The 72,089-nt window shown below is 35.3% G+C and overlaps 4 protein-coding genes across 9 annotated transcripts in view; 2 read left to right on the top strand and 2 right to left on the bottom strand.

Annotated features, from left to right (window-relative positions):
• Positions 1-2,842, bottom strand: part of LOC125681944 (uncharacterized) — a 23,813-nt gene extending 20,971 nt beyond the window's left edge. Inside the window, exon 1 of the mRNA XM_048922235.2 lies at positions 2,686-2,842. The gene's annotated coding sequence lies outside the window, so the exon portion shown is untranslated. The remainder of the gene's footprint in view (positions 1-2,685) is intronic.
• A 4,438-nt stretch (positions 2,843-7,280) lies between these two features.
• Positions 7,281-12,322, top strand: LOC125681943 (uncharacterized). Its single transcript, XM_048922234.2, has 7 exons — positions 7,281-9,478; positions 9,694-10,002; positions 10,094-10,258; positions 11,072-11,263; positions 11,365-11,548; positions 11,691-11,905; positions 12,027-12,322. The coding sequence occupies exons 1-7, from the start codon at positions 9,433-9,435 to the stop codon at positions 12,134-12,136; spliced, it is 1,221 nt and encodes a 406-aa protein (XP_048778191.1). The 5' UTR covers positions 7,281-9,432; the 3' UTR covers positions 12,137-12,322.
• A 9,742-nt stretch (positions 12,323-22,064) lies between these two features.
• LOC125681947 (uncharacterized) lies at positions 22,065-23,195 on the top strand. The gene is made up of 2 exons (XM_048922240.2): positions 22,065-22,576; positions 22,819-23,195. Exons 1-2 carry the CDS (start codon positions 22,288-22,290, stop codon positions 22,887-22,889), a joined length of 360 nt encoding a protein of 119 aa, XP_048778197.2. The 5' UTR covers positions 22,065-22,287; the 3' UTR covers positions 22,890-23,195.
• A 7,740-nt stretch (positions 23,196-30,935) lies between these two features.
• On the bottom strand, positions 30,936-70,480 carry LOC125681942 (N-acetyllactosaminide beta-1,6-N-acetylglucosaminyl-transferase-like). 6 transcript variants are annotated; one of them, XM_056156106.1, is made up of 4 exons: positions 70,231-70,409; positions 61,741-61,940; positions 33,278-34,395; positions 30,936-31,766 (listed from the first exon to the last, which is right to left on the bottom strand). In XM_056156106.1, the coding sequence occupies exons 3-4, from the start codon at positions 34,365-34,367 to the stop codon at positions 31,489-31,491; spliced, it is 1,368 nt and encodes a 455-aa protein (XP_056012081.1). In that variant the 5' UTR covers positions 34,368-34,395; positions 61,741-61,940; positions 70,231-70,409; the 3' UTR covers positions 30,936-31,488. The 6 variants fall into 6 exon arrangements, with proteins under 6 accessions (XP_056012081.1, XP_056012079.1, XP_048778183.2 ...); XM_056156104.1 differs by lacking the exon at positions 61,741-61,940 and adding an exon at positions 53,012-53,160 and having other exon boundaries at positions 70,231-70,408; XM_048922226.2 differs by lacking the exon at positions 61,741-61,940 and having other exon boundaries at positions 70,231-70,480.
• Between the last annotated feature and the right edge of the window lie 1,609 nt (positions 70,481-72,089).

Genomic DNA, 72,089 nt, shown 5'->3' with positions numbered 1-72,089 from the left:
CTTGTAACACAGTTGAAATATTTCTACAAAGTGTTTAGAGTTTTTTTTTTGTATTTTACTTCGAAAAAAGAGACTTATATATATATGTATATAAGCAGGAAAATATGCAGTTCCAAATTATATTCAAATCACTAGCGCTTTCTGGATTTTAACATCCATCCTCAGGTGACTACAAATATTGAATACTATTATAGTATTCAATATTTGTATTCACTTGAGGATGGATGTTAAAATCCAGAAAGCACTAGTGATTTGAATATATTTTGGAACTGCATATTTTCCTGCTTTTTTATTTAATTATTTTTAATGTGTGATATCAACTCTTTCTATTTGGATTATATAAATATATACATACTGGTATTGCCACAATTTAAACCAAAATTTAAAAAAAAATCTGAGCATTTGAATATCTTTCATTAATTATCTTCCTGTTTTTAACAATAAACAATTGAAGGTTTGTGGTTTTCCCCGACACTTAAACTTAATACTAACTGCACAGTTTCAGTGGGTTTGTCTATGTAAAACCCTACATTTCAAGATCATTGTAGTTCAATATACTTGTGATATTACATGTAGACGAATCAAACATTGACAACAGTGTTTCTGTATTCAAACACATTTCATGGACTATTTTAAAAGAAACAGTTACTCTTTGTACAATCAATGCAGCACGGCCCTTACAAATGTATAATATTTTTTTATAAAACCTATGCATGCAACAAATCAAACACATTATCTTCTCTAGTTCTGATAGACAGTCAGATATCAAATGCAGAGTGTCGAGTGAATACAGAATTTCTGTATATGTGCCATAAAATACCAAAATATAACTAGACACAGTTTTACTAAAGGTCGTAAATCCATACATACACGTAAATGTCGGCTTTACGATTGATTTTGCATACGAGAAAGATGTGTTTCATGAAAGGACGCTAGTTTGAGCCCCTAGAAACTAAAGCATGGAGTTAAAAACCCTAGAAGCTGAAGGGAGTCATGGAGTTAAAGACTCTAGAACCGGGTGGGAGTCATGGGTCTTGGGGTGAAAAACCCTAGAAGCTTGTGGAAGTCATTGGGTCAATTTGAAGCTTCTACAAGCTTGTGGGAGACATCAGAACAAAGCCTCTAGAAGAGGCTGGATCCATTGAATCATCATGGGAGGATCCTGTAGAGGTGATAGTATTTTTCAATACACACAGTCACACACACATAATTATATAAACCAAATACTACTTTGCTCATTTCGTTGGGTTTTGCCTCAGACTGCTTTTGGGAATGGTAATTTATTAACCATTATAATAACCATTTTCTGGAGCTTCAGCATGCACATTTAAGCAAAAGCATACAATGTATATACTTGTATGATCACTCCTCAAACAAATGTACTTTATACTAAAAGTTTATTGACTGCGTTTGCTAAACACATCACATCACATGGATTTAACTCAATTGCATGGTCAAGATCATTCTGACATGGGGTGTTCTTCCACAAACATAATGGAATGGTGCATGGTTTCAATATTTTGCTTGGCAGGATAATATTGGCCAATTTTATGCAAGTGCCTCCGTTTCCAACCTGTTTATTCCCGACATCATATGCCAATGGAATTCCTTACCACTTTCTGCAACTCTTTCGATTCTTTCAACCATGAGTCAAAAACTCCAACAACAAAAAAATCTAATTAAAATCAGACTTCTTAGATCCACGGCATATACTCTGCATAAAAAGATCTGACATAACCCAACTAGGGGCCATGTTCATGTGACCTTTATGTAAGCCAATCAACTATGAAATTGTCGGTGTTCACAATTCAAGGAAAATGGCTGCGATTTCTTGGTTTGAAAGAAAATTTAACACATCGCAGCTAGATTCCTCACATTAATTAAGTTAACCATCTTGAAAACTATTAATTCAAATCGTACCCATCCCTATTCATACATAAATCACAATTCACAATCAATTTAATTTGGGTGTATTTCATATCGTACGTTTTGTTGTTTGTAAGAACGGAATAGATTAAGCATTATTGCAAAAGTTTAAAAATTCATTATGTGAGAATATGAAATTTTATAGTGTGGATTAAACTTCATGGGAGAAAGAATACTGCAACTTGTTTACGAATTGCCGGGGAACTGCCTAATTAGCCATCATTGTCTCTATGGAGCAGTCTGACTGGCTGATAGTTCTCATGAATTTTCTATGCAAATGGTCTGATTTGAATCAGATTGTCAAGAAAAAAAGTACACACAGCATTAATAACAACCTTGACAGCTGTTTGAGCCAAGTTGCAATCGTCTTCATGAAGCATACCAGGCCACCTCGCCAGAGAGCCTCAGGGATTTCATCCAGAGACTGCAGATGTATATAGTGGACAACCCGTTTCTTATCTGCATTTCGCTTGCAGTTGAAGATGGAAACCTGGACTGCAGTATTCAGGTATCAAGTGATGGGTAGTATGTCATATAGCTTATTGTTCGAATTTTTGTCTGTATATTTACTGATAAAATTGTCGGCACTGAAACTGAAATAAGGAAGTCCTGCACAGTGACACGCTTTTCACTTCCATGCCAACACACTGTGCACTTTCACATAAAAAACAAAATTATAAATATTCACAATTTGCTTTTAACCAGCATGTTAGATGTTCAATACAGCATACCAGAGAAAAACAGGAGAATAAAACTCACCTCTTTCGTAGTTTAGATATTTCCAAATACCTTGGCCTTGCTAACTAAGGTTAACCCTATTAGTATTACACCCCAGCAGACGCATTCCAAGGAGTTTCTCCCCTTCTTAAAACAGAAAGAAAAAATGAACAACGAGCCCGATGGGCCGACCCCATCGAAAATGAGCTTTGGTATTTGTATCAATGGTATGTATGTATATATACCAAATAAACATTTATTGATTTATTTTGTTGTTCATAAAACACAATTGTTTTTTGTTTTGTTCTTGTTCTTGTATGGATATCTGAGATTTTGGGTGGCAACATGAAAAGGAAAGTGTCTAATATATATATATATATATATATATATATATATATATATATATATATATACACTCAGTGTATCACTCTTGTCATCAATGTAGTTTATCGATACTTGTCGTTTTTGCGTGTTATTTGTTTATGTAATATATGACGCGGGTTGCGTCGAAAATTCGAGTTTTAAATAACCAACAGTGTCGTCGCCTTTTCAGTGCTTTTATAATTTTTTTTTACTGGCCTTGTATCTTCTCAGATCCGACACTTTAAGAAAGTAGGGTGTTGTTGGGTTTTTGTGCTTATATATATATATATATATATATATATATATATATATATATATATATATATATATAAAGTATATTACATTGTCTAATTTATAAATATAACCTAGACTGTATTAAATCGTGCATCGTTTAGAATATATGAATTTAATTTAGAACTCGATACTCTTTATTTCATTTTTTAAAAGATATCTTTAATTGTTTACAATGATGCTGTACATAGAAGGAATTAATGCGCGCATCGATTCTTTTAAAGAGAGCAAATGAATTAAGGAGATCATTAAATTCAATTGTGGACATCTAGTTCACAATTGAAATAATGCTGTCCTTGGTAAAAAGTTACATGGACGTTCTCTTTCTGAAAATATGAAATAAAGTCAACCATTTACCACACATGTTTTTAGAAAATTAAATTTTTCTGACTTTTATAAAGGGTAGATAACTCTTCAAAAAAGTCATAAGTGCAAAAAGCTTCCCATAATCAATCCGTCCCTTAGTCGATTCGTCCCATTACCGATCCGTCCCTAGACTATCCGTCCTCTAGTAAATACGTCCCCTAGTCGATCCGGCCCAGAAAAAATAATAATTTTTCAAGTTCTATTTACAGTACTGAATTGATTTAATTCATCTGCGTATTTCATCTTCATGGTGTGTGTGCCGCTGGTATCTTCTGTCATCAGGTAGTCATCCTTTAATATGCTCTATGGTATTTATGACTTGATTGCAGACTAATTAACCTTGATCACACGTAATGTATATTAATCTTCTTGAGACTGTTTATCATAACAAATATCTCTTAATTAAAAGCAAGAAAAACATACTTTGCCAAGGTATTTGTTCCTCCATATTGAAATAAGCTTTCAGTATTTCCCAAAAAGAAGAGATGTTTTGATATTTGACAGCTTTTTCTAAGATCATTATACACATCACAATATTCGATAAAGTGGGCTTAATTTTCAATACAAAGAATACCTTTTGTTTTTAGACAAAATTTACATACTCTGTCATTTCTTGGAATATTTCTATACCTGCCACATTCTATTTCCAAATCATGAGCAATTCTTTGAACTTCTGGAGTTTTAAAAAAACCCAACAACTTCTAATAGTTACATGTAGGTTATTGTCAGCTCGTAATTAATGATCAAAGGTTGCACAACAATGCAGTTACAAAAACTGTTTTCACCAAGGTGTTTTCACAATGATCAGTGGACATGGGACACACATTTACATTAATTGCTATACATAGTTGAATAACGATGTTTTTACAATAATTAATGAGCACACATTTTCATAACCATCTCACTTCAAACAACAATTATAAATCCTAGTTAACCCTTTAACTACCCAGAAATTTTCGAGTTTTCCTTCAAAGCAGATACAAATATTTCAAATTGAAATTAAAGCATTTTCTAGTCACATTTTCGTAATATAACCTATGCATATTCTGAAAGGAAAAATCTTGAAGATTTTAATTATGCACTAAAATGTGGTGTAACGGTTGCCATGACAACAAAAATACCCCACAAATCCCCAAAAATGTGTTTTTTCACCAGTTTCGTCACCTAAAGCACACAAATTGAATGTTTATCAGACATCATTTAAATACATTTTAGGAATAGTTGTATTCATATACATGTATTACATGCATTCATGAAATTAAGTGTCATTTATTGTAAATATAATTATACATGTACATAAACATTGAAGTACAAGATGCGCATAAGTTACAGTAGACTATATGTAATTATTGTAAAATGTTCCTTAAAACTTGAAGAAAATTTTTAATGAAAATTAAAACTTTCTCTACGCATATTTTTAGAATATAACTCATAAACATTTCAAAATGAAAAAATAAGTTTCTAATTATGCAGTATAACAAATTTTTACAGTTACCATGGCAACTAAATGAGTCCATGAATGACAAAAATATGTTGTTGGTTTTTTTTCCGGTACATTTTTGTTGTTGATTTTTCATGCCTTCCTTCACATGAAAATACAAATTGACCAGTAAACTGCTACACTAAGTTTTGAATTATGTAGTATGATCTGATGTTATGGTTACCATGGCAACACAATAACCCATAAATCGCTGAAATGAGTTTTTCATCCTTTTCGTCCCTTGAAATAGAAAAATTGTTCAATAAACTATCACAATGTTTACGTCATGTACGTAATGATATCATGAAAACTAGCAGTACAAGTTCAAATATACATGCAAGATTTATAAACCTACAATACATACAACCATATGCCTATAAAAATTAAATACCTTTACTCTCCAAATTCTAATATAATATTGTTCAGTAGATCATAAATGCGTTAATAGCTTAGTTCGTTTATAATACAATAAGCTAAATACATGGACATTGCATCCGCGCTAGTCACGCTTACTAAGTCTGGGAGTACCGTACGTATGTACATTAGGCGTGGCTTGCGACGATGAATATAATGATAAAACAGTGAACCATATATTTACAGCGTTATATGATCTAAATTAATTGTTACTGAATTTTTTCTATTTATATTACAAAAATAAAGCGTACACTGTCTCGCCTCGATCACGCATAGAAAACTACACCATCGGCACCGACGCTTTTTTCGCTGATGTGTCTCACATGCAAGCCGTTTTCTCATCGGACTGAAGAAGTTTCCGATCAGACACTGGACAACGTCTAGTGAGAAATCACATTAGAGAGTAATGCCTGTGAGGTTTCACGGTACCTGGGGTGTTCAACCATAGAACATAAAACGTGTTTCCTGCAGGCACGTATAATAGGGGGAGGGGGTGTTGCCATCCCCCAACTTTTTTCAACACCTTTTAATGTTAAAAGATATATTTGGTGACCCCTCCCATATTTTATAATAGTATTGAAATATAAAAATGTAAAGTCGAAGTTATGAATTGAACTTGTGTACATGTATTGAAAGGTGTGCAACCTCCTCCCCCTTTTTAAGAAGTCGAAGTTTGGGATTATTTATGAGTTGGCGCTAATACATGTCACACCCCTGAGTTTAAAATTTATTTTCGGAATTTTTTAAAGGTTGCACGTTACTCCCGCATCCCCACCCCGAGTTTGGAGAATTTAAGTGCTGATTGTCCCAAAGAAGAACTTTTGTATGTTTTTGGTTTATCTATTCATTTATCCATTTATTTATTTTTATTTGCTCGTCAAGAAATTTAGACAATGGTGTAGGGATTTTTTCCGGCTTCCCCTCCCCCTGTTGAAAAATTATGCTACATACATGTACGTGCCTGTCCTGTATAAAATACCTGCATGTCGTAATGCGTTTATCCTGCAGGTCTTTGTGTACTGAGTATGCACCGTACATAATAGAATCCCTTTTTACAAAGTAGTTTCCATATGAGTGAAACATTCTCGAGAGGGACATTAAACAATATTCAATCAATAGAGTACAGTTTCTTGCATGATTTTACATGTAGTGATAATTGATTACTAATATTTTAAGCGTACTTTTAAAAGCATCACTATTTAGTACTATATGTAGATCATAGAGTCTTCGTCGGCACCGTACATAATCGTACTTTTTCTCTGACATAATTCAAAATGTTTGCAATATTTTGTATTTACATATATGCATATTTTATGCTGTAGAATCACGTGTATGTGTGTGTGTGTTTGTGTGTGTGTGTGTGTGTGTGTGTTTTATGGTGTTTTTTCAAATAACGGACCGGAAATTTTATCAAAATTGTTGCCATTGTCATCAAATATTTTTAAAAAAAATACCGATGCATTGTCATCTGACCAGTACATATCATAGAAATGATTATATGTCTCTGTATATTTTGATATCGGGTAATTGGTTAATTCCTATCAAAGATACGCATTTCGTTTGTCGGGGTCCAGTTGGGGTCAGGCTGTCCTGTACTCGATCTGCTTTCTGTTCCTTACATATCTGTATCCTTTGCTATTTCCCCAAAACTGATAAGAGGTAATATCAGCAGAAAGTAACAGTATACATGATATAAGAGGGGGCGGACAGGATGAGAGGAAGGAGGTGAATCGAAGAGGAGAAAGAGGTTTAGTGGGGAGGTTCTTATACTTCTTTTCTTATAACTCCTTCATTTTTCCTTTTTCACATCTAATCTGCATCAACGGCTATACGTATTCGATGCCGTACCCACTGTGTTTGAACAAATAAAAGAAACAATTAACAAATACAGAATATAAAGAATACATTTGCAATATCGCGTTAGCCTGTTATATCTATATGTATCATAATCGTCGCCGTGCATATGGGTAGTAAACTGGCATGCAATACGCTTTAGTACCCAAATGAACAATTTTATTTACACGTCTGATTTAGGCAGTTAACTCTAACTGCAATATAGATGCAAAAACTTCCCTTTTTCTTAAGTAATAATCATTTATTGTATCTTTGATTAAAAAAAAAAAATGGAGGGGTCGGATCGACTAAGTAAAATGGGCCGAATCGACCATGGGGGACGGAACGACCTACTACCGTGCAAAAAGGCCAGCTTCCAATAATTTGCCAGTCATGTGAATTTGATCTACTTCACTTTCATCATTATTTAACAATCAGGGGCGTAACAAGTGATAAATTGAAGCTTCTAAAGGCGTAAAATTAAATAGTGACACCGTTGAAAAACAACCCCAGGGGTTATTTCTCAACGATCAAAATTTTCACGTTAAATTTTGATCAATAACTGTCGTTGAAAAGTGATCAACGTTTAATTTTGATGTAGCATATTGAAACCAAAATAATTTTTCTTTTTAAAATATGAATCTATTTACAAATTAATAACTGGAAACTCACGGTGAGTTGCTTCCATATTTCACACACTACCACCCCGGGGAGGACTTGTTGCAAAACGTAAATCAATAATATTTGTTTATTAGTGAGTAAAAATGAAACTTATTCATAACAGTAATCAAGACTATACCTTAAAATTCTTTATTTAGTATTTTTTATACATGTTGTTGATAAGGAGGTATTCTACCGAAACATTAAAAATTATTTCTCATTTTCCCATGCGTACTTTCTAACACAACCACAAGTAGACCGGCCGCTCGGGGATTTTACGACAGTTTTCACAATATTTTTTTTAAATCCTTCAAAAAAATAAAACCATGAGCATTATATCCATATCTTACATTACAGATGTAAATGATTTTATACTTCAATAGTCCAAACCTAGAAACTGTTATAGGAACTCTGGAAAAAATGTAACAGGAAATTAAGAATGTATTTTTGTAAATTATAGTAATTTGACTATAATTAGTAATTTTTGGTAAAGTCATTTTGACTTACCGACACATTTTTTTTTTATAAAACGCGCAATTTGATTGCTCGATAAAATGTCAGCAAGTCTATTGTTGGTCAAGAGGGAAATCTGGGTCAATCAGAGAACTTAAATTTCCTGATCATTTCATAATAAATCACAGAATTATGCAAGCATTCAAAGTTATGTGGATTAAGGCTGTTTTTGTTTTCTTCAAATTATGGATTCAGAGCAGTTAAAACATCACTCAATCTTTTTCGGGGACTATTCCGGGGAATGATGGATGGGGTTAAAATCAGCGATCAAAGTTTACATGCCATGATATATGGATATCGGGGGAAATCTCTCAAAACCTTCTTCTCCAATATAACAAGGTCTTGTTGATAATACAGATATTGAAGCATCCCTGTGTTGTGTGGGTTCACGTTTGGTTAAGTCAGTACCTCGCGAGGTTAGGGTGAAATCATAACATGGGGTCAAAATTTTTAGTGGGAATAAAGAGAGGAAAATCTTTTTTTTTTTTTTAAATTTCAACAGATCCAAGGAAATTCGTGTGAGCGTTATGACCCATGTGCCTCTTGTTTCATATAATACTATTGCAATGAATATGAATATACAAACATTATATTTACTCTGATCTAAGCTATTTATAGTGTAAGTGTTACCGTATTTGTATTACTTGTTGTAAGCTGATGAGCTGTACTAATTAAGACAATAAGAAACTTGGATCAGAAAAATAAAATAAGTCGATTCCTTGAAATTCCTTTTAGCCAAAATGCACGTGTCATCAAATTTTAAGAGCCAATTGTTACACAGCACGAGGTTGGGTAGGTATAAAAGGACTGAGCGGGTGAGTGCCTGTACTTCGAGACGACGGGTATAACTGACATCACATCACAGAAGCATGGAGTTCTTGAAAGTCCTCGTGGTTTTGATCGTAGTTTCACACGGTAAGAGTTTTTCATGGAAATTTTTTGTGTCTCAATCTTTCCACCTTGAATATTGAAATGTATTAAGCAAGAATTTATAGACCTCTAGTAAAGGAGATACATTTGTAATACCATTCGAACACGCACAAAAATGGAGTGCACGTAATGCTAGTCTATTTGAATAACATATGGAAGATTTCTGTGTTCACATGAACTGTTTTGTTACTTTCACACAGGTTCGCTATCAAAGCCAGTGAGTTCCGAGGATGAACTACGCGACATCGTCGGAGAACTAGAGAGACTCGCAGCAAGCTTCAGACAGTATGTTGTCGACGGTAGTAGGTCCGAGAATTCTATGAGCAGTATCGTGCCACTGAGCGGATCTACGCCAGATTTCCCCATCCCCGGTACCAGACCACTCGGGCTTTTGGGGTTCGATAACGATGAACTTGACCCCTCCTCTCCACCATACAAATGGCTCTACAAAATGTTCGGAAAGCTTCTGAAGCCATACTTCAACAGTTTCCCAAGTGGACCATTTTCATGTAAGTACACTGTTTGAAATATCGAGTCAGCATGAGTGTTTTCAAATGATAGTAATTGTGGATTCATTATTGACGTCCCCTAAATTTTCAGCGGAGATGCAGTTAACACCACGTAATGTTGTTGTACGGCTGAGTGCATGGTATGACAACAATGACGAAATGATGACCAAAGAACAGACTTTCTTTAACGTTGCCAGAGAGCTCTTGGATGCCCATTTCCAGTGTGCAGCGACAAGAATCAACCAAATAGTTTTCTGTGAGTAGAGCTATATACTGAATTGATATTTGACCTAACCTAAACCGAAATGCATTCTCTATATTTGACAGCTGTAATTTTATAAGTACATGATACTCTCAGTCTAATTAAAATTAGCCCGCCATAACAAATGATAAAACGTTGGGACTGCACGATATTCGTATGAAAGACGTTATATCGTACAGCGGTTTCTTTCGTGAGGTGATAAATTTGGCTTATTTGAGCGGTTAGATGGCTTTCCGCCGAAATTTTCACTCGCCAAATATGCACCCAATGGCGACTTAAGTAGTTGCAAGAGATAACTCTTCCCTGTTCGCCAAAATTTATTCCACTAAAATTATTAGCATACCATAAGGTATATACTTTGTAAATGTCTTTCATGCTACAATGGAAAAAATATTGCAACAATTAAATTGATTTTCAAAATTTCATTGAAAAAAAAAACACATTAAAAAGTTGAATTTTGGTTCAATCCTTATAGATACAAGATGCAAACATGTAAGCATTTCGTTGTTTTTGCTTTTGCAAATAAGTCCGCAGTAAACCGACAAACCATTACCTTTCTACACTCTACACACATTGGAGATCGAATGTTTATTTCTCAACTGATCAGACAATTGGAAGTTTTGAATACAAACATTTTATTACATATTGCGTTCATTTTAATTCCTTAATTATAGCGAGCGTTTAATAAAATGCGTAGTGAAAAACATGTCGAGTGATGTAATGCATTTTGTCCTTTCGCTTTACATCTTGTGTATTGTTTTAAAAACGGTTGTATAAGAACTTTCATACAAATTTAACTTTATCCAGATGTTTTCAAGGACCAAGTACGTATAATGGCAGAGGATGATGGGAAAATGAACTATCACGTGAGAAAAGTTTTAGGGAATTGGATAACAGATACGGCCGTTGTGGACAAAGTCACCCAGAAAATTGTTATGACAGCGCATAAACATGCCTACGGGGGCATTATGGAGCGCATTGAGTATTTCCAACTTAATGGTACATTGCATTTGTAAATCTTTGTGAATTAGATACTGTATACTGGTATATTTAGGTAAGCGTGGTGTACTATTTACTAGTATAATGTTACAATGTTTCAGATATCGTGGAATTCCTTGCAAAAATGAAAATGCTCATGTGGAAAGCTGAGCAGGATAAATGGACACCAGTCATGTTCGATGAGAAACTGAATAAACTTTTGACGGACTTTGATTTTGTCTTCCAATGTCCGAGTGTGCATGATCTATGGAAATTCCAAACAATTGTTAGCCGTTTTCAAGATGGGTAAGGCTTAAAGTTATTTTCATCCAAATGTTACATTTTTCTCTATTGCTAAATATCTTCACTACTAAAACCGGCTTCCTATTTGAATGTACCCGTTATACGTTTTTGAAGACGTGACACAAAAACTTTAAATTTGAAACAGATTATCCGGAATCAAACCCTTCGCTGAGACAGAGGCTTGGCTAAAGGAAGTCCTACCCACATACATGACTACAGACGTCACCCCCGCCATTACTGCCATCCTACAAGTGTACAAGGACTACGTCAAGTCGGCCATGCTGCACTTCGAACAAGTGGAGAAGCACGTGACCAGCGGAAATACAGCAGACCTCACAAATTTCATGTCCCAATTCCTCGGTAAGAATTTGGATAACATGCATAATTGTATTGTTTACAATAAGTTATATAAACTATTGCAGTTTGATTTTAACATTTTAAGGAAATGTGGAACTTTATGAATTATACATAACAATTGCAGCACCGCATCAGCTCCAATATTTGCTGTCCATCTTTGAATTCCTCAATACTGGGAATATCCGCGACATCATGGAAATGGGATACATGAGGAACGAAAATACTGGTTACTGACATTCAAAGGATAGATGCACATAATTCAACGGGAGATGTAGATGAAACGGACGCCGGGACTGTATAGGGTATCGACACGCGATATCCAAACCATGTGAAAAGGGCTATTCCTTTAAAAATCATCAACCCTTTCGTAGTGCTTTCAATAACTTCTTTGCTTTGAAAAATAAAATATCATAAACCAAACATTTGTATACTTATTACTCGGCAAAAGTGTCGAGGCGAATACTGATAAACGAGCATCCTCGGGTTGTGCAGATAAGTTATCGTGTGGCTCCCGAAGATTAAATGAAATCGCAATAAGAGATCAAAGGTTACATGGAAATATAGAATGTTTTTGAAAATCTAACTGCTAAGCCATCGTCAATCATAATAAGCAGGCATGATCCTCGAGTAGTGCAGATTCAATTTGGTGTCCTTCATAATTCATGTCCATGATCCCTAATAAGAATTCTCTTTTGGAGTTGAATCTTCTCTCTGACCTATAACTTGATCAAGATAAGAATAAGGGCATTTGACTGTTCGAGTAAAGAAATTTTAAACTCTGTATTTAAATTCATATGTACATGTATGAAATTGTAAAAATCTTGCTAGAAAGAGAAACGGAAATGTGCAAAACAGGTGGAGAGGATGCGATTTAGGTAAATACAATCTCTTCCAAACGTGGTAATAATCGAAATTTTGATAATCATTATGCAAAGGAGCAATAGAAAGTACTATTGCAATGAATTATTTATCTCGTAAATCACTTAATGTATAATGTACAAATACAATGATGAAATACAGGAAATCATTTTTTTAAAATTCTTTTAAAATGCTTTAAAAAATTATTAGCCAAAGCAGTAAACCGAACAACCCCCTGGCAACAGATGAGGCTGAGTAAATTCATGTTTTGACTTGTAAAGTCTTGAATGCATTTTATCCATCAAGAATATATTACGAATAGTAATGATTCATTCGTGAAAATCAGAACGGATATTTACGAATGTTGATTTACGGGTGTTGGGCGATTCAGAGCTGGCAGAAGTATTGAACAGTAGGCACACTCAGTCGCATGGTGGGTATTTGTGAATAAAAAGAACGTAAGTGTAAAATAAAAAAGGGGTGTACATATGATGTTGATTTTTAAAAAGACAGCTCAGAGTTGACACAATCTAAGTTGCACTTCGTTGTATTAACTCTGAAGGGTTTCTAATGGGAAGGCCATTTGATTCTGAGTGGATGGTTGGGGTGGCAGAATTTGGATATTCGTGGTTGTGGTATGAAAATCGAAATGTCAAAATCCCCTTGGGTGTCGTATGATTGCATCATTTTGTACTTCATTTCTCAATTTTAGACGGTGATAAAACACATGTACCCCCACCCCGACTTCCCATCCTAATTTTTGATTGCTCCCAATGTAGTCTTAAGAGTCCACTAATTGCACAACACAATGCGTGAATCCTACTCATAATCCTTATTCTCCTACCATTGTTTGGTTTGATAAAGTTGGTGACTAAGCCGCTGTTTAAATTGAAAAATTAATCTGGCGTTGATGTACCTGGGAATAAATTATGTAGCCTAAACCATGCTGAAAATAAATAATTTATCCCGTAACCCCCCCCCCCCCACACACACACACACTAACACCAGGATGAAATGTTCATCCCCAATTCTTTACCCTCCTTATTTTGGGAACATGGCCCGTGGTACTGGAATTTGGAATTTTGCGACAGTTTGCCTTCACTTTGGGAAAATTTCCATATTATCAATTCTAACATGACCAATGAAATCACTAAAGTCAAAATTTCAGAATGTTTACTGCGTTGTACAAAATTTTAAATATCATCATCATTTCGTTTAAAATTTACGATTTCTTTTAAATAGTAAATTTATTCAGTTATATTCATGTAAATTTGTAAAGGCCATAGAACATGAACTCTAATCGATAGTAGTCAAATCTCAATTGGATTGAAGATATTTGTTTTAATAAGACTTCGTATTTGCCAAATAAGTTATTACAATTGATTGATTGATTGAAGTTTACCGCCACACTCAACAATTTTTCAGTTATATGGTGGCGCCCAGTTTTTATTGGTGGGAGAGAGAACCCAGATACAATGTATCTGGGAAGAGACCACCGACCTTCCGAAGTTACACGTGGGGATCACCGTATATAGGACACATTTTGTATATTTTGTATATTCAAATCAATAGCATCAAAACGTATGCCTTTTAAACACTTCACACGACCATTCCTCACGATAAATTAAAGACTAAGCTTTTTGACATAGACAGTTGCTTCAACAAACAATGAAAAACGCAAATATTGATATCTGTGATCAGTCATCCAAAACATTACTTTGTTAAACACCACTCTGATTCCACGCACAAGTACTCTGAAGTTGAAATAAAAAATATGCTAGAGTTTCTCAATGACAATATCTTTGTGGTCTTTGGTGATCAGGTCTTCCAAAAGTCTGTTGGAATTCCCATGGGGAAGAATTGTTCTCCTTTGTTAGCTGACCTGTTTTTTATATTCATATGAAGCAGAATTTATTCAAAAACTTCTACGTGAGAAGAAAAAAATCTCTTGCTGTGGCCTTCAATTTGACATTTAGATATATCGACGACGGTTTATCTATTAACAATAATAACTTTCATTCAAATGTCGATTCGATATATCCCCGTGAGCGCAAAATAAGACACCACAGAGTCGTCCACTTCTGCTTCATACTTAGATATTTTATTGAAAGTAGATATTAACGGCAAACTAACAACTCAGCTTTATGACAAACGGGTTGATTTCAGCTTCTCCATCGTCAACTTCCCATATTTTTGTAGCAATATTCCATTATCACCTGCATATGGTGTTTATATCTCAACTGATTCGATACACAAAAGCTTGTTCTGTGTATGGTCAGAGTTAAATTGAGGCAAGCTACTGACAAACAAGTTGATGGTACAGGGGTTTCAACATTCTCGTTTAAAGTAAGCATTTCGCAAATTCTATGTTCGTTATAACGATCTAGTTTGTCAATACAACCTATCATTGGGTCAATGCTTCGTACCGATTGTTAGACAGTTCTTGGCATACTGATTTTGACTACGGATAACTCCGTTTACCTGATCAAGATATACGGCTCATGATGGGTGAACGATCGACAGGGGATGCTTACTCCTCCTGGGCATCTGATCCCACCTCTTTTGTGTCCAGGGGTCCGTTTTTGCCCGACTATCTATTTTGCATTGCTTATAGGAGTTTTGAGATTGATCACTGTTTGTTATCTTCACCTTTCATTTGGGTCATTTTTCAATGTTGAAATATGACCCCACCTCTTGACTTGATTATGGTCTGAACGATAAACCATTTGTATATTTGGAGCATTATTTCAACCAGTCTTGCTGTGCCTATTCGGTCAAGGGTTTATATGAACCAGAGAGAGAGAGAGTAAAAAACCCTTGATTCGGAAAGATGATGTCACTGCCGTGTAAATCTTTGAGATCGGGATCAAATATTATAGTAATTCCAAAAACTAAATTGGAATTTATATTCCCGAGAACTCTGACTGGGTTATATTATAGACTCTACCTGTGTAGATTGACGTCGCCATTATGTTAACTTTGCTTTCCGGCTAAAATGTACCTCTTTTTAAGAAAGCTCAACAAAAGGATGCAACCTAGTACTGTTAATTTAATGTCATGGTGAATGGAAATAGCACACCAAAGTGACCCTAACCAGAAAGTGTGGAGATAGAGAAAGACAACTTATTTCTTTAAAACATAGAAAACTTATATTTTTTGGTGAAAATTATGTATAGACCCAGAATTTTGTACTACCGTTGATGTTACCCCCTTGAAAATGCTTGATCTTAAGGGCCCTACCTTGCCAGCCTTTTCGCGGAATCTCAAACGATTAAGCTGTTACCAGCCTTCATTATGGCCCGACATGATGTAAAATCGGAAACATTAAGCTAAGCTTGACTGTACTTAATAGTTTTAAGGGTTCAATATGTTTGACTTCGTTGTTCTCTATCCGTATATCAGCTTTGTTTTCTTTCATTGTTCCCTATTCAATTGTGGGAGAGGTCTGAAAAGTGACCCCACCCTTGGGAGGCCCAAGGTGGTACCACTACAGCCCTAACCGAGAGCGGAAAATGATAGTCCTAGGGGTCCTCCTCCTTGCCTGCATACTCCTTTTGTGGACTCTCCAAATATTTAAAAGTTGTTATTTGCCTTCATTATGACCCTACATGACGTTTAATTAGGAACTTTTTGGTGAGCTCAATTGCCGTCGTGACCCCTTTTTAGTGTTCTATGGGTTCGTATACATTGTTGTCTATCTCTTGATCACTTTTGTTTCATTCGATCACCCCATATTCAATAATTAGAGAGGTCTGAAAAGTTATTCCACCCTCGGGCAACCCCATGTGGCACCCATACAACCCCAAATTAAGGGCAGGAAATGATAGTCCAAGGGGTCCCTTACATAGTGTCTGTACTCCTTTTGTGGACTCTTTAAAGATTGTTATTAACATTCATAATAGCCCTATGTGATGTAAAATTAGGGACTTTCAGGTAAGCTCAATCGCCTTCTAGTATCAAACTCGATAATTAAGAATATGTTTATTAATTGTTTGAAAAATTATCGATCTATTATTTGTTATTTCTTAGTATTCCGTCTGAGTACTCTCAGTACTTTGATGAATTTTTTCATTGGATGCTAGCTTCTACGGCATTAATGGCTGCTGGTTAGTGGCTGCTAGTTTCAGCCTAGTCAATTGTTATATAAATTTTGCATTAATAGAAAATAAATCTTATATTTATTGGGCTGTAACATGAAATAGGTGAAATACATATGGAAAGCCAGCGTAATTGTTGCTGGACATATTTGTTGTGCATACCCTCTTTTCTCTTTTTCTCTATGGATATTATACATGGTCGTAATACTTATCATATCACAATGAAATTAACTATGGGGAATTTAATTATTGTATGGTCTGCAAAATTCTTTTTGGCCCCCGTCGATGGTTTGAAAATCTTTTTCAACTTGAACCTTAAATTCATTTCAACTGCTTTGAATTTAGTAAATGCAGGTTTACTATTACAATGTCTTCATAAACTGCAACTTTATTTTTGAACTTATTAAAAAAAAAATTTCTGGGTACATTTACTATTGACCTCCACCACACGAATCCTTTGGAAATGAACAGGGATGACAACTTTGAATTACGCGCCGGAGAAATTTGTTCTACCGTTTTATCCAATCTTTACCCAGAGTTATCGTTCCTTACACTCTCTTACACCTCTGTCAACGTCTCAAGGGTTTTACAAAGATTTTTGTAAAATGGCACGTATGCTCAAATAAAGTATGGTTTTGACTTCATTTACAAAAATATACGTAAATAAATAAATATTGAGCAGATGTTAAGTCTTTTTGTGACACAAGAAGCATTGATTTGGGTTGAAACACGGATATTGGGTAGTTCTATTGCACCAGGCCTATACATAGGTACACGAAGAATATATAGTAATGGAAAAAAATCTACAAATAGTTGCTTGTCCTACATTTTCCCGATATTCTATAAAATAGTTCTTAGTTTTATTAGCCGTAAAAAAAAAGAAGTGGATTTACATGTGGAATAACATGGCTTATTTTGAGACGTTAACAGAGGTGTAAGTGAGAGCAAGGAACGACAACTCTGGGTAGAGATTGATGACGAGTTTCCATGTCGAACCCGCGACTTAATCTCTTTATACTTAAACCAACCACTGCGCCGCCTAGCAAACCTTATACTAGCAATTATAGAAATTAGGGAAAAATAAGTATTGCATGTATTAAGTGATATTTATAGGTTATAGACTTTGTATGGGAAAATATGACGACCGAATTTTTTGGCGCGTAGACGGACCGAGCTTGCGAGGTCCGTCCGCGACAAAAAACGAGGTCGTCATATTTTCCCACACAAAGCCTATAACCTTTTTATTATATACTTTCAATTTCATTTAGAAACTATCAATAATTTATTTTTAACAATTTCTTTATTGATTTAACTGAGTAAAAGATCAAAAACACGAAAACTTTTAAAATTATCGACGTAGTAATTTGCTTGTGTATTGATTGTGACGTAATGTTTGCGGGCCGGAATGTTTCCAGGCATACATCGCACGATATATGCCCGCAAACTTTTAAAGAAAAAAGAAGAGATGAAATTGAAAGTATATAATAATTAGATTATGAAAGCTTGGTGATACCCACCCTCTTCTACACTAAAGATTGGCAGAACAACGGAACGCTACCATAACTTTACTCTTTACCACCAAATTCATGCAGTGGTAACCACTTTCAATATTTTTCCCCTTCATAATAGATATCAGTCACAGTAACAATTGTGAAAGTTGATTATCATCAAGGTTGTAAGGAAGTACGTTAATGTGATATTATGATAAGTCGAGGAATTTCCTTGAATCTAATCAACTTTTGTCGAGATCTTTCTGTAAATTACAAGGGGGAAATCCTTGATGCTAATCGGCTAACGTATATACATGTGCGAGTTGATAAGATCTTTTTAGTCATTTTAGCCTGTCTATTTCTCATTTGTTTCAAAAATCACTTGATACATCAACAGAAGGATTTTGAAAGTGTTACATGGATCTTGTTTTCCTCGGTATGTTGTCGATAAAACATAATTTCATACAAGGTATCCGACATTCTGGTTCCGAAATTTCTAGAATCTTGATTTGATGACCTCCGCACCAAAATTTGAAAGAGGGAGCTTCATTGATTGCATATTTGTTTGTAAAATTGTGCGTTTTATAAATTTTGATAAATATTTGCAAAAGTTAGAAAGGAAAACATCTCCGTAACCACTAAAACTCCAATATTAAAAACTCGACCGTGATGATTCCGAACTAAATGACCCCTAGCGCAAACATCCGTGCATCAAAGGACCCCATTAGAAATAAGCTTTCGAGCTTTCATGGGTTATCCTTGGTATTTATGTATGTATATACAGAATAGACATTTATTTATTTTATTTTAGGGTTGTTCGTAGATCGTTAAATAGATGAAGACATGAAACGATTTCTCGATCGTGGTATTGACATGCCAACGTAAAGAAAAGTATTACATCAATGATTTCCTCAATTATTAGTTTTAAAATGTTTTTAGTATCGTACATGAAAAAAGTGAAAATAAGCTTAATTCGTACAGTGGAGTAGAGAAGACACAACCGAGAACAGGGCAAACGCGGGTTCCAGGAATCACCAGAGGCGAGATCATGCGCCCAAGAAGAGTAGGCATCCCTTGTTGACCGGTCACACACCCCGTGAACTATTTGTCTTGACCATAAAGTAATTGCAACCACACACAGGTAATAAGGTAAAATATTGAATACAAACTCTCATGTTCCCTCCCGAACAACAATAATAAAAACCCCAACAACATAATTATTTGTTGGAGTAATCGATATGTTTGTAATAACCACTGGTCTTTGAAAGGATAATGAGACAAAATGAATTATGTATCTTCAATTAGATCGAGTCAGAATATTGCCCAGCGTCAGCAGAAAAGCTTTTACTTACTTTATCTATTACGCACAGATTTTTTTTTATCGTCCCGTCAATGGAGGAACCTTAAATAGGTATACATGTACTGGACTCGAGACATAAACAGTTTCTTCTGATTCACAGGCGAAGTTTGGAGGAAAGCGACGAAACTAGAGGCCCATGGACCCCAATGCTCACCTGAGTTACATTGGCCTAACTTCATCAGATTTCAAAAATATATTTGGCCCTCTTTTGAGACCATATTCAGACCCGACTCTAGCCCCACAAAGTCACATTATAACTGAATTTGAATCGATGCAACATGCTGCGTTCTGGTGAAATATCTAAACAGATTCATTGGTCCTTATGTACTATGTAAGATTGGATCCCCGCTTATATAGCCCCACTTTTAAACTCGAGGTCCATTATTTGAAAAGCAAAATCTTGAATCTACACAATTTGGTAATGTTTGCATATTTTAAAATGAGATTTAATGTGGTCCTGCGATTCTTGAAAAGAATGACATTGACCTGATGAAATCGACATAGAAATGGCGTTGACTTGATAAAATCAAGATAGAATGATTTGAACATGTTCATTGTATAAGTGCATATTATACAAACGGTTTGAACACAATTTCTTTCAACTTACGGGGTTCTCACCTTAAATACAACCGTCAATATACTAATTAATATGATAAATAGACATAATCATTTCTTAGTTGCATTAAATAAATGAATAAATATACATGGATTAGAGGTTGATTATTTGAATAAGGCATGGTGTTAGGTAGTAGTAACAATAAATCTTTCAGAATCTCTTATGAACTTTTGAACAGAGGAAAAATATGTTGGTTTATTTCAACTTGTTGAGCTTCGTCTCCCCATAGAAGTAAGTGACAATCAATAATAGATAATTGAGAAAAATGTACATAGAAATGACGTTGACCTGATATACTCAACATAGAAATGACGTTGACCTGATATACTCAACATAGAAATGACGTTGACCTGATATACTCAACATAGAAATGACGTTGCCCTGATTTAAGTAAGAAATGAATTTGACCCAATATACTCAACATAGAAATGACGTTGACTGACAAAATCAACATAGAAATGATGTTGACCTGACAAAATCAACATAGAAATGATGTTGACTCGATATATCTAACATAGAAATGACGTGAACTTGATATACATAAACAGAAATGACGTTGACCTGATATACATAAACAGAAATGACGTTGACCTGATATACTCAACATAGAAATGAATTTGACTTGATAAATAATACATCATAACACTCTACGTCACACATATATGAATGTAAGTTTTCTATTGGAGTCTTCGGAGATGTTTTTGGTAGGAACTCATGTAAGAACCATACAAACACTATTTCTATGGATGAAAATGAAGCCCGAATTTTACCAGTGTAAAAGAATTCTTCTGGGTTGTAATTTAATGAGTATGACACTTTCTACAGGAAAAACACCATCCATAACCCTGCAATTAATTCTGATAAATCATATCTATGTCAGACATTGTGGGTAGCAATACTGGAGGTATAGAAAGGTGGGTATAGTGCTTTCTTTCATCGTCGAAATATTGTACAACCCCCCCCCCCCCACCCCCACCCCCAATAGCACGAGAAAAACATTTATGATAATAACTATATCATTTTTGCATTTTTTTAAACGTAGAAACAGGAACTATCTGGTATATCTACAACTAAAACACGTGACCTTTTGAATGAACGTTTAAGCAGAGTGACTTTCGGTTACATGCATGCTTATGCATTTAAAGTGATATCAATATTCATGAAATTGTAAGATAGCGTTCAACACACAATTAATCGACCGAGATTACTCCGAGATCCATGGACATTCATATTGCCTATCAAATTCAGCGACACACTAAAGAGAACAATAGATGGCTCTACCGCGAGTCGTCTTTGGAATTGCTAGAGTGGGAGCTACATTGGTAAAGACCTACCCCGGGGCCAACCCATCTTCCAGGGTCAATCTGCGCGAGAGAGAGAGAGAGCGAGAGAGAGAGAGCGAGAGAGAGAAAGAGCGAGAGCAAGGGAGAGAGAGAGAAAGAGAGCGAGAGAGAGTCTTCTCAAGGTGCTATTGCTTTCAATGGAGATTCACCATGATACTTTTTTTTTTAATTGAGCCGGTTTGGAGGATTCTCTTCATATCCCTTGCAAAATCGAGCTTCCTTTTATTACTCTGGACCTCAGGGAAAGTCTCTCTCATTTGAAGTCGGGGGGGGGGGGGCAATCTGATTAAAATCAACTGTTTTGAATCCGTTACCGCTGCTAAGTGCTGCTAAGCGATTTAAAACAGCTAATCGTAATTAGATTAATGGAGGAAGGTATCGCCAGTCAATAACACCTTTTTTGTAGTAACTTTAAATCTGTACAATCAGCATCATTTCTCCTCTTTTGTGGAAGAAGTTAAAAATTATGAAGGGAGTAGTTTTGGTGAGGATAATAGTATTTCACTAAAAAGATATGATTCTATGCACTGATGAAAGTGATGATTCTCTTCTCACCTAACTCTGACGTCTTCATACAATGTATTTACAAAAAGATGTATTCCTAGAGGCAGTGGGCCTAAAATGACCAATTACATGCATGTAGCTGGCAAGACGACTTTCATACAAAATATGGACGACTTTAAAGTGCGGTACAGAGTGACCAGACAGACAGCAGGGGAAGATGCTGCTGATGTTGCACACTGCAATGTTAGTGGAGCAACGCCAGGTTCTCCAGACCGTCAATTTCTTTTAGTCCTCAAATACGTAACGAATCAACATTCTGGGAATTCTTTTTACTGGAATGTCAATTTCAACAGAACATGGTTTGATTTCATTCTTCTCGGATGTCCTCCTAATATTGCAGAGACGTGTAAGTACGATATGTATGGAAGACCAGATTTAAACACTTATATAATTATACATGTACCCAAATAATTGATATTCAAAACTTCATTTATTGTGAATTAGAGATTCCATAGATATTTATAAAGTGTGCGACTATACGGAGAAAATGCACAGTTTTAAGTAATCTTTTATGGAGTAGGGGTAGAGGGGGTATTTATGATTTAAAAATAATTGCACAACTTTTAATACGTTTAATTCCTTTTGTAGATTATGCACACACGACGCCAGAGTCCCAAGAAATTCAGTATTGTATCGGAAAGCAGAAGCTGGCAAATTGATTTTGGAAAACCACCACGACTTCGCAGATAATGCCTGTCCATTGAGAACATGGCTCATATCTCATAACTCTGTCGGCTTTCTAGAATCTTTTTCATAGACAGCTAGACTTGGATGACCTCTATATTGTTATCCCTAAAGGTTGAAGATATAGGAAAAATAATTGATTTTTACATCTCTCAATATGACATCAAATAAAGTATTAATATGGGATGGGTGAATGATTTGTGATCGTATTTATGAATTAATTCACAGCCTTGTATCGTGATTTAATTTCTTCATGAGAAAATAAATTGAAATCGATATCATTCTTCATGAAAACTTTTCTGAGACACTGGCCATACTGGGTAGTTAATTTGACAGATTTACTTGCTCAATGTCATTGTGGAATTACATCACCCCGTAAGTGAAATATACATGTACATATGAACATAAGCATTGCTGACATTATTCATCATGTCATGACAATGAATTCAAAACACATGAAGATGCTTTTAAAAGAATTGTAATGATTCACAAACACAAATCAGACTCGGATGCAGGAAATGGTTTTTCTTAGATTTTTTGTCAATCTAAGCAATTTATTGATCCAATTAAGATTTTCCACTAAACACATTTTAGTATCGGGAAGTTGGCAAGTTTATTTGCACAAGTTCTAATGAAGACTGCAACATTGTACATGTATGATTTTATTGTGAGACACCTTTTGTCAGTATAAATGTTTTCTCTCGATATACTAATAATACCTGTAAGTTTAAGATCGTTTGAGGAACACCTGTGTAATTCAACATAATTTACTTAAGGTATGCTACATTTTACCGGACTTATTTTCTTTATACCTAATACATGTACTTTGCAACATTAACTGATAAGGTCTTTTTGAAGCATTTTATTTAAGTTTCATTTCTACAAACTTTCGATTCAGAGATATGCATATTGCTAGGGACACATCCAGTTTTGACATCCGGTTTAAAATAGTCATCGATCAGTACCCCTTGCTTGTTGTAAGAGGCGAATAATTGGGGCGGTCCTTCAGATAGGACTGTAAAAACTGAGATCCTTGTCACAGCAGGTTTGGCACGATAAAGATCCCTCAGTGCCATAAGCGCTGAGCATAGGCCTAAATTTTGCAGCCCTTCACCGGCAATGGTAACGTCTTCATGTGAGTGAAATATTCTCAAGAGAGACTTCAGTCAATATATAGGCTAATCAAACGATCAATCATATGCTATCAATGTTCTCTAAATAGTGGCATCGAATAGCGCTTCAAAAGTTTCATCGGCTTCCAGTTCGATTCCAGCATAAGGAACAACTTCCAATCCAGTGTTATGAAGTATCGTACATATTAAGATAGACATCATGAATAACTTAACCGTATTACACTGTTAGGAAATTTCTCGAGAGCCCGCGCTTCTGTCATTTGTCAGCATATACATCAAGGTTATTTGTGCGCTTGTTGTAAAAACTTAAAAAAATATTTACGGATATTTTTGAACACGCGGGCGGATATTATTTTTTGATAATATTATAATTTGGATTTGTTACAAATAGAAGCGGCGAATCCGACGAACTAGATTACAAATTGGCATGGCCTAAAAAAAAAAAAAAAAAAAAAAAAAACAACAACAACAAAAAAAACAACCCAACAACAACCACACAAACAAACATGACGACGTGTAGTAAAGCTTTAATTTCAAGTCTTAAGAAATATTTGATATGAAAGCGCTAAAGATTTACGAAAACGTCTTCGAGTTTATTTTATAGATAATTTTACCGATCATTGCAAAAAGTAATACATTCATCCATCCATCTATCCATCTTTCTTTCTTTATCGACATCATCGAATTGTATACCTCTGAATTAACATGCTTTTGTACAGTACATGTAAAGATTTTACCACAAAAAATGGAGTCAATGGTCCCATATTGACGAGATTATATCACGAGTGGTTGTGGGCAATATGATTATGCTCTCCTTACACAACACTTTAAATGAGATTCACTGACTTACAAATACATCCGTCACTCGTGTATGACTGATGAGTAACCAAAGTGGCAAAACGAGAGGCTCATGGGCCCTAACGATCACCTGAGTCTACGCTAATCTGCATAAGCCAAATATAATTTTAATTTCTCGCGTTACGACAGTATAAGATTAGCGAGAAATAGTTATTCTAACTACATGCACATGTAAACTAAATGCGTGAGTCAAAACCTATAGTATTGTTTAGGGTAATGATTGTTGTGTACTGGGTTATAGCCAATGAAAATTCGTTTTGGGGTTAGACGTGCTTGAATGGTTTACTATGTTATAAGTGTTCAGTTTCTAGCGCACGCTCTAACCGAGCAGGTCACAAGTTTGCATATATTTTAATGATTGTTAATTTTACATATTAGTACTAGGATTTGTGAGAATGGGTTCGCTACGGAATTACAGGATTCCATAGTTTTTCAATACGCAGTGAATTTAGGATATTCTTTGTTATCAATATTAAACACTCTAGATAACAATTTTGTGAATTCTTTTTGGTCCCGTGACGGTAAGGATCCGGGTTAAAATAGGTCCTTAGTAAAGAAGCGATTAAATGCAAATCGGCCCTAAGGCACATATATAAGTACAAGTGCTTGCATTTAAAATTTAACTGCGTCTCTTTCTCTTTCACTCTCAATAGACCATGATATTGGGTTAATAAATATAACTTTTATTTTGGATTTATGCTTGTTAAAATACATAATTCATAGTCATGTCGAATTTGATTTAACCGCCGGGAACGACATTCTGGTTCGCTAACATGGACGCCAATTTAATGGCGCCGATAAATGCAGTCTAAAATACAAGATATAAAATTAGCCATAACTCATTTAATTCTCCTTCAATATGAATGACACTTTGGATATATGTATTTACAGGCATGAACTATCATTCTAGAGGTGTTTTTTGATAATACATAGGTGTTTTCGGTACTTTTTTTGTTGGTGTTTTCGGGAATTACCCGGTGTTTACGGTAATTCCATGGACCGGCAAAAAAGCGTAGTGTTTATCTATGATTTTTCAGGGCGACGAGGGAAGCATAGCTAGTTTCACACTATATTGTGCTGCTGTTTTACTTTGACAGACAAATAAAGTCTAGCGTCATCCTACAATGCGCTGAAATGCAAATATTTATTGTTTTGTTATTACCTAATCAGTGAAGTGAAGAATGGACGTAGAATTTAGCATAGATATGCAACCAGGAACATTAGTATCGATTTCATAGCCTTTAGGCTTCGTGATACTTTTAACTGATTCTCAGGAGACCGACAATTTGAAATAATAAATTGATAATTTGAATTATCTAAAGACTAATTTGATATACAAAATTATCAATTTGTTTTATGAAATCAAATTGATATAACAAATTAGCAGTTTGAAATAACAAATTAATAATTTGTCATAACAGATTGATAATTTGTTGCGGACCTAATATGCTTTTGTAAAACTATCACGATATTTCATAGCGGATATATTCGCATTTACAGAAACAAACGGCGTCAAACCCAGGCCGCTTATCTTACCCCACACTGTCATAACATGCAAGATCTTCGATCTGCCGACAATGTCCAAACTTTGCCCACATTCTACATATAGCACATCAGTAAAACTGAAAACGATTTTCATCTATGGAGGATGATTGAGGAAATAACAAAAGTAACCAAGTACGCTTATCAAAAAGCTTTAAAATGGCAAATCTCCGGGTATTGATTCTTTTATACCCATTGAAAGCGGACATTGAGACACCTACAAATGTATTTCTTCAGTAAAAAAAACAAGAACAGGTTTAGAACACGGAGGTATACTTCATGACACGAGACAGGGTTCGTTATCAGTAGAGAGCAGTGGTTGTAACAATTGGCAGGGTATAACTATGCTGTTCATATACAGTAAAACCTGAGAAATAGATGCATGTGTTGATGCATATTTTTGGCAAAGTTTTGCTGTAAAAATTAAAAAACAAAATCAGAAAAATAAGGGGATCAAACATTTTCTATGATGTTTAAAGGTTGAATTACAGTGTATTATATAACTCTATATGAACTATACTGATAACTCGACTGTATGACAAACGGGATGATTTCAGCTTCTCCATCGTCAACTTCCCATATATGTGTAGCAATATTCCATTATCACCTGCATATGGTGTTTACATCTCTCATCTGATTCGATACGCAAGAGCTTGTTCTGCGTATAGTCAGTTTTTAAATCGAGGCAAGCTACTGACAAAGAAGTTGATGGTACAGGGGTTTCAACAGTCTCGATTGAAGTCAGCATTTCATCATCGTTATAACGATCTAGTTCTTTAATACAACCTATCATTGGGTCAAATACTGTCTGACATGCTTCATGCCGATTGTTAGGCCGTTCTTGGCACACTGATTTTGACTACGGATAACTCCGTTTGCCTGATCAGGATATAGGGCTCACGGCGGGTGTGGCCGGTCGACAGGGGATGCTTACTCCTCCTGGGCACCTGATCCCACCTCTGGTGTGTCCAGGGGTGCGTTTTTGCCCAACTATCTATTTTGTATTGCTTATAAGAGTTACGAGATTGATCACTGTTCGTATTCTTCACCTTTCATATTGCAGATTCAACTTTGTTCAAATCATGACCCCCAGGGGTAGGGTGGGGCCACAATAGGGGATCAAAGATTTACATTCGATTCTATGTGGAAAATCTTTTAAAACCTTCCTCTCAAAAAACCACTGGGACAGAAATGTTCAAATTTACATAAAAGCTTCCTGACATAGAGTAGATCAATGTTTGTGCAATTAATCGTCCACGGGGGTAGGGTGTGGCCATAATGGGGAAGCTGAAATCATCCCATTTGTCATACAGTTGAGTTGTCAGTTTGTCGTTAATGTCTCCTTTCAATAAAATATCTAAGTATGAAGGAGAAGTGGACAACTCTTTTATTTTGAGCTCATAGGGATACATGTATATCAAATCGACATATGAATGAAAGTTATTATTGTTAATAAACAAAACGTCGTCGATATATCTACATGTCGAATTGAAGGCCACAGCAAGAGATTTTTTTCTTCTCACGTAGAAGTTTTTGAATAAATTCTGCTTCATAGGAATATAAAAACAGGACAGCTAACAAAGGAGCACAATTCGTACCCATGGGAATTCCAACAGACTGTTGGAAGATCTGATCACCAAAGACCACGAAAATATTGTCAATGAGGAATTGTAGCATATTTCTTATTTCAACCTTAGAGTACTTGTGCGTGGAATCAGAGTGGTGTTTAACAAAGTAAGTTTTTGGATGACTGATCACTAAATATAAATATTGCCGTTTTCCATTTTTGCTGAAGAAGCAACTGTCTATGATGTCAAAAAGTCTAGTCTTTGATTTATCGTGAGGAATGGTCGTGTAAAATGTCGAAAAGTCATTTGAATATTCTTTTTACACTTTTAATCCATTCTGACAATGGGGCTCACGGCGGGTGTGACCGGTCAACAGGGGATGCTTACTCCTCCTAGGCACCTGATCCCACCTCTGGTGTGTCCAAGGGTCCGTGTTTGCCCAACTATCTAATTTGTATTGCTTGTAGGAGTTATGAGATTGATCACTGTTCGTTATTTTCACCTTGCATGTATCAAGTTCTTTTTCATATTTAGCCCATCGTCTGGTATAGGCTTTAACAGAATTCATAATAGAGATGAAGATCTGTCGCCGAGGTTCTCTGTATTTAGGACCTTTAAGAATAAGTGATGTTAGGTCCTCATTTTCAACTATATCAACATCACCATTAATGACATGTCCAGCTGGACTATGGTTGAAAGAAGATGAAGAACAAGAACACGTAGGTGGATTAAGTATAAGATGGTCTATATCTAGGCACTTCAAAGTTTGGTTATAATCAAAAAGTTTGGATGCAATAGTAGAATTATATATGTAGGAAATGCAGGGTTTAGACGTGAAGTTGAAATAATTTGGAATATATGACTGAACCCTTTTATGACAAAGAATGTTGCTTATGTTAACGGTATCTATTCCTTTGTTTGTAAATTTGAGCTTAAGGAACTGGCGGCATGATTCGGAAGGAATATCATCCATGACCCGTGGTGGTTTAAAGAGCCATAATCATAGAGTTCAGTCTATATTCAGGTGTTGAAAAACCCAAGTATAGACTAGCTGTGGCTTCTTCAAATAACGTATATAAAACTCGCAATGGAAGAGAGTAAAGTTTTGTACGAATATGATGTGGACCTAATTGTCTGTTGACGTAAGGTAAAAGTGAATCAAACATGACATCATTTATACTTGGTCTTTTATATGAACAATATTCATAACTGCGTTTCCGTCCTTGAGTATTGGGAAAGAGTCCCATAATATTCACGTTACTAGTTAAATTTCAAACATCATATACATTATCATTGTATCCATATGAAAATACAGTGCCTAGGGCCCTGATCCAGTCATCCTCCTGTTGTCTACGAAAAAGGGGTACTTAATGTTGAATTGTTTGAGTGATGGTAATCCCCCCCCCCAATCTTTACCCTTCATGGACAAGATGGAGTGGTCCGGTGAACTTATATGCTTGTAAATAAGTTGGTTACCACCATTATTCATTTATGTCAGGAAGCTTTCATGTGAATTTCAAAGAAGATTTTAAAAGTTTCCTCTATTTATCCGTATGTAAAACTTTGATTCCCTATTGTGACCCCCATCTTACCCTTGGGGCCATGATTTTAACAAACTTGAATTTGCACTGTGTCAGGAAGCTTTCATATAAATTTGAACTTTTCTGGCCAAGTGGTTCTTGAGAAGATTTTTAAATGACCACACCCTATTTTTACATTTTCGTGATTAACTCCCCTTTGAAGGGGACACGGCCCTTCATTTGAAGAAATTTGAAACCCCTTTACACATGAATGATGTGTACCAAGTTTGATTGATATTTGCCCAGTGGTTCTGGAGAAGATGAAAATGTGAAAAGTTTACAGACAGCGAACCGGTGATCAGAATAGCTCAGTTGAGCTTTCAGATCAGGTAAGCTAATAAAATGATAGAGGATTTGTTGACAAACTGAAATACAGACATGGTGGTTCTTATCTATCATCCAAACTTTGTTTAAAGGAGTTGTTACGAAGCACGTAGGTTTATTTTGGTAATGCACTTAGGTTATTTGGTAAATTTCCAAGGATAAAGAGGGAGACAAAGCTATTTAATTTTTAGTGCCCTGTACGCGTTACACAGGAAAACAAGAATTGCGATATTTTGTAAAGAAAATCCCAACTCATAAAGATTTCTAATCAAATCATGCCCTGATGCCGGAACTTCTGACGCAGGGGCCACGAGGTTGGCAATTTTATGACATTTTTTTTGCATGTTTATTATTATTTACTGAATTTAGGTGAATGGTAATGGACTCTTGGTGTCCAGGAGGCGAGAAGTACATTTTCAGTATGAACAGAGGATGTGGGTCCCCTGTTGATCAGTCACACCCTCCGTGAGCCCTATATCTTGATCAGGTAAACGGAATTATCCGTAGTCAAAATCATTATGAAAGAAGGGCCTAAGAATTTGTACGAAACACAGCTATTGCTGCACATTCATTAACCCTGGTGTAATGAATGTTGCTAATTCTACAAAGCCTTTTCTGTTCATTATTACTATGTACTAAGTTTGGCTGTTAAATATCCAGAAACCACTATTCTACACAAAAATGCGTTTTCTCTATATAATTCAATAATCCACACTATCATCATAATCTCTGACACGATTACAATGCATTTCATAAATTTGGTGGACTTCTTTTCACTGTTTAGGTAATTTTGTTGTTTGATGTAGATTTTGAAAAAGGTAATGCATTTTTACTGTATGAATAATAAATTCTGGCCCTAACCATAACTGCTGACCCAGGGGCATACATTTTACAATTTAGTAGAGCTATCATAAGTCTGCGGAGTAACCTCAAGAATGCATCATACTTTTGAGGTTCCAGACCTCAGATGTGTATTGAAAGATTCATATGACATAAAAGATGAACTTTAAAACATATGCATGAAAAACTTTTAATGTCTCTTCATCAACATCTACTCATAACTACATCTGTAAATCATATAACAATAACAAGCTTTAAATAGCACCGAAGTCAAAATTCTGACTTCAAAAATTTGGTTAATGTCGATATTTGCTGTGAATAACTTGCATAAGCAGTTGTTTCTAGGTAACAGTGAAGTTAGCTATGTCTGTGTATACACTCATCGTGATGATATCGAAATAAAGTGTGGTAGTTGAGAAGAAATTACAAAATATTTACACTATATACATACATTACAATGCTTTAAAAGCAAAACAAATTCAAAATCATGGAAAATGCTTGGGAACAATTGTCAGCGCTTCTCATTCAGAGCAAATATCGACTATCAATAAAGGTAGAATACAAAACGAAATATTGCATATAACAAAATGTCTTTGAACACTGCTTAGTTACGCATTGTTTATTTCCGACTGTCAGACACTACTCGGAGGTCAGTAATGTACTGAGTACGAAGCATTATCCGGTAACCCACCCGATTAACTCCTCAACACCATCTTACAAAATTAATCATCATCTTACTTTCTTAATAAAAGGCAGCTCTCTGTAATAATGAGTCTGGAAAGGTAAATTGCTGAAAGTTTTGTTTAGATGCCATTCTTCTAAACACTGTAGAGTATGTGGCTGATAGTCGTAGTAAAACTTGTTGGCAAAGAGCTCTTTTTTGGATACAAGTTCAGTAAGGTCCCCGAGGCCAAACACGCACACGCCCCTTACAAACCTCCCGTGACAAGGATTCACTCCACCCCACGCTGCATACACTGCCAACCAAGGTTTCTTGTCGGGATTATCTGTAGAGAAAATCGGGGATGTTTTAGTTATTATGATAGCGTGTCACCGTCTGTTTATATAAAAATAATCTGTATGTACATCTTAATGTCTATTTATATTGAATATTCTATATAAATACGTTTTTTTAAATATTGAAATAATATATCTATATACAAGTTGCTGTTTTATTTTATGCAATTCCGAATCGTTAAATGGAGAACTATTTGTAACTCTTTTGACGAAGAAGGGGATTAATCTATACCGGCATAGGCGTAGCTTGGGTTCGAATATTACCGAGGCAGGGGGTCTGGGGGGCTGCGCCCCCAGAAGCTATCGACATTTTAACAACGTAAAAGGTGTTTTGTTTTGTTTTTACCGAGGCAGCTGCCTCGGTTGCCGCAATGGAAGCTACGCCACTGACCGGTTTGGTTCTCTAATGATTAAACTAATTTATGGCCTGAAAGGGGTGTTACATGTAAGTTCCCCATCTTTGGTGGGCCATATAATTGTGGATATTAAATGTATGTTGATTGTGATGTTTCATCATGTATATCTTGTTTATTATTGGTTGTTTTTACCATTGCATATTATCTGTCATTTACATTAATAAATGACATTTTTCACATCAACAAGATTTTGTCATTCCGACCCACCAAACTAGCACACACTGTGTTGACAAAAACTAATTTATGGCCTGAGATATCCAAATACGTACGCTCGTACGTGCAATTGCCTGAATAATAGTCAACGTTTGCATGGAGAATCAAAAATTTTCTACATGCGTCACAGAAAACTGAGCTACAAATAATACATTAAAGATCGGACATCATTCTATCCAGATAAACTGTATTTAAAAAAAAACTGAAATCGTGGACGACAAAATATCAGAAATCATCCTTATTAAAATGACCTTTAATGTAATGTTCATCCCTCGAAATACGTTCGTCGGATGATAGATTTTTATTAAAGTACATTTTGCGCAATAATGGTTAAATGATGAATATGCTTCTTGAATTCAAATTTGTAACTATATAACATTGAAAGTATACCCACGTTATAAGTCACGTGGAATTGGGGTAAATGCTAAGCCAATAAGGCAGCCATTACAAGCCAACATTCGGTATTCGCCATTTCCCCCACTTATTTTAGAATGCAAATCAATGTGTGCCATAAGAAAACAATTTTTACATTCAAGGTATTGTACAATTCTAACTGTGGTTAAATTTTCTTAAATAATGTCAACTACAAGTGTTAAAAAATTGAGAAACCTATGCTTGTTTATAACAAAAATATACGATTTAGTCTCTCCTTCATAACTGATACATACATGTATATTCTGGGGGGGGGGGTTTCTCTTGCTTCCTTCTTTTCTCTCCTTATGTGAACATTATTATGTTTGTGTCTCTCTTCCCTGTATCTCATTCCCCATTAGAATGTATCACATGTACTTGACCTCATGTACCACTTATTGTTGGTTTGAGTGAATCAAGAAACTTGACTTGATTTTCAGATCGATTAGTGTTAAACATACCTGAGTATCCACCTGGAGCGTTTAAACGCTTATTAAAATTTAACGTGGCCCAAAAATATTCGTCTGGACTTTTTACATCCCGACACCAGTCTAAAAGGTCTTTTGCCATTTCATCGTGGAGCGAAAAGTTTACAAATGCTCTGCTGAATATTCCGTACGCACTTCCTTTCACAACAGTAATGTTATAAGGTGGCGGGTGTTTACTTTTACCAGTATTTACTATTTTATTGTCTTGTAATTTGAAAGACTTCAGATATCGTATTCTGAACATCCTTGCAGGATCTGTTATGCCTTCGACGTCATTAGCACCATTGTATATCTTTAAGATCTTCACTATCTCGGAGTTTGTCTTTAGCGGGTATTGCTGGTGAGGTATGTTAATGAAATACTTCCATGGAACGGAGTGAAAGTTAAGTAAATCAGAAATACAATTTAAGTCGGCTTGTAGGCGAGAAAAACCGGCATATATAACATCCTCCAACTGAGAGGCTATGAACACATTGTGAAGACAGTTTGCAATATTGCGAATTGCTCGATGCAAAGAAGGTTTTGCATTTTTGTCCACGTGGATGCAGTACACATTATGAGGCCTATATATAGATCGAAGGAGTTTTTCCGTTTGCATGGCATCCTTGTACGTCAGTATGCTGAATGCAATAGGAAAATCCATCTCCTCTTTAGTTACATAAAAGTTTCCATAGTCATATTTGCTTAAGAACACATCACATTTTTCAGCTATATCACCTATATCTGCATCACTTTCAAAACTAAATTTCTTGTTTTCTATACTTTTTTTGGCCCAGTCAATGTACTTTTCATCCCCCTCTATTATTCGCTGGCAGTCCACGTCAGTGACCAGGCGCCTAGGACCATGGGGTTGGCAGTTCGAACAAACCATGGACTCCGTCTTCAGCGTTGTCGTGGAGTGTGTTGTGGAGTGATGGACACGGTAAGGTATCAATTGTTTTTCTTGCATAACCCGGAGTTTATCCAAATTGATTACAAGGTACGGATTGATGACGAGGACGATTGCCACAGCAACTGTGAAACCACAGAGACACTGTCGCACCTGTTGAATACGCCTTCTCATATTATACTCCCTGCCTTTCTATTGTCACCTGTGAAGAATATAAAAAAAAAAAAAAAAAACATCTATCAGCGGTATATTTTCGTGGGGTCTGTGAACATTCGCGCACACAATTCGACAGGTTAATTGTTGAAAGAAAATCTTATATATATTTTAAAAATCAGAATAGTAAGTAATAAAAACTTGAATTACAAGTATATTTTGTCATTAAAATTTGGCAGAAACTTATTCCATACACACACTCTGATTTTGTGATGTTTTTTCATCAATAACGTATAAACTAGGATGACCCCCCCCCCTCCCTCTGTGTTAAATGATTGATTTATTGTATATTGCTTAACGTCCCTCTCCAGAATATTTCACTCATAGTGACGTCATCATTGCCGGTGAAGGGCTGCAAAATTTAAGCCTATATGCTCGGCGCTTACGGCCTTTGAGCAGGGAGGGATCTTTATCGTGCCACACCTACTGTGACACGGGACCTCGGTTTTTGCGGTCTCATCCGAAGGACCGCCCCATTTAATCGCCTCTTACGACAAGCAAGGGGTACTAAGGACCTATTCTAATCCGAATCCCCACGGGATCTCTGTGTTGAAACACCATTACATGATGATTGTATTGGACCCTTAATCTTTAAAAGTTCATTATGCACCAGACTGATTTTGAGTCCCTGTAATAAGTGTTTCATTTGATGCCTGACACTGATTCAAATTCTGATTATGTTTATAGATATCACATTTTAATATTCTGTAAAACACGAAAGATGTCACGAAGTTTTTCTATATTGCAGCCCGGGATGTCACCATCTGTCCGACTGATGAAGAAATGTCAATGTAATTTGAATCCCTATGAGAATAACATTCACAACACATGGCATTCCTACAGTCTTCCTACACAACAAATTATATTTCTATATCACAAATGACATTCCTACACCACAAATGACATTTCACACCACGCATTACAATCCTACACCACACATTACATTTCTTCAGCACATAGTACAAATGTGGTAGTGTGAGTGATATGACATTCCTACTAGCTCTGGGTAGTGGGTTAACCCTTCAGCTCGATTGGTAGAGTGCTGGACGTGTGTGCAAGAGACCCGGGTTCAAATCCCATCAGAGGCATAAAAATGTCTACACCACAAATTACAGTCTAAAGGTTCGTTTTTCTTCTTCTGCTAATTGATTCAAAACAAACTACAAGTGTACAGTTTTAGGATATTTTATGTGAAGTAATGCTGTACTGTATTTTCAAGGTTTCATCATTTAAAAGGACTTGCTGAACGCCCTAAACTATTTTTTTTTTTAAATAAAGCGGCTTCCGTGAAGGAAAATCAGTGGAGTGCAATCTTCCTTTAAATTTCGTACAATTCGTAAGAAGGAATTTTAAATATCCTAGGGAAGTTTACCCGTTTCTCACCTATTTATGTTGGAGATTTAGGATAATAAAATACGCGCTCGTATAATGAATTTCAAGATTATGCACGTTTTAAATCTTTAAATGTTTACTCAAGTTCAGAAGGGAATCAAAATGTGCATCTAAAGGTTACTACAACTTGGTTTCATTCTCTTATGAACAGTTCATTTAATTTCGTGTACGTAAAACTCGTAGAATTTTCTCCACGATGTAAAGACACTCTCTTATTCTCATTCATAAATTATATTTAAAATGTGTTCTTTGTATGGCGACTTACCTTATTCGGGATCCCCTGAATATTAGCCCACACATTAACTCCTCAGTTTTAAAATTGAACATTTTATCAAACAAAGATAAACCTCTGCATTCGTTTCGGTGATATCGATAATGACTCTACCTGACAAAAGTTTGTGTACACACACGAGAGCGCCTATCAATATTTCTCGGAGTGACTTGTATAATGAATGGCAATAAGGACACGACTGACATCCATTTCCATTACAAGCAAATTAGTTTGCGAATCTGGTTATGGAAAGAAAATGGTGTTTACGCATTAAATTCATATATGCAATGCTTGTTAATGTTTGTGAGAGGAAGGATATACATTTACGATTAATCGATATTAGGGGATTCATTTGAACAGAGAGGAAACTGCATGGTAGGTTAAAATCGATCGTCAGTACATTACGAAGATTCTAATGTAATCTTTAATTGACACAAAATCAAATTACACATTGCATACAAGAGGTTATAAAATTAGTGAAATTTACAGTTTATCTATGCATTTCAAACTATGGGTAATACTGTCGTAGCAAATATAGGTAGTTTTATTTCAAACAAGTTATTTGTGAAAAGTTTATACACGTGATATACATTGCGTTGAATTTGTTAGCATTAGAACACCGAAACTATGGAGGAATTAGTTTCGAACCTTTTCAAACCAGGTTATTGGACACACATTGTTCCCAAGGAATACTATTTCATTCTACTTGTTTCGAAAGGGTGAAATGACTTGCAGTGGAATATCTAGAATTTCTGAACGAGGGGTGTGTGTGTTAAACTGCCGAGTGTCTCAGACGGCTGTTTTAAGCCCCGCAAAGGGTTTCTTGGACATATATATGTATTCCATACAGTGAGGTTCACATTGTGGGGGGTGTGGGGGTGGGGGGTGGGGGTCCGCCACTGAATTGCACTAAATTCACACAGACCGGCATCAGAAAACAATGCATCCTTTATTAAGCCCATGTACTGTGCGTTTAACTTCTTTAAATTTTAACAGAAATTTAGAGTTCAATTATTTCATTGTTTAAACTATCTATCATGGAGATGACAAATTGCTTATGAACATGAAAACGTATTTCATATAATGAAATTCAATTTGATTTTCCTATTTGTCGGCATTTTTTTTTTTTTTTTACACGAAAATGGTCGTTTTGCGTTTTTGATCACTATGAATAACCGACTTAAAATCGATTCAGATAAGAACCCCCCATATTTTACATAAATTATTTATAACCTCATTACAAAATCAAAACAAAACACCAATATCATATGGTAGCAGCGTTCTCTTCTCTCATCATCCTTGAATTTTGTTTTACACAGTAATTGCTCTCTCTCTCTCTCTCTTCCATCTATCTCTCTGCGTGTGTGTTCAATGATAACATGAAGGTACATGCAAAACGACCCTAAATAATTAAGTGATTCCCAAAGAGACCACAAATCTTGAAAGGCGCAATAAAATAGTTTCGTTTATATATTCCATTTGATGCATGTTTTTTTGATTGCGCATGAACTCCCCTTATCATTCTCTCTCTCTCTCTCTCTCTCTCTGTGTGTAAATTTACTAACAATGTCCTCAGATAAACATTAATGCAAACACAGTCCTTCCAATTTCTAATGAAATATTTATAAGCCTGACGTAATTGAGGTTCTTATGAGTGCAAGGTTACTATCACGCACTAAGATGCTTGAGGACAAAGTTGAGATTAGTGAAAAGGTTATTATAACGAATAGTGATCGATCTCACAAGTCTTAAAAGGAACGCAAAAGGAAGAAAAAGAAAGAAAAGAAGGAAACACAGATATACAAAAATCAAAATCGAGAAAGGGGAAACACGGGCCCCTGTACACGTAGAGGTGGAATCAGGTCCTTAAGAGGAGAAAACATCCCTTGTCGACCGGTTACACACACTTCGCTCTCTCTAATATCGTAACCAGGAAATCGGAGTAATCCGTTGTCAAAATTGAAGATACATACACATGTACATCATGCAGCATTTGGAACTCTTGTCATTATAACTTAAAATTAGAAATCATTTAATTGAAAGAAAAAAATGGTTTAGCAATTTGTATGAAACACTTTAGACAACATTCTACCTGATAATAATAATAATAATAATAAAATAATCTGAAAGTAACCAGGCGTTTTGTTTGCAGCTTTATTCTCGTCTCGAACAAACATATTTCTATCCCAAACACAAGATGGATTTCAAACTGACACACGAATCCTCTAGAGAATTTGTGTTCAGGTTTTGGCTTGCCGAACTCATTTACCTAAATTCAATTACTGTATACCCGTGGAATCTCTAACTTGATGAGTTATTTTTATTTCCAAGACATTTTAACAAGTATCCTTTTTTTTAAATCTAAACCTAGAAACAAGATTTGGTTTGGTGACTTAAACTTGCATCTTAAGCATCCAAGCAAGTCTGCTGAACCGCCCCTTTCCAAATTCAATCTATTGATCAATTACGCTGCTTTTTTTTCAATGCTTAAGTTTACTTTTTTACAATGAAAATTAATAAACATGTTTCTTGAATTTAATAAAATTCTCGACGCCGACCTGACACTGCGCACAACAGTCAAGCAAGTCTTCACAACCTATGAGAATACGTTTTTAAAAACTTTTATAAATACATTTAAGTTCCTTTTATTGTAATATCCTAGCTTATAGATTAATTGTTGTAAACAATGGATGAAAGAGCTAAGATAACGAACAGTAATCAATAAAAAAAAAACCCCATAAAATACACCAGCTGTAGGTGAAGTAACACATATTAGCGCTCAGGGCAGTAGTGGTAAGGGTTCTTTATTGTGTCAACGTCTGTCGCGACACGGGGCTCCGTTTTTAAGGTCATCTCTAAATGAAAAGGTGAAGATAACGAACAGTGATCAATCTCATAATTTCTATAAAGAATACAAAATTAAGAGTAGGGAATACGGATCCCTGGACATGACAGTGGTGGGATCAAGTGGAGTAAGCATCCCCAATAGACAGGTCACTGTAATCTGTAATCAAATTTAAATAAGCAAAGAACAGCCTTGCAACTGGATAAAATAAACAATAGTTCACCATCTAAATGTATGTTTCCCCTGCTGCTTCAGATCATATAGTAATAATCTGTGCTCTCGTAACAAAATGTGGTTTGTGTAATAAATTTTAAAAACTACTTACTAAAAATCCCCTTTAGCAAAGGTTTCCAAATTACTCGATGCGAATTGTGGAAAAGTTACACACATAAACCGAAACAAGGCCCGAATTGTTCTTGTTTTCCAAGTACAGCAGTAACATTGAGGCGGAAGAAATAGAGCTAAAAGTATGATGTATCACAGTAACATAGATTAAAAGTTCTGTACTTCATGGCTAATTTGCATGAGAGATTATTGTTAATCCAAAACATCTGTCTCCTAACTTAAAATCATAGATAAAGCGGCATTTGGAAACGTCCCATCCGTATTTCTCACAACTGATTTAATATTCATACTCAACATGTGAGAAGGATATCACAGGGCTACACTTAAATTCCATTTTTCCTTATAAACAAATGAAGACACGACTTTCACGGAAACAACGCGCGACATTGTCGACATCACGCTGCTAACTCATTAAAAATAATTATGTCATCCATTATTGTACAGATGAGTCCATTCAAAATGTTCTAGCGCTATTACATTATCATGCGCTTCACCTCGAGAATAACAATCATAGATCAAACATTCCACTAAAACTGATGTCTCCCCTTCTATTTCCCATAGTTAAAAAAACATTTTAAGGGCTCTTCTTTAAAGTGGAAAATTAAGAGCTACGGTACATAACTGTCGCCTATATGTATATGTGCTTCAACCAAGAAACAATGTTGTAAACATATGATAGCAATAACATACCATATATCAAAGGCCTAGGCCAAAAGACAAAAAAGTTATGGTCTGGACAAAAACAAATGCCCCAAAAATTCTATTATTTGACATTCACATAAAAGGTCAAGGGTCATCAACAATGGTACGCGACACGCTGCCTTATCATTGTATATCCATATACCACAGATACTTGACGTTTTATATTTATCTACAATAAAAAAAAATGTCTTCCTATAAACAAAATATTCACAAGGTATATCACGCCGCCATCTTGGTTGTCTTTGTCACCAGCTGCATCACTTGCAATTTTCAGCAAAAAGTTTGATATATGACCGTTTGGAGACAACTTTGTCAAGGTCTTACCTCTCGCATCGTCATGGTAAACTAATATATCAGCTCTAATCAACCGACAAACACCTACTGCTCCTCAAATGCGAAAAATCTCTAATATGCCTTTGCCATATATCAAATATCAAAGGACTATGTCAAAAGACAAAAAAGATATGGCCCGGACAAAAAAACCCTCTAAAATTCTAATTGTTTGACCTTTACATAAAAGGTCAAGGTAAAAGGTAATAGAAATGGAATGCGACACACTGTCTCATCATGGTATGCCAACATACCAAAATTATCAAAGACCTATGGCAAAAGACACCCCCCTCCCAAAAAAAGTATGTTCCGGATTTTTTTTTAATCATTTGACCTTTACATAAAAGGTCATCAAAAATGGTACGCGACACAGTCTTATCATGGTATACCCACATACAAAATAAGGCCTAAGCCAAAAAAAGTTATGGTCCGGTTAAACTTTGTATGTGAAGTGGAAGAAGAAGATCAATTCACACTAAAACAATATGTCCCCCTTCTGGGAAGAAGAAATAATTTTCAAAAATGAGTCGCTCTTAATGTCCGCCATTTTGGAATTGGCTTCATAGAAGAAATCGTTTCAAATTATATAAAATACACACGCATATCCATCAATATACCATGCCAATTTGCGTTTGCTTCTTAACCCTGAGGTCATGAGTTTGAACCCCGTTTGTGCCATAACTGCTTCCAACCTATATGACGTAAACATAGGTAGTAATTGCTCTTTCGCAAAACGCTACGGTTGATTGATTATTGTTTAACGTTCCTCTCGAAAATATTCACTCATATGGAGACGTCACCATTGCCGGCGAAGGGCTGCAAAACTTAGGCCTATGCTCGGTGCTAATGACCATTGAGCAGGGATGGATCTTTATCATGCCACACCTGCTGTGACACGGGACCTCAGTTCTAGTGGTATCATCCGAAGGACCGCCCCATTTAGTCGCTTCTTACGACAAGCAAGGGGGTACTGAGGACCTATTCTAAACCGGATCCCCACGGGACGGATTTAGAAGTGAGAACACGGGTCTTTCGGACATGACCTTAAAACAGAGACCCTATTGTCAGGATAAAGAACTCCCACTGAGCCCTGAGCATAGGTCTATATTTGTGGTACCCCACCTTCAGCTGGTGACGTCTCAATATAAATGAAAAAAAAAAATGTTCACAACGTAAAATAAACAATTAACATGTGATCACCATTCTCTACCCAGAGTTCCGAGCAATTATCTCTACCCAGAGTTCCGAGCAATTAACATGTGATCACCATTCTCTACCCAGAGTTCCGAGCAATTAACATGTGATCACCATTCTCTACCCAGAGTTCCGAGCAATTAACATGTGATCACCATTCTCTACCCAGAGTTCCTAGCAATTAACATGTGATCACCATTCTCTACCCAGAGTTCCGAGCAATTAACATGTGATCACCATTCTCTACCCAGAGTTCCGAGCAATTAACATGTGATCACCATTCTCTACCCAGAGTTCCGAGCAATTAAGATGGGTCCTTAGTCCTGGATTTTTGGGGTTTAGGTATCATTTTCGTGTTTGGAATCAATAAATTAACATTCAGAGTAATGATTAAAGCAAAACAGTTAAGGTTTTCCATATTAATTTTCATTACAGGCACTACTGAAGTCATGTACCCCTATGTAGATTTTTATGAAATTCATTGGAAACAGTTATTTGCTGTTATTTTAAAACAAAAACAACAAAATATTTTTTGAATTGCATTTATTTATCAGGAAACATGTCAATAACTAAAACACATGTCATTTTCAATATGTTCATCAAGTTTTAGAATAATATGTGCAAAATTATTGAATAAGCGTTACTTCCAAAATGTTAAAAAACAAACAAATGTGGACACATTTTTCCTATAGCATGTTTTACATATCATTTTTTCTGTTTATATTAGTAGATGTACATCTGTTATAGTTATTTATGAAAAAAAAATCCATACCTTTCCTCAATAATTTCAAATCTATAGCTTCCAGAGTATGTACACCCCCATAAAAATTTGAGGTCTGGCACCATACAGCTGAGCTATTCAAAATCACTTGTGGATTAAAATTTCATGTAATTTCATGAAAGGACACAGCTAATGATTCCTTATCACTTTGGTAAAATGTTTGTGAAAAATAAAGCAAATCTATCACATAATGGACTTGATAAATAATTTAATGAAAACAGAGTTATTGTCCTTGGATTCAATATTTTGAACCACATCATTGACTATTCAAATATAACCAAGACTTTTGAAATATGTTATGGCTAACAGGATTTTTAACAATAACTATTGAAAAAGACTCCAACAAAATTTATGTTCCAGTCATTAAATCATTGACTTTGCAAAATCCTATGATGTCACAGGAGTGTGGAACTACGTTAACATGTGATCACCATTCTCTACCCAGAGTTCCGAGATTGTGTAACGCGCCCTCTGGTGAGAGAATGATGTGATCACCTGTGTAGGCAATCTCTACCCAGAGTTACCGTTCCCAGTACGCTCCACTAATTGTGTTGTAGCATTGCGTAATACGCCCTCTGGTGAGACATTGCGCTGTTGGCTGTTCTCTTTTCGTAACTGGGTTGTAATAATAAACATTTGCTGTCTCTATCGGTTGCGAAGGGGTTCGTAGGACTAATTCTGACGTCTGTCAGACATGCAATGAAAAACAAAACAAATGATACCTTTTAAAATATGCAATATTGATGTTGTAAACGTGACTCAAGAAAATAAAAATAACCAGGGCAACATACCCCCCCCCCCTCCCCCCGCCCAACCCAAACAACATCAAAACAATACACTTTCTGAAAGAAGAGGGTATTAGTATTTCGAATTACCAAGTAGTTTAAACCAAACTACACCCAAGGTTAAATATTCCTTATCTTGAAAGAATAGTTTCACTGTACTCTTAAGAACTTGATGAAAATAGAGCCATTGCTTATAAATTGGGAAATAAACTGTACATAAGAATGAAAAATATTCTTGTTTGCATTGTAGTTCATTTCTCTGATTTAGTTCTGCCAATGTCATTACACTTGAAGGTCACCACGCCTTCCTCAAGTTTGAAGATGTATTCATCACTTGGCACCTGCAAAATGATAAATAATGATACGTAGTTTGTCACAACAAAAGCATTTTAGCTAGATATACAGAGAAGTATTGCCACATCCCAAATAATATAAGTCTCAGTAGTTAGCAATTCAACGATTTAATGATAGAGTATAATTACTATAATGAATCATTTCTACTATAATTTATCATCGGTATAACTTGTGACAAGGCAAATTCAACTTGTGACCTTGACATTTGACCTAGTTTTCAATATTTATTGAATCAATGCTGTGATAATGTATTTAAAATTCAGCTAGTTGTAATCGGCGCGTCCGCGTCGAAATGCTTTCTTACGAAAATCTAAATTTATCGCTTACTTTTAAACGTACGTTTCGGGCTCGACAATTCACTAGAAGCCGCACCTTTCTAAATATATCAAGTAACAGCTATGATCTTATGATTGTATACTGTTTAGCGTTCCTCTCGAGAATTTTTTACCCATATGCCGGTGAAGGGTTGCAAAATTTTGACCTCTGCTCGGCGCTTACGGCCATTGAACAGTGGTGGATATTCATTGTGATCCAAAAATAACCTACTGTAACACGGGACCTCGGTTTTTGCAGTCTCATCTACCTGCAATAATGTAGCCCTCTCTGATTTTTTTTTTATAGAGAGGGCTACAACTCCTTAGGATCTCCGTAATGGTGCAAATGCGGGAGTGATTCACTCCCGCAACATTTGCGCTCATTCTAAACATTTCCTGACTTTTTTTACGTAAATAAAATGATATTATATGTTTCTTGGTCAATATATAAATTTACAACCTGCAACTTAAGATTTGTGAGGCTCTATTCTACCGTTTTCAACAATTTCGATAAATTCCAATTTCTCGATTCATATTTGTGCGCCATGTTTGATGTACTGAAGTTTCAACTTCCGATTGTCAAGTCATTTGCATATGCCATATAAGGTAGTATTTACATCAATGGACAAGTATGGAGGCGAAAGCTATTTCGTCGGTATTGAAAAGGTTTGAATTTAATATCAAGTTAAAAACCGAACAGCAGAGTGTAAATTCTTTCTGCAACAATATGATTTTCCTTTCTTTGTCGAAGTGGCTCGAGTAACTACATTTTCGCGCTGATTGTCAATGTTTAGGTTTTTCATTAGATCCACCTACGAGATCTCGCGATAACAAGCATGGCGAAGCAGACGAAGAATTTTGCATGCTGTACATTATATTTAATGAAAAACACCTTTATTAGACATACCCGAGCACAAAGTTGGTACTCCTTTTGGTGTAAACAACATTTGGGACTAATACACAGAGTTTATTATCGGTTATTCATAAAATTATTTTGCACCATTACGGAGATCCTATGGAATTGTAGCCCTATCCCGAAAACGTCAGAATTAAAAAAAAATTAGATAGGGCTACATTATTGCAGCTAGTCTCATCCAAATTGGGACCGCCCCAAATAGTCGCCTCTTATGACAAGCAAGAGTTACCGAGGACCTATTCTAACCCGGATCCCCACGGGATACAATAAAAAGATGTTTGGTTCGAAAATGCATTGCTTTTCATTATGAATCGATTCCGTGAATTACTGCTTCACAACATATATATCATAGCACATGACTGGGGTGTTTGATTATTTGAATAATTAATACAGTTGTGTTGAAAAAGTATAGGATAACGAGAAGTCATTTTTTCAATAATTCTATTTCATAACATGATTTTTAAAATAAAGTGCACCGCCACGGCACATGATACGTCCGTCACATATTGTTAACAGTATAGATTGTACCCATTAAATCATTTTTTTATATCACCTTCATTAAATGTCACAGTGACCTTAAAGTAGGATTCGACACACCTTCTACCTAAGATGCATTAGTTGACCAATTTTGGTGATTCTAGGTCTAATAGTTTTCAAGTTATAAGCCGGGCAAGTTTTTGCCATATATGGCCATCTCTTCTTAATGAAAAGTCACAGTGACCTGGTTTTAATGTGCGACACACCTTCTACCCAAGATGTATCTACAGACAAATTTGATGATTCTAGGCCTTGTAGTATTTAAGTTACGGGTCGGACACGAAAAAGCTAACAGACGGACGGACAGACGGATATCTTCTTAATGAAAAGTCACAGTGACCTGGTTTTAATGTGTGACACACCTTCTACCCAAGATGTATCTACAAAGTTTGATGATTCTAGGCCTTGTAGTATTTAAGTTACGGGTCGGACACGAAAAAGCTAACAGACGGACGGACAGACGGACGGACATGAACTCCATACCATAATACGTCCCGTCTTAAGACGGGCGTATAAAAATCCATTGACCATTACAACTACTAGAAATGGCTGGCGATCTCGTACTTTACATGCATGCACATTAATCTCAGCGAGATTCGTCAAGGCTGGATATTTGGACTGACGCCTCTTCCGGAAGAAGCGCAAGTCCAAATATCCAAGCTCGATGAATCTCGCTGAGATTACATGCACAGCTCTAAACACTAGTGTGCACGTACAGTTTCATCAGTGACTTCAGTAGTTGTAATCCTTGGTTCTTTCCATTTACATAGGACTAGGCTGCTATCTCTCAAACACAATCAGAAGTGTTTGTCACATGTACATGTACTCCTTTTTAGTAATTTTGCTAGTCAATGCATTTATTTAATGCTTTGCTTTTAAAAGTTTTATCATGATGATTTAAACTTCTACATATAACTAAAAACTTTAGGTTATCTGTTGTTTAACGTCAATTTCTTTTCTGTTAAATTATCCATGGCAACACATACCTGTAGTAAAGTAGAATTTTGTCCCTCTGCATTGTAATTAAAATAAGGGGACCCTCAGTATCAGATCAAACTATGTAGCTTGAACTTTCCCCACTCTTAGTATCACCATCAATCTCAGAGGTCTTTGCTTGATATTACAATCTTTGACGAGACCACACTGTCCAAAGCCAGTGCCAAAGGTTATGTCAAATCAGACCCAGAGACAAAATTTCAAAGTATTATGATATCTGAATGAGAATTTTGAATATCACCTTTTCAGCTTACCTTCTCCGTTTTAAATTTAATTTGAGATTTTGAAACCTGTTCGCTTTACTTTAGCATTTTCAACATGTTACACTGTGAATACTGAGTTTGAACTTGTATTTCTGAATATCAATAAGTGAACTTGGACGCCTCCTATTTACTTCAAACTGGGCGCATTAACATTCTCAGTTGTAAACCTTGATATGCAATCATTTTACATGAAACATATATGTACTTACCTTAAAAGAAAGTTTATGAATCACAAAATATCTTCTTCGTCAAGCTCGTGTCTGGAAAAAATAAACTGCGCCAAAATACACCAAGTTCTCCAATTGAAGAGTTCCGTAGCAAAGGGGAGTAATTTTGATTGGTCTGAACTAAGGCGTACTAAGGGTCGGCCCATTTACGTCCTCCGCGCTCTGATACACTGACTGATACATAATTATGTTTTCCCGTTTCACAATTCAGATTTATGAATAAGTTTAAAATTATTAATCCTCGATATTCCTAGCTCTTTATCTGAAGATAAGTATTTTTGAAACGTGTCTAAAACGGCATTTCCGAAATTTTAGATTTCCCTTAAGAACCCACCAAATCATTTTGTTACAATATCTTTTATTTTTGTTTTGAACATATTTGATTGTAAATGAATTTACAAAGGGGTCGAGGATAACTTCTTAAAACTTAAGATTGCTCTCTCACATATACATTGTATAACAATCTATTTTGGTATGCATGGTAAAACATTCATTGTAAATGTAAATATAATCTAGCGCATGTTGATCGCTTAAAGAAAATCAAAGCAAAGACATATAATCAAAATGACCACTATGTTTTATAAAAGCTTTTATGATAGAAGCAAATATTTGTTTTCACTATTACTAAGGGAATTGTCGCCCCAAAGAAGAATATGAGTATTGACTGCAAGTTGCTAATTCCATATATGCCAGTAAAATATTTCTGGCTTCTTTATACCTAGGACATGGAAAACAAGGTATGATATTCAACTCCAACTTTTCCACATGTACTAAAGGACTATCAATGATGTTACAACGGAATAAAGCTTTGTATAAGATACAATTGTACCTATGCCTTGTGTGACAGTTGCCACATGCGAAGTAAAAAGGAGGTGAATTTTCTTTCTTTTTAAAAACAAACAAAACAGTTATTCATAAATATTCCCAGATATCATTATTTAAATAACGTTCGATCGTTTGTAAATTATCAGAAGAATGTTGTAAAGAATTATGATCTACTGAAAGTGACCATCTCGTTTGCAACATCATTAATATATATAAAAATAACAGGGAACCAAGAACAGAACCTTGAGGAACCCCTGCACGTACGTGTTGTACAAAAGAGAGCGAGTGACAGTCCCTATATAAAACTCGGTGTTCTATCTTCTAAACAACTTTTGAACTATAACAATAATTCGCCTTAAAAAGGTAATCCTCTTCTCCAGACACGATAAAATGCTTTCATTGGTTGGATGAAAAGTCGCGATAACTCAGTGGTAGAGCGTTCGCTTCGTAACCGGGAGGTCGTGAGTTCGAGCCCCGCTCGTGTTATGGCTGTGTAAAACATAGGTAGTGATCGCTCCTTCGCCAAACGCTCGGCATTTAAAATTGAGAATCACGGGTCTTTCGGATTGACCTTAAAGCTGATATGTATTCTGATAATATAAACGTACAGATAACCTATTTTATCATATCCGTATAATATACCCCCAAAAAGCGATTGTCACGCCTTAGTGATTTTCCATTTGGAATGTATAGGAACGAGAAACAAATGAAACCACGTTTAAAACATCATGCATAGTTCAAAATTACAAATTGTATATTAGTAAAATATTCTGAAAGTTTAGATAAATTAGACAAAAATGCACCAACAGCTTTTCTCGCAATATTGTATGTGCATGCAAGTATTTGTAGTTATGTTTATAGCTTGAGAAACCGCGGAGAAATCGTTTGCCAATTACATAGTAATGCAATTGAATAAGCAATTGAAGAACATAAAATATATATTATTCATATTCAATTCGTTCAAAATACTGGTGCACATACATATTTAATACACATGGCATGCTTGCCGAGATAGAAAACCCATCAAATGCGGAAAGCTATTTACCCGGGACCGGAGATATGCACTTACCGAAAATGTTACATTTTCTTCATTCGGGTAAATCAACGATACAAAATAATAAACTCCATTTGTATCTCAACAGAACTTTACATGTTGTCATGTCATTATACAGACTGCGACAGGCTTCACCTGTGCCAATCAGGATGTCTTCAATCAGGGGAGATATCAGAGTCGAATACTTTTCCTGCATTGAATGAATGACTGGTCATGGGTTTTGCGGCTTATAGAAATCAGGAATCTGATCATGCTTGTATATATACTCTGAATAATTATACCCCACGCAACGGTATACTGTTTTTGACCTGTCCGTCAGTCAGTCCCTTTCTTGTCAGCGCAACTTCTCTAAGACCGCTCAATAGAATTTCGTGAAATTTTGTAGTTAGTAAGGACAGACTGTGTTGATGTGCATATTCCCAGGAAATTCTGATTCATAAATTTTTCTGCCCCTTTTGAACATTGAGCTTACGCACAAAATATGATATTTCTAACAACTTGTGTCAAACCGTTTTCAGAGTTCTTGAAATATCTTTTCTCTGTCAGACATTTGGACTGATATCACTGGGAATCTTATCAGCCAGAATAATCTTTTATCGGCCCAAACAATTTAGTGAATTTTAAGTAACAAATTACAACAAGAGGCCCATGGGCCACATCGCTCACCTTGACCCATATCTAAAGATTTCCCTATATATTTGCATGTAAAACTTTGGTCCCTATTGTGACCCCAACCTACCCCAGGGACCATGATTTTTATAAAAATGAATCTATACTATGTCAGGAAGCTTCCATGTAAATGTAAACTTCTTTGACCCAATGGTTCTTGAGTAGAAGATTTTTAAAAAATTTCTCTATACATTAGTATGTAAAATTTGGATCCCCTATTATGACCCATCCTACCCCTGGGGGCCATGATTTGAACTAACTTGAATAGGCACTATGTCAGAAACTTTCATGTAAATGTAAACTTTACTGACCCAGTGATTCTTTAATGATTTTACCAATATATTTGTATACAAAAATTTGAACCCCTATTGTGGCCCCATCCTACTCTTGGGGCCATGATTTGAACTAATTCGAATCTGCACAATGTCAGGACGCTTTCATGTAAATTTCTAATCTCCTGACCTAGTGGTTCTTGAGAAAAAGATTTTTAAATGATTTTCTCTATATATTTGTATGTAAAACCTTGATCCCCTATTGTGGTCCCATTCTACCCCCGGGTCGATGATTTTAATACACTAAATCTGCACAGTTGTACTTTCCTAGTCCAGTGATTCTTGAGAAGATTTTAAAAGATTTTCATGTAAAACTTCTATCCCCTATTGTAATCCCATCCTACCCACGGGGCTACGATTTGAAGAAACTTGAATCTGCACAATTTTAGGAAGCTTTCATGTAAATCTCAGCTCTTCTGGCCCAGTCGTTCCTGAGAAGAAGATTTCTAATGATTTTCCCTATTTATTCCCATGTAAAATTTTGATCCCCTATTTTGGTCCCATCCTATCCCTGGTGGCCATGATTTAAACAAACTTGAATCTGCACTATGTCAGGAAGCTTTCCTGTAAATTTCAGCTCCTCTGGCCCAGTGGTTTTTGAGAGGACTTTTAAAATGACCCCACCCTATTTTTGCATGTTTGTGATTAGCTCCCCTTTGAAGTGGATATGGCCCTTCATTTGAACAAACTTGAAAGACCTTCACCCAAGGATGCTTTTTGCCAAGTTTGGTTGAAATTGGTCCAGTAGTTCTGGAGAAGAAGATGAAAATAAGAAAAGTTTACGACGACAACAACGACGACAAACAACGGACAAATTTCGATCTTAGAAAAGCTCACTTAAGCCTTAGCCTCAGGTGAGCTAAAAAATTAAACAAAGAATAAAAATATAATCAAATTCAATTTCATTCAATTTTTCTTGGAAATTGACATTGTTTTGAATACCTTTTTCAAATTAAAAACATTTAGATCTTTTTTATACCCCTACGTCAAACATCAGTACAAAGGCATGTCGATTAGTTGAATTCATGTTGTAACTCCATTTACTGACATCAGGAACATCAAGAATTAAAATTCATTTGTTACTTTAAAAATCTAATTATTATAAATTTCTAACCAATTATGTGTAACCAGTTGAATGATATTTTATTATGATTTTGTATGATTGCCCATCAGTAATGCATAGCATCACCATTCATTATGTGAGGCATTGTCAAGCAATGTTGCAGCGTGGAGTATGTGAGCTTGCTCACTTGTTCTTTCATTAAATTTTGAAATTTATAGATGGTTACATACAATAATGATCGGGAATATACACCCGAGTAAATGATATTGGGAGTTCATGCGCAATAAAAAAAAATACACAAAAACATACATGAAATGGAATATATAAACGAAACTATTTTATTGCGCCTTTCATGATTTGTTGTCTCTTTGGGAATTACTTAATTATAAACAGTGTTTTGCATGTACATTCATGTTGCCATTGAACACACGCGCAGAGAGAGAGAGAGAGAGAGAGAGAGAGAGAGAGAGAGAGAGATAAATGTAGGCTAATATCAACTATTTTGAATTTCCGATTGACAGTACACAGTAGTGGAAACTTACAAGAATAACATCGGTGCTGATATTTGAATTCATCATAAGAAATTAAAAATAAAATTAGTTTGAGTTTGGACGTAAAGATTTTCAATTATATATCTTTGAAAGTCTAATCAAATTGCACGATATTCTAATTCTGATGATTCATTTGAAAGATATTCTAATTACAACAATTCATTCTTATTATATATATGTAGAAACAGGCACGTAGCATCGTGTTTTAGTAGGGAAAGAGACAGCCGGAAATGTTCATTTTACAATTGTGTTATAATTCTTGACAAGCAAAGGGGGAAATCAATTTGGGGTACTTCTGCACAAACCTCTCTCCCTATCTCTCTCTCGCAGTTGTATATGCAAATTATTTATGCATGTGCAGTTGATTTTCCGATTTTACAAATCTGCAAAACTCTGACCTAGTGTAAAATCAGGGTAAATATTCTACTCTGATACTTTTCCTGCTTGAAGACAATTGATCGGCAGTAGAGAGACTAAGCCAACATACCAGCCCTCAATAATTTTCTGACTAGTGGCCTGCACAACAATATGAAAAATATTAAACAAGCGCCTGTGGGTACCGCCCACTTTTCCATGCGTTGTCATTTTCTGACACCCCTTCCTCCCCTGATTATGACAGTATTTGTTTCACTATTATAAAATAAAATAAATATACTGACAACTACTTGAATTATAATTTAACCCATTTAAAATTTTATTACTTTATTCTGGCTGCCACCTAAGAAATAAAATATGAGCCTCTCAAATGACTTAAGAAGTTCTCACCCCTTCCGAAAATAACATTGAAAAAGATCAAATAATTTTTTCAACAATTTCCCCCCAAACAACCTTTCTGAATCGAACTTGCTTTTAATCAAACTAGATATTTTTTAAGGTAATTGAACCTGAATTTAAATTTAGTTCTACGCCTGGTAAGATATACATTTATGTATCAAATCAAATTTTACTAGCTAACGAGTCCGATGTACAGTGTATGCATAGGTTTGCCTCATTTGGCATCAATTTATTTCGTTGTAACAGTGTCCTGCGGATTAGTGTTGGGCACGAATAATTGCAGCGAAAAAAAGAGAGACTGAAACAGAACCAACGAAAACTAAGGTGAAGTTTATGACTCCAGTAAGAGAATTAACATATTTTTAAAAAAAATATACGAACTATCTAAAAGCCTTACAGACAATTTATGTTTGAATGGAATTAAAATATCATCTCATTATCAATTTAAATAATAAGATACACATATTCAGATTAGAAACACACTGCCAGATGTCCTCGCTATTTAGGATGGGGTTGCTGGGGTCACTCAGTCTGTTAGTAAATAAAAATCAGTATATGCACCTAGGGGTGCATGAGCCGAGTTGCATGGGATACATTGTAAAGTCAGGAATTATGTGGCATATTTATAACTGTGAAGAACTAATTTCAGTTTTAAACTTTTCGAGTTACTGTCTAGAAACCATATTTGTCTGAAGTTTTCAATCTATATTCGGTCACTGTGACTTTGACGTTTGTTCTCCAAAATCAATAGGGGCCTTTCTTTGCTGGTATCCAACAATATATCCAAGTATCATTTGATTCGGATTTAAACTTTCTGAGTTATCATCCAGAAACCAAATATTTCTGAAATTTCATTCTATATTCGGTCACTGTGACCTTGACCTTTGATCTATTTTCTCCAAAATCAATAGGGGTCTTTCTTACCTGGTACATAACAATATCTGTAAGTATAATTTGATTCGGATTTACACTTTCTGAGTTATCATCCGGAAACCAAATATTTCTGAAATTTTCATTCTAAATTCGGTCACTGTGACCTTGACCTTTGACCTATTTTCTCCAAATTCAATAGGGGTCTTCCTTACCTGGTACCCAACAATATATCAAAGTTTCATTTGATTAGATTGTAAACTTTTCGAGTTATCATCCGGAAACCAATTGTTGACGTCCAACCGCCTGCCCGCCCGCCCGCATCACCAAACCAATAGCCGAGTTCAACTTCGTTGCAACTCAGCTAAAAATAATAAATCAAACACAAAACGTTTAACTTGTTGACTTGATAAGATTAGGAACTATCGTTGTTTTATACACACCACACCCCCTGTTGTTGGTACAACATACAATGTATTATGTGGTAACACATGAGCATGAGAGACATTTTGCCACGACAGGAGGATATAAACCCTTTGTTCTTTCCATTCTCTACCCATAGGTGTCGCTGCTCGTTAACATCTCCATCAATGCCGAAATTTTAAGATTCTTATAAAACGCTGTGTAAACTCTTTTTCAAACATTTAACTTCGTTTAATTTTGGTGCAGAATATCAAGATAAAATTGCTTTACCGCTTGTACACACAGTCCTAAATTTTTAATTGAAATAGAGCATATTTTCCAGATTTTTGGTGTTATCTAAGCTACGTTAATCATTCTAATACTTGTAAATCCGTTCCGTTTTCTCCCGTTGGGATTCAGGTTAGAATAGGTTCTCAGTACCCCTTGCTTGTCGTAAGAAGCGACAAAATGGGACGGTCGCAAAAAACCAAGATCCCTCTCTATTCAAAGGCCGTAATTTTGCAGCCTTTCACCGACAGTGGTGACGTCTCCATGTGAGGGAAAAATTCTCGAGCGAGACGTTAAACAATATACACCCAACCAACTGTTCCGTTCCGTGTTTTAGCAACACCCTTTCAGACCTTGTTAATATGGAGAGCGGTCCTCTCATTCTCTACCCAGAGTTCCGTACGCAACTCGCATTACACTTCTGTCAATGGCGTTTTTACAAAAATCATGTAAAAGTTTCTAATATCCAACATCTATATTCTGGACTAAATATTTAGTCATATTATGAAATGCTTTTGGTGTAATCCAATTTATGCTTACTGTAAATTGTTTAAAATCTGTTTTCTGATCCTAGATTTGGAACTACTTCGCAAATATGCGTATGAATATAGGATGTTCATGTGGTTAAGAGTAAATTGTAAACATGGAATCAAAAGTAAGAAAGTCTGTAAAAGATACGATAACAATTGTAAAATAAGAAACAAACAGCTGAATGGTAAATGTGTACTTAGGAAAGTGCACGTGGAAAGAGCCTGATATATCACCTGTTGCCAGAACTTTTAATTATTGATTGAATATTGTTTTTCGTCCCTCTCGAGAATATTTCACTCATATGGAGACGTCACCATTGCCGGTGAAGGGCTGCAGAATTCAGGCCTATGCTCGGCCTGTATGGCCTTTGAGCAGGGAGGGGTCTTTATCGTACCACAGCTGTTGTGACAAGGGACATCGGTCTCATCCGAATGACAACCCATTTAGTCGCCTCTTAGTTACGACAAGCAAGGGGTACTGAGGACCTATTTTAACCCGGATCCCCACGGGGTTAGAACTAAACGAGAATGATTGTTTAAATTGTGTGATTATATTGTCACGTAATTCCAAGCGTTGACAGAGGTGTAAGTGAAGCTTGCGTAATACGCCATCTGGTGAGAGAATGCGGTCCTCTCAGATGAGATGACATTATTAATGTACTAGATTTAATGGGGTCGACAACAGGTGGAGAAATGCCTCGCTGTTAATGTTATGGTTCTTTGGTTTCTATATTTCGTAAAACATACGTATTATTGCATGGCATTATTACAGTCTCATTTATATGGAAGGCCAAAGTAACATAAACTCAAATAATTGAAGATATCATCAATTCAATTGCTCTCTTTAATTGAATTAATGCGCGCATTAAATCAATTATTGCTCTCATCAAATGAATTAATGCGTGCTTCAATTCAATTATTGCTCTCATCAATTGAGTTATTAATGCGAGCATCAATTGAATTAATGAGAGCAATAATTGATTTCATGCGCGCATTAATTCAATTATTGCTCTCTTCAATTCAATTGATGCGCGCATTAATTCAATTAATGAGAGCAATGATAGATTTGATGCGCGCATTAATTCAATTATTGCTCTCTTCAATTCATTTGATGAGAGCATCAATTTAGTAGAAATATTGCTCGCAATAATTAATTTAGAGCTCGGTATAAATAATTTGACGATCTCTTTAATTCAATTGAAGATATCTTTAAATCATTAACAATGCTTTTGTATAATGAATTAATGCACGCATCAATTCTTTTAAAGAGAGCAACAATTCAATTAAAGAGATCATTAATTCAATTGTGGATATGTTTAATTGAAGATATCTTTAATTATAGTTGCTCTCTCTAAAAGAATTATTGCTCTCTTCAAATGAATTAAAGATATCGTTAATTCAATTGAAAAGAGCAATAATTGAATTAATGCGCGCATTAAATCAATTATTGTTCTATTCAAATGAATTAATGCGCGCATCAATTCAATTATTGCTCTCATCAATTGATTTAATGCGAACATTATATCAATTATTGCTCTCTTCAATTGAATTAGAGCGCGCATCAATTAAATTGTTGATATCATTAATTCATTTGAAGAGATCATCAATTCAATTAAAGCGCACATCAATTCAGCTGAAGAATTAATGCTATCATCAATTCAATTAATGCGCGCAATAATTCAGAATTGAAGATATCATTAATTATTTGAAGAGATCTTTAATTCAATTGTTGCGCGCATCAAATGAATTGATGATATCTTCAATTATTTGAGTTTATGTTAATTTGGCGCTCCATACATTTAATCCCGAATCCCGTGGAGATCCGGGTTAGAATAGGTTCTCAGTACCCCCTTGCTTGTTGTAAGAGGCGACTAAATGGGGAGTTTCTCCGAATGACACCGCAAAAACACAGGTCCCGTGTCACAGCAGGTGTGGCACGATAAAGATCCCTCCCAGCTCAAAGGTCGTAAGCTTCGAGCACAGGCTTAAATTTTACAGTCCTTCACCGACATTGGTGACGCCTTCCTATGAGTGAAATATTCTCGACGTTAAACAATATTTAATCAATCAATCAATCATTTAATCCCGAAGAATGTGTACAGACAAACCCAGCGTTTTACATGTGTACATATGTTTACATGGCTAATGTTTAGTCTGGGAATCCCGTGTGTAATCTTTACGTCTTTAATATATCTGACCTTGGATTATGACACCACTAGCATTCACTTTAGTTTCATGCCTAGGACAGAAATATTGATATAATCTAACTTCCCAAGAGAACGTGTGTGTTGATCGATGTCACGGGGAGATAAAAAAAAAAAAAAAGAAGAAAGAAATCACCAATGGAATTTCTAAATTTATCACGGGTCTGTTTTCGATGGATTTCTCGATCCTATACAGTGTAGATTTAAGATACCTCGCAATTAACACATGCCGATTAGATTGAATACTGTTAACGTCCCTCTAGAGAATATTTCACTCACATGGAGTCGATTAGAGAAAGCAGGCGACGTTTTTCGTTTAAAATATTGTAGCACGGCATTAACAAGCATTTTAAATGAAAAAAATTATATATATTGAGAAAAAAATATCTTGAACAAGCGGTCCATGGGCCAAATCGCTCACCCCAGCTGCGATACCATATGTGTATCCTTTTTCAAGTCGAACGAGCTATGGGTGAACAAATTTGTTGCGACAATGAAAAATTGCTTACTACTCCTTGCACAATATAGGGGCCTTTTGTAAAACTTATAATCTGAATGAAATGGGTCCATTGTAAACCTTAGCTGGTTCTCAAAATTTATTGATTATTGTTTAACGTCTCTTTTGATAATAGTTCACTCAATGGAGACATGGAGACGTCACCATTGCCGGTGAAGAGCTGCAAAATTTAGACCTATGCTCGGTGCTTACGGCCTTTGAGCAGGGAGGGATCTTTATCGTGCCACACCTGCTGTGACACGGGGCCTCGGTTTTTACTGTTCTCAAGAACAAGCTGATTTGATTTTTCTTGGCTCATCATTTGAAAAAAATCTTAATCCCCTTTACCTAAAGATGTTTTGTTCCAAGTTAACGTGAAGCTGGTTTAGATGTTCTGAAGAGGATGGTGAAAAGTTTACAACATCATGCACGGATTCGATCTGAAACGCTTACTTGAGCCTTTGACTCAGATGAGCTAGAATTGTAAATCGTCAACAGTTTTGTACAAGCGGTTGTGATAAACAGCCGAGTGCCAGCAATAGGTACGACATCTGGAATCAGCAGGAAACGTAATTGCCTGCCATATGCAGTGATAACGTTAGTCACCTATTGAAATTGAACCTAGTCAATCAATGAGTGACAGTATGAGAGTCAGATTCGATCAAATTGAACAAAAGATAACCAAGATTGAAAAATAAACTAACAAAAAAAAAAAAATAAAAAAAATAAAAAAATAAAAAATAAAAAATGGATGAAATGTGTGAAAAGGGTATGAACTTGTCAGCCAAAGTTAAAAGTCTAGAGGGGGAACTACATCAGATGAATAAAACAACAAATGAATTCGAAACAAATCTTTCTTTTATTAATGACATTACATTCACACACACAGTATAATCATTATTATAATTATCATGTGATATCAAGGTTGAAAGTAACCATGTAAAGAGTGGAAAGACATTAATCAAAAGTAGTTTTCCATACAACCCAGATTGTACTGAAGTTGTTTATATTACAGGTTTTAAAAAAAATACAATGGTCAATTTCATGCTAATATATTGTTATACATCCTCCAAAGATGGTAATATGTTTTGTTTGCAGCATAAATATATATATTGTTTGGTATATAAAATTATGAAATTTATTACTTTGTTTGAATTTTGTGATGAACAATCGCCAAAGATAATATTAAAGACAATGAAACCAATTCTGTTTGTGGTTTTCTCATAAATATGTAAACTTATTTGGTTCCACAAAGTTCCTACCTTGTCACAAAACACAAAGATATGTTCAATGTTTTCGGAGCTGTGCCCACTAAATGAGCAGATATTATCCAAAACTTTGGTTTTTTAAAGTAACCTTTCTATGTAGAATTCTATATTGTAACAATTGTGATGCTGAATCTGACGTTAATTTAAAACATATTTTTCAAAAACCTCTTTGGTAATGATATCTTTATAACCCCTCAAAAATGGACAGGGATTCCATCTAGCAATTGAAATCGGAATTTCCTCTTTCGAAGTAATATTCTAATATATATAAGATTTGTACATTTCTTGTGCAATCGTACATATATTCATAGTGAAAAGGTGTGACTGGACCATTAATAGATTTTCTCAACTCTTTTGACACACTCATTGTTTTGCCATTGTTGAAATAGAATTTATAATACTATTGTATTGCATAAAACAATCATAACCAATATCAATTTTTTTCCAAATCTACCCATTGTTAGAAAAACACCATTAGAGTCTACAAAATCATTGACTGTCTTGACACCTTTTTCATACCACTTTTTCACAAACACATGTGTCTTGCCAACTTTTACTTTTGAATTGTACCATATTGGAACATTTACAAATTTCATTTGCGTCCGAGAATTCAATGTTAAGTGTTAACTCATTACCTTCAACCATGAAGCAAAAACATCAGTCCAAAATGGATTATAAGTATTTTTTAGTAGACAATATATATATTCATCCCCAAAATCTTAAGATTTTATTCACCACTGCTTTTCCATAAAGAAGCTTCAAAAATGTTTATCCAGGATTGGTTGCATGTTATTACTTTTTGAATCCATGAGCACTTTAAAGATACTATGAAATGATTTATATTGGTCATGTTAAGCTCACCCAACATGTATTGTTGAGTAACCGTTACTCTTAACTTTATCACATTTTGCTTTCCATATAAATCTAAAGAGTTCCAGTGTTAAAGAGTTTATGATTTCTTGACTAGAATTTGAAAATAAGTGATTGGGTTTTGGAAGGAGAAGCGTTTTAATGACTGTGACTCATCCTTTAGGTGTTAAAATCCTTCTACTCCGCTGCTTAATCATTGCATGAATGGTAGGAATCTGAGGACTATAATATAATTTTACAATTCTTCCTAGAGCAACTGAAAAATGTATTCTTAGGAGAGTAAAGCTTGTGAATCCCAGTATATTATCTTAAAGGAATAAGTAATGTACATGTATTCGATGGAGTCATGGAGAATGTATCAGAAAACAATAAACAATTTTGTGAAATAAAAAAAACAAAAAAAACAAGTGCAAGAAATTGAGGATAACCTTCATCGGTACAGACATGAAAGTGAAAAAAAGGTACATGAATTATCTAAATAGAATGAATATATAGCAGAGCAGATCTCAAATGTAGGTCCAGAGAAAATACGGAGCAGCTGTTAAGGAATTTCATTTCAGAACAACTTGGCATTCAAGATTGCTAATGTGCACTGATTGGGAAAAAGGTACAAAGACAAACCGAGATCCTTAATTGCCAAATTCATATACCAACGAGATTTAGATCACGTTTTAAAGTCGGCATACAAATTGAAAGAAAAACCATATTACAAAAACCGGCAGTTCCCAAACGAAATCGAACAAGCCCGGAAAGCATTATACCCAGTCATGAAAGAACTGCGAAAAGAAGGCAATCACACAAAACTATAGCGAAGGACATATAGTGTATGTTAACGGGGCGATAATACGACCCAAGCACATCAAATGACACCACAGAAAAGGCGGATACTTCCACGATTGTCAAGGAAACCCCGAAGCCACTGAAGCTGGAGCGAAAAGAAAACGTATGACATGCACTCCAGACTCGATTTATTTGCTAATGACAGTACTACACGTGAAGCGTCCAAGGACAAGTTGAAAATTTTGTTTTTAAATTTTGTGGAATTAAACAAAAGTTGAACTACCCAGAATTCAAAAATTTTGTTGCAAATTATGACATTCTACCAGAATGTTTTCAGGAAACCAAAACAGATGCCTTAGATACTTTTTACTTAGATGGTTTCGAATTTTACATGAAAAATAGATTAAAGTTTGGTAAAAAAATGTTCTGGGAGAATAACACTAGCATATAAAAAAAGGAACTTTGTAAAGATGGCATATTAAGGAACCATACGGCCTTGAGCGTGATTCATACATCTCATCTTCAGCTGATGTTTCTAAATGAGAAAACTTTCTTCGAAGAACGTAAAATCAAAGAAGCAAATCAACATTTAAAACTACAGCACTTTGTGGTGTAGAAATGTAGTAAGGACGTGTTTCCACGGCTGTGTGAAAGCCAAGATCAACGAACAGCGACCCCTTCCCTCTAGAATTCAGCTGGTTTCATAAAAACATATACAATGGACGTCTTTAGTATAAAGTGTTCTCGCGACACACATTTTCCTGTATAGTTATAGATCGCGGTGGCTCAGTGGTCGGAGTATTCACTTCGTGATTGGGGTGTCGTGAATTCAAGCCCTTTTCGTGTCAGGTTAAAATTCGTAGTGGTTGACCCATCGCCAAACATTTGGCATCAATAAATGATGGTCGCCAGTTTTCGGATATGACCTTGCAAGAGGAGATTCAGTGTCACGAGAGGCGCTGGTATGTTTTAAAAACCTTCACGTCTACGGCTCTGCGCACTAAGCATAATTCTACATCTGTGATACTTCAGTTACAAGTGGTGACGTCTCGATATGAGTGAAGAATTCTCCAAGGAACATAAAATAACAAACTAAAGCTGCATGATTTCGGATTATTCAACCACCAACAACGACGAACGAAGTGCAGGACTTAATTGTAAACTCAGCGGATAAATAATTTCTTTAAATTAAGCGATATGTCAATATCAACTATTTCCAACAAGCCGACATTTTTATGCAATTAAAGAAGAAATGTTGTTCGAGAATTATTTTAATTTAGATATAAGCGATATTTCAAATTAACCGATTTCAATGCAAGTAGATTAAACTGTATCAGTGTATGGTCTCCATTGAAAAACTTGACGTTGATGCTGCAGTAATTCTTCAGGCATTTCACTTTTAGCTGTATGTACATTTTTCAATAACTGAGTTTTAGAAAATCGATAGGTAACGGATGGATATATAAGTGTCTTATCAACATTGGATACAGAACCGAAAACGTGGAAAGAACTTACCCGGTTGCATTCGATACAGTTCAAGTAAACAATCCCACATTTCCCTCTTCTTTTATAGAGTTTATAATTGATCAATACTACGTACAATTCCTGTACATCCCGTAGCACCGTGGTCATTGTATCGATCACTGGTGCGAAATACAGCTACGCGAGCCCGCAGAATCATTTTAAGGAAGATCGATATTCGCTTTGAGCAAACAATTGCGCAAGTTAGAATAACAACACGCTCTGTCTTTTATTTAAAGAGTTTAAATACGCTGCACTCACCCTATATTTAATAATATTGACATCAACAGCGGAACGTTTGTTATTCAGATATTTCAGTTGCTCAGACCCAAGTCCATGACAGAATAGAATATGCTTATGGCAAAAATTTCAAATAATGTTTTTCATATTATACTCATATTATAAGCTAAAACTGAAGATAACGAACAGTGATTAATCTTATAACTCTTATAAAGAATACAAATTCGAGAAGGCAAGCACGGACCCTTGGAAACAACACAACGATTTGTTTAAAGCATAAATAATTAAGTGATACCCAAAGAGACAACAAATCATGAAAGGCGCAATACTATAGTTTATGGAGACCTCATCATTGCCGGTGAAGGGCTGCAAAATTTGCTCAGCACTTATGGCCTTTAAGCAGGGAGGGATCATTATCGTGCCACAACTGCTGTGACACGGGTGTCGGCTTCTGTGGTCTCATCCGAAGGACCGCCACATTTAGTCGCCTCTTACGACAAGCAAAGGGGTACTGAGGATCTATTCTAACCCGGATCCTCCCAGGACTGTCAATTAGAAAAAGAAAAAAAAATTAGACATTTTTTTAAAAATTGAAATGAAATTACCAAATTTCAGAATGACTTTGAGTTTTCAAATTTGAGTCAAGTCCGAATGAAATTATGAAAAGTTGTAATAATATATAAAAAATTTTAAATCAGCAAACTACGTTCCCTTGTTATGTAATGGTTCACAAATTAAATGAATTTATAAAACAAACCAATATTTTGATGACAAGTGTATCAGATAAGCAGTGATTTAATTATTTTAGTATTGTCAATAATTTTGATCGGGATCGGTACTCTTTCCTCCGGTTTGGTTCAAGTTTTAAAAAAATATTTGTGAACATTGATCATTCCATTTCAATGCTTTTGAAAATTTGTTTGTCTAATATATTTTTTCCACTTGACATGTTTCTTGGAAGACTTTATCCGTAGATTTGAAAAATATAATGATCGATAACATCCCCCGTTCCATATCAATACCTAACTGATTTTTTCTTCCTTAGTTGATTTTAAAAAAGTTTACATAAACTTTAATCTTATTTCAATATTGATAATAAGTGTTCAGACATGGTCTAATTTTTAAGGGGAGCATGTAATACTTTATATATATATATACATACATATATATATATATATATATATATATATATATCTGTGTGTGTGTGTGTGTGTGTGAGAGAGAGAGAGAGAGAGAGAGAGAGAGAGAGAGAGAGAGGTGTCACTTGTAGGCTCAGTTCGGGAAGCATCCATCAGTTTTAAAAACTGATCTTCTTGTTGTAGTAGTAGTATAATTGTATAGTAGTATATTAGGGATTAACTGATGAAGTGAACACACGATGGACAACCCCGTCCCATTTTAGATATTTAAGTTTTGGAACAATGCATCTTTTCGCCTCGGTGAATATTGTACTTTTTAAGTGGCTACACCATTGCATTAACAAATTGTCAATCATTGTATACCACTAGACTGTTCTATCATTGTATACCACTAGACTGTTCTATCATTGTATACCACTAGACTGTTCTATTATTGTATACCACTAGACTGTTCTATCACTGTATACCACTAGACTGTTCTATCATTGTATATCACTAGTCTGTTCTATCATTGTATACCACTAGACTGTTCTATCATTGTATACCACTAGACTGTTCTATCATTGTATACCACTAGACTGTTCTATCATTGTATACCACTAGACTGTTCTATTATTGTATACCACTAGACTGTTCTATCATTGTATACCACTAGACTGTTCTATCATTGTATACCACTAGACTGTTCTATCATTGTATACCACTACACTGTTCTATCATTGTATACCACTAGACTGTTCTATCATTGTATACCACTAGACTGTTCTATCATTGTATACCACTAGACTGTTCTATCATTGTATACCACTAGACTGTTCTATCATTGTATATCACTAGACTATTCAATCATTGTATACCACTAGACTGTTCATTTATTATATACCACTAAACTGTTCTATCATTGTATACCACTAGACTGTTCTATCATTGTATATCACTAGTCTGTTCTATCATTGTATACCACTAGACTGTTCTATCATTGTATACCACTAGTCTGTTCTATCATTGTATACCACTAGACTGTTCTATCATTGTATACCACTAGACTGTTCTATCATTGTATACCACTAGTCTGTTCTATCATTGTATACCACTAGACTGTTCTATCATTGTATACCACTAGTCTGTTCTATCATTGTATACCACTAGACTGTTCTATCATTGTATACCACTAGACTGTTCTATCATTGTATACCACTAGACTGTTCTATCATTGTATACCACTAGACTGTTCTATCATTGTATACCACTAGACTGTTCTATCATTGTATACTACTAGACTGTTCTATCATTGTATATCACTAGACTGTTCTATCATTGTATACTACTAGACTGTTCTATCATTGTATACCACTAGACTGTTGTATCATTGTATACCACTAGTCTGTTCTATTATTGTATACCACTAGACTGTTCTATCATTGTATATCACTAGTCTGTTCTATCATTGTATACCACTAGACTGTTCTATCATTGTATACCACTAGACTGTTGTATCATTGTATACCACTAGACTGTTGTATCATTGTATACCACTAGACTGTTCAATCATTGTATACCACTAGACTGTTCTATCATTGTATACCACTAGTCTGTTCTATCATTGTATACCACTAGACTGTTCTATCATTGTATACCACTAGTCTGTTCTATCATTGTATACCACTAGACTATTCAATCATTGTATACCACTAGACTATTCAATCATTGTATACCACTAGACTATTCAATCATTGTATACCACTAGACTGTTCTATCATTGTATACCACTAGTCTGTTCTATCATTGTATACCACTAGACTATTCAATCATTGTATACCACTAGACTGTTCATTTATTATATACCACTAAACTGTTCTATCATTGTATACCACTAGATTGTTCTATCATTGTATACCACTAGACTGTTCTATCATTGTATACCACTAGACTATTCAATCATTGTATACCACTAGACTGTTCTATCATTGTATACCACTAGTCTATTCAATCATTGTATACCACTAGACTGTTCTATCATTGTATACCACTAGACTGTTCTATCATTGTATATCACTAGACTGTTCTATCATTGTATACCACTAGACTGTTCTATCATTGTATACTACTAGATTGTTCTATCATTGTATACCACTAGACTGTTCTATCATTGTATACCACTAGACTGTTCTATCATTGTATACCACTAGACTATTCAATCATTGTATACCACTAGACTGTTCTATCATTGTATACCACTAGTCTATTCAATCATTGTATACCACTAGACTGTTCTATCATTGTATACCACTAGACTATTCAATCATTGTATACCACTAGACTGTTCTATCATTGTATACCACTAGTCTGTTCTATCATTGTATACCACTAGACTATTCAATCATTGTATACCACTAGACTGTTCATTTATTATATACCACTAGACTGTTCTATCATTGTATACCACTAGACTGTTCTATCATTGTATACCACTAGACTGTTCTATCATTGTATACCACTAGACTGTTCTATCATTGTATACTACTAGATTGTTCTATCATTGTATACCACTAGACTGTTCTATCATTGTATACCACTAGACTGTTCTATTATTGTATACCACTAGACTGTTCTATCATTGTATACCACTAGACTGTTCTATCATTGTATACCACTAGACTGTTCTATCATTGTATACCACTAGACTGTTCTATCATTGTATACCACTAGACTGTTCTATCATTGTATACCACTAGACTGTTCTATCATTGTATATCACTAGACTGTTGTATCATTGTATACCACTAGACTGTTCTATCATTGTATACCACTAGACTGTTGTATCATTGTATACCACTAGACTGTTCTATCACTGTATACCACTAGACTGTTCTATCACTGTATACCACTAGACTGTTCTATCATTGTATATCACTAGTCTGTTCTATCATTGTATACCACTAGACTGTTCTATCATTGTATACCACTAGACTGACTGTTCTATCATTGTATACCACTAGACTGTTCTATCATTGTATACCACTAGACTGTTCTATCATTGTATACCACTAGACTGTTGTATCATTGTATACCACTAGACTGTTCAATCATTGTATACCACTAGACTGTTCTATTATTGTATACCACTAGACTGTTGTATCATTGTATATCACTAGACTGTTCTATCATTGTATACCACTAGACTGTTCTATCATTGTATACCACTAGACTGTTCTATCATTGTATACCACTAGACTGTTCTATCATTGTATACCACTAGACTGTTGTATCATTGTATACCACTAGACTGTTCTATCATTGTATATCACTAGACTGTTCTATCATTGTATACCACTAGATTGTTCTATCATTGTATACCACTAGATTGTTCTATCATTGTATACCACTAGACTGTTCTATCATTGTATATCACTAGACTGTTCTATCATTGTATATCACTAGACTGTTCTATCATTGTATACCACTAGATTGTTCTATCATTGTATACCACTAGACTGTTGTATCATTGTATATCACTAGACTGTCCAATTATTGTATACCACTAGACTGTTGTATCATTGTATACCACTAGACTGTTCAATCATTGTATACCACTAGACTGTTCTATTATTGTATACCACTAGACTGTTGTATCATTGTATACCACTAGACTGTTCTATCATTGTATATCACTAGACTGTTCTATCATTGTATACCACTAGATTGTTCTATCATTGTATACCACTAGATTGTTCTATCATTGTATACCACTAGACTGTTCTATCATTGTATATCACTAGACTGTTCAATCATTGTATACCACTAGACTGTTCTATTATTGTATACCACTAGACTGTTGTATCATTGTATATCACTAGACTGTTCTATCATTGTATACCACTAGACTGTTCTATCATTGTATACCACTAGACTGACTGTTCTATCATTGTATACCACTAGACTGTTCTATCATTGTATACCACTAGACTGTTCTATCATTGTATATCACTAGACTGTTCTATCATTGTATACCACTAGATTGTTCTATCATTGTATACCACTAGATTGTTCTATCATTGTATACCACTAGACTGTTCTATCATTGTATATCACTAGACTGTTCTATCATTGTATATCACTAGACTGTTCTATCATTGTATACCACTAGATTGTTCTATCATTGTATACCACTAGACTGTTGTATCATTGTATACCACTAGACTGTTCTATCATTGTATATCACTAGACTGTTCTATCATTGTATATCACTAGACTGTTCTATCATTGTATATCACTAGACTGTTCTATTATTGTATACCACTAGACTGTTCTATCATTGTATACCACTAGACTGTTGTATCATTGTATACCACTAGACTGTTCTATCATTGTATACCACTAGACTGTTCTATCATTGTATACCACTAGACTGTTGTATCATTGTATACCACTAGACTGTTGTATCATTGTATACCACTAGACTGTTCTATCATTGTATACCACTAGACTGTTCTATCATTGTATACCACTAGTCTGTTCTATCATTGTATACCACTAGTCTGTTGTATCATTGTATACCACTAGACTGTTCTATCATTGTATACCACTAGACTGTTCTATCATTGTATATCACTAGTCTGTTCTATCATTGTATACCACTAGACTGTTCTATCATTGTATACCACTAGTCTGTTCTATCATTGTATACCACTAGACTGTTCTATCATTGTATATCACTAGTCTGTTCTATCATTGTATACCACTAGACTGTTCTATCATTGTATACCACTAGACTGTTCTATCATTGTATACCACTAGACTGTTCTATCATTGTATACCACTAGACTGTTCTATCATTGTATACCACTAGACTGTTGTATCATTGTATACCACTAGACTGTTCTATCACTGTATACCACTAGACTGTTGTATCATTGTATACCACTAGACTGTTCAATCATTGTATACCACTAGACTGTTGTATCATTGTATACCACTAGACTGTTGTATCATTGTATACCACTAGACTGTTCTATCACTGTATACCACTAGACTGTTCTATCATTGTATACCACTAGACTGTTCTATCACTGTATACCACTAGACTGTTCTATCATTGTATATCACTAGACTGTTCTATCATTGTATACCACTAGACTGTTGTATCATTGTATACCACTAGACTGTTCTATCATTGTATACCACTAGACTGTTCTATCATTGTATACCACTAGACTGTTCTATCATTGTATACCACTAGACTGTTCTATCATTGTATACTACTAGACTGTTCTATCATTGTATACCACTAGACTGTTCTATCATTGTATACCACTAGACTGACTGTTCTATCATTGTATACCACTAGACTGTTCTATCATTGTATACTACTAGATTGTTCTATCATTGTATACCACTAGACTATTCAATCATTGTATACCACTAGACTGTTCATTTATTATATACCACTAAACTGTTCTATCATTGTATACCACTAGACTGTTCTATCATTGTATACCACTAGACTGTTCTATTATTGTATACCACTAGACTGTTGTATAGATGCATAACAAGCGAGACGACTTTTGGAAACATAATTAAATTTTACTTCCAAAACTTATGCTCTTTTTGAAAAATAAAAACCCTGATTGACAAAAGCTTATTTTTTCTCGTTATTCATACTATTGTATTGTGCGACAATGAAGTGTTTGTGCAGTTTTATTTTATGTCGATTTATAGAAATTTCAGGGAGGAGTATTTCTGTGTGTCTGTCCATCCAATAGCCCCTTGTGGGAAGAATGAAAGAAGAAGGAGTATGGCTAGGATAATGAAACATACTACATATGTTTTCCGTGGTGACAAGAAGATGTGAATTAACTAGGAAAATGAAGATAACGTAGTGATCAGCCGAATAATTCCTATAGAGAATTGTTTAAACGAAATTAAATGTAGGGCAAACACGGGCCCCTAGACAAACATGAGGTGGAACCAGGTGCCTAGGCCAAGTCATAACTTTATGGTTAATATTTAAAGACAAATATCTAATTAAGGCTATGGTCGTCAAAATTGTTGTACAGGTTTTTTTTTTTATGCTGTTGGGGTCTTTTAAAAGTTCTCGAGCGGGACGTTAAACAATGTACAATCAATCTAATTGATACACTGCTTGAACATTTTAGCTGTAGATTAAAAAATATATATAATTCTAATAAATATTATTGATTTACATAATTAAAACATCCAAGTTTTTAAGCATGTAATATTAGATATTCGTATCATGCGTCATATCAAAGAAATTTGTACTCTAAAATTTCTTTGCAACTAAACACCATTTGTATTCTTCTGGAAACAACAACATCCCCCTCCCATATGAAATAATTGACACTTTCGATGGTAAATTCACACTCCATATATGAGATGCTTTAACGAGAGATTAATCAAAAGAAGCAGTAAAAGCGATCTAACATCATCAAATTAATGATGTCTAAAGGGGCATGTACACGGTTGAACTGAAAATTTTATGTTTCCATCTTTATTGTTTACAGTGCTTAACTAACGTATTTCTAATGGTCAACCAAAATTTGAATATCAGATTTTGAGTTACAAGTGAGATACACCACTCACAGTTCTTTATTATGTAAACAAGGCTCATGCTCTGTTTTTGTTTACATATAGATTGCTTGATAGAAAATAACATGTTTAAAACAAAATGAGATGTGCTAAACACTAGAAACTTCAATTATATTCAGAATTCACTTGTAAATTAAAAACTCTGCTTTAAACGAACTTTTACTGGTATATCTGGCTTATATTTAAACAAAAACAGGGCACGAGCCTTGTTTACATAACAAAGAATTGTGAGCTCTGTATCTCCCATGTACATCGACAACTGACATTCAAATTTTGCTGACCATTAGAAATACCTTAGTTAAGCATTTTAAACATTAAAAATGATAATTTTCAGCCCAAGTCGTGTCCACTTCCCTTAAATTGGTCCCAAATGCTGTTTTACTTCACATTTCATGATGAATTCAAATAGATCCACCTCTGAGTTGTAATCGACACATTAGCATTACAAATCATTCATATCCGGAACATTCTTCCTGCTTTACAATATGTGTGTACTCTCTTCCGCTGTTAAAGGTCTACACACTTAGCTGTAAAGGGGAAATATAAAGTTTTTTTTTATCATTACTTGAGTTTTATACACGATTTATTGCATGCCCTTTGTGCACGTGAATAATTTTCTGTTGATATTACCTTTTATGCATGCGTGATAAAGAAGATAAAAAGAATTATGTTTTAATAGACTCTTTACTTCTCGAATTTTAGATGGACTGCAGATTAAATCCCATGATATCTTATTGTAGGGAATGTAACTGATGCCAGTAATGCAAGCAATTTTTAAAGAACTTCCACGCACATGTACATGCATGTGGGCGTCAGTAAAACAACCTGTTATTGTTTATAAAGTTTGAGCAACAATGCTAACATAAACCACCATTACTTCACTGTAAGGGGATGCACGTGTGTCGTTTTTATCGGTTACGGGAATTTGACTGATACAAATCCATTCCATTAAATGTAACTTAAAGGTTACTTCTAATAGTCAATTTACAGACTAGGTCCACAGTCTTTCATTGCTTACCACAGCATGTAGAGAGCAGACTTCACTAGCTACAATGTCACACCAGTTAAAATCGAGTAAAACATTTCTTACCTGGACAAAGTCTCTAACACAGCACCAATGTTCATCGCGTAACACATACGGGGAAATAAATCCCGACCGAGCAATATCCTTCCTTGTTAGATACACGTATAATGCAATGTTTGATTTACATATTGCGTTTGAAACAAATAGGTAGATTTAAATCATGGCTTGTCCCATAATGAACGTGATACGATGACATTTTTTTAAAAAGCTTAATACGCAGATTCCCCACCGAATGTTATAGTCTATTTCATTTTTTATTATGCACTGTACAGGTGTGAGTTACATATACAACGAAACTTATAGGGTGGTTATGTAAATGTCAGGAATACACAAAATCTCCCCTCTCTGTCCTCTAACGGTGTATACATTTCATATTTCCCACAGTGCCCGCACCAGTCCATGCTTCAGTGAGGATTGTATGGAAACAGTGTTTAGTAACATTATCAAAAAATGTCTTGAAAGATTTAGCTTTGAATGGTTGTGCGAGTAAGCACCACTGAATGCAGGGTTTAGTGTTCTTAGATTTCAGTTGTTTAACGACTGGCCATCAGAAAAACATTTTGTGCAATAAAATGTCTTATTATATACTTTCAATTTCATCTCTTCTTTTTTCTTTAAAAGTTTGCGGGCATATATCACACGATATATGCCCGGAAACATTCCGGCCCGCAAACATTACGTCACAATCAAATTTCTACGCCGTGAATATTCAAATTTTTCGTGTTTTTCATCTTTTACTCAGTTAAACCGATAAAGTTATTGTTAAAAATAAAATTATTGTTAGTTTCTAAATGAAATTGAAAGTATATAGTAAAAAGGTTATAGACTTTGTATGGGAAATATGACGACCTCGTTTTTTGTCGCGAACGGACCTCGCAAGCTCGGTCCGTCTACGCGCCAAAAAACTCGGTCGTCATATTTTCCCATACAAAGTCTATAACCTATAATTATTCCTGCCCAGAATCTCCAGAAGGTGCACGGCAGATGAAGATGTCACACAATTTTAATCATATGCATCATTTGGTAGAACTGGAATATCAGAGCAAATCCAGTTATAAATCGGTTACCTTTTTGTCTACGTCCGTCGTCCATCGAACGTTAAAAATTAAACATTATTGACTTCTTGATAACTACCGTTTCAATTTCTTTCAAATTTGGCGCATGAAGCATCTTTGGAACATGGGGGGGGGGGGGGGGGGGGGGTGTAACCGATCGACAAGGGAAGCTTACTCCTCCTAGGCACCTGATCCCACCTCTGGTGTATCTAGGGGTCCGTGTTTGCCCAGCTCTCTACTTTGTATTGCTTATAGGAGTTATAAGATTGATTACGGATCCCTGGACAAACCAGAGGTGGGATCAGGTGCCTAAGAGGAGGAAGCATCCGCTGTCGACCGTTCACATCCGCCGTGAACTTTGTATTTTGATCAAGTAAACACAGCAATTCTTAGTCAAAATCAGTATGTAAAGAACGACTTAACAACTGGTATGAAACACGTCAGACAACATTTAACCAGTGACAGGTTGTATTGACAAACTAGATCGTTATAACGACCGTAGAATTTGCGAAATGCTGACTTTAGACAAGACTGTTGAAGCCCCTGTAACATTAACGTGTTTGTCAGTAGGCTGCAATACTCATTTCACAGAAAGATGTACCGTTGCATCATCGAATCAGTTGAGAGACATAAACACCATATACTGGTGATAATGGAATGATAATAACATTCTTGTACAGGTGTAACGTACAAAATCAACTGTATTTAGAAAAACATTTCAAGCTGAAAAAGAGGGCAACAAGAATACTTTTAAATATTCGAGATATCAGGACCTCTACTGGCATTTTATTTTCTTGTTTGAACTGGATG

The sequence above is a fragment of the Ostrea edulis genome, chromosome 2 (genome assembly GCF_947568905.1).
Source record: "Ostrea edulis chromosome 2, xbOstEdul1.1, whole genome shotgun sequence".
Lineage (NCBI taxonomy): Eukaryota > Metazoa > Mollusca > Bivalvia > Ostreida > Ostreidae > Ostrea > Ostrea edulis.
The sequence above is the reverse complement of the archived record's forward strand: the minus strand, read 5'-3'. Positions and strand labels throughout refer to the sequence as shown.

Excerpts from the sequence above, each read along its gene's own strand:
- LOC125681943 (XM_048922234.2), top strand. The coding sequence starts at position 9,433 with ATGGAGTTCTTGAAAGTCCTCGTGGTTTTGATCGTAGTTTCACACG. Across the intron at positions 11,549-11,690 it reads GTTAGCCGTTTTCAAGATGG|ATTATCCGGAATCAAACCCT; the intron begins GTAAGGCTTAAA and ends AATTTGAAACAG. Across the intron at positions 11,906-12,026 it reads TTTCATGTCCCAATTCCTCG|CACCGCATCAGCTCCAATAT; the intron begins GTAAGAATTTGG and ends TAACAATTGCAG.
- LOC125681947 (XM_048922240.2), top strand. The coding sequence starts at position 22,288 with ATGACCAATTACATGCATGTAGCTGGCAAGACGACTTTCATACAAAAT. Across the intron at positions 22,577-22,818 it reads TCCTAATATTGCAGAGACGT|ATTATGCACACACGACGCCA; the intron begins GTAAGTACGATA and ends TTCCTTTTGTAG.
- LOC125681942 (XM_048922226.2), bottom strand. The coding sequence starts at position 34,367 with ATGAGAAGGCGTATTCAACAGGTGCGACAGTGTCTCTGTGGTTTCACA. Across the intron at positions 31,767-33,277 it reads CGCTCCAGGTGGATACTCAG|ATAATCCCGACAAGAAACCT; the intron begins GTATGTTTAACA and ends TTTTCTCTACAG.